The sequence below is a fragment of the Cupressus sempervirens genome, chromosome 10 (assembly GCF_028749045.1).
Source record: "Cupressus sempervirens isolate cs-2001-9-10 chromosome 10, ASM2874904v1, whole genome shotgun sequence".
NCBI lineage: Eukaryota > Viridiplantae > Streptophyta > Pinopsida > Cupressales > Cupressaceae > Cupressus > Cupressus sempervirens.
In genome coordinates this window covers 287967479-288039567 of record NC_143127.1, presented here as the reverse complement: position 1 = coordinate 288039567, position 72089 = coordinate 287967479, and the positions used below count along the sequence as shown (strand labels likewise).

The 72089-nt window shown below is 36.2% G+C and overlaps 1 protein-coding gene and 3 long non-coding RNA genes across 6 annotated transcripts; 3 read left to right on the top strand and 1 right to left on the bottom strand.

Moving 5' to 3' along the window:
• Window positions 1–6774: 6774 nt before the first annotated feature.
• On the top strand, window positions 6775–8164 carry LOC149533781 (uncharacterized). Its single transcript, XR_016356744.1, has 2 exons — window positions 6775–6903; window positions 7008–8164. It is a non-coding gene; the product is annotated as an uncharacterized LOC149533781 (long non-coding RNA).
• LOC149533779 (uncharacterized) lies at window positions 7100–12288 on the top strand. Of its 3 annotated transcripts, XM_089803422.1 has the most exons (4): window positions 7378–7671; window positions 7721–8687; window positions 11523–11630; window positions 11706–12288. In XM_089803422.1, exons 2-4 carry the CDS (start codon window positions 8070–8072, stop codon window positions 11943–11945), a joined length of 966 nt encoding a protein of 321 aa, XP_089659548.1. In that variant the 5' UTR covers window positions 7378–7671; window positions 7721–8069; the 3' UTR covers window positions 11946–12288. The 3 variants fall into 3 exon arrangements, with proteins under 3 accessions (XP_089659550.1, XP_089659548.1, XP_089659549.1); XM_089803424.1 differs by having other exon boundaries at window positions 7100–8687; window positions 11737–12288; XM_089803423.1 differs by having other exon boundaries at window positions 7384–8687; window positions 11523–11956.
• On the top strand, window positions 8694–10057 carry LOC149533780 (uncharacterized). Its single transcript, XR_016356745.1, has 2 exons — window positions 8694–8863; window positions 9062–10057. It is a non-coding gene; the product is annotated as an uncharacterized LOC149533780 (long non-coding RNA).
• A 32871-nt stretch (window positions 12289–45159) lies between the features above and the next one.
• On the bottom strand, window positions 45160–66077 carry LOC149533778 (uncharacterized). Its single transcript, XR_016356866.1, has 2 exons — window positions 65874–66077; window positions 45160–45700 (listed from the first exon to the last, which is right to left on the bottom strand). It is a non-coding gene; the product is annotated as an uncharacterized LOC149533778 (long non-coding RNA).
• Window positions 66078–72089: the final 6012 nt, after the last annotated feature.

Sequence of the window (72089 nt, the reverse complement as noted above, 5' to 3'; positions counted from 1 at the left end):
AATGCAAAAATGTATTAGGTTTCCCACAAAAAGGACCCCAAGGATCAGGAAATCCCAATTTCTTGAGTGAAGGATCTAGGGGAATCCTTGGACAAGACACGCCAAGAAAAGTGTACAATCTTTGACTCAGTGATGGTGGCCAAATAGTGTTAAATTTGTGTGTCTAGTTTTGCTAAGAAGACTGCAAGTACTACTAATGGTTGAGAACATCAACCATAGGAAAACATGGCACCAACCAGAGGTATCCCATCTTAGGCTTGTAATAAGCAAGAGGAGTGTATAGATACCTTTTCAAGTCCTTCCACCATGGCTTGGTAGATTGAATACTCATCTTGTGAAGTATGGGAGGAGGCAAAGCAGAGACCAGTAGGTCAAACACCTTCCAATCTAGATATGATGTAGTGCAAGGCCGGGTGTGTCTCCAAGGAGATGATCTAGCCCCCAACAAATAACCTTACAATGGAAGTATAATAATAAGTTAGAGATTTAGATCAATTGCAACACATATTCTCATAATAAAATCAATAGATTGACATCTAATATATACAATTGTAAGGCCTTCCAGGTTATGACCTAATACATTAGTAAATTCCTATAACAATTATGCAAGACCTTGCAAGGTCCAAATTCTAGCTATTTGAGACCCACAATCTAGTAGAAAACCCCTAAGGAGAATCTAAACTTATTCTCGCAAGCCACCAAGTAATCTCTGTAATGACCCCAACAGGTTATAACTTCTTCAAACACCAAAAATCTTTATATTTCAGTTGTTTGACATGTCGTCAAACACTTTGCAAGCAAGCTCTGATATCGCTGTAATAACCCTCCTCCAATCTGCCCTCAAAAATGCTGATGAAAGCTCAAGGAATTTCATCAAACAATTCACATGCAAGGGACGTATGACTGATATAGTATTTTAGCTTGCTTTAAATGACTTTTTTCCAATTTGCATCAATGAGAATCTAGTGATAGAAGATTACAATGAACTACACAATGACCTAACATGAGTGTGCTCCTAATTTTGACAATATTCAGTGCATATATTATGATCTAAGCATGAGAAAAGAACACCTACAACCAACTGGCATTTTTGCAAACAATTGGTATGCAAACTATCTAGCTGATAAATAATGAGATTGAATTGCTTAAATGACACCAGCAACTATTATCTTTTTGATTGCAATCAAATTTCTAATACAATGCTCATGAAATATGGCCAAGACTTTGGCATTTACATGGATTACCAAAATGACAATGCTGGTATAATGCACACTTACAACTGAAACTTATAATACCCTAAAAAAAACAATACTAACAAGGGAACCTAGTTGTAGATGGCTATAATAATTTTCCTTCAATGCTGCCCCTTCTGCTTTACTTTTTCGAACTGCTTTTTCGGCCTGCTTTTTCGGTTCCGCTTTTTTCGCTTGCTTTTTCGATTCCGCTTTTTTCGCCTGCTTTTTCAGTTCCGCTTTTTCCGCTTGCTTTTTCGATTCCACTATTTTTGCCTGCTTTTTCGTTTTTGCTTTTTCGGATTGCTACCCTATTGAATCTCAAGACCATATCTTTCAATGGCGTCAAGATTTTCAGCTTGAAGGGATTTCGTCCTTCAAAGTATTGAGACATAACCTCCAAAACATTCTCCAATTTTTTTGATATTTCCAACCATGCTTAAAAGAAGCTCTTCCATTTCTTTTATAGTGTTCTCACAAGAGCTCCATCCTTCATTTTCTCAATGTGGGATAAAACATAACTCCCTTTATGTAACTTATGTCTCCAATGTGTTATAAAATAAAAGGGACTCTTTTAATTTAAATATTTCTCACAAACTATAGTCTATGCATTAATAAAGTTAAATATTTAATTTTAACTTTATAAAATAGCTTTATCAATGTAAAACAAATCTTATCAATGATAAACAAGTCTTCTTGCCGATTTTAAACAATTACCATCGACATACCGCTACCACTGGATGTCCACCCATGCCCGAGATGACTTACTATAAATAGTAAGTATGCCCAAAGTTGCCTCAAAACCCCTCAGAAAGACCTGCAACTGAAACTATCTAGGCCAAATGGCCTCTAAGCCCCTTTAATGTCTTGGTTAGCCTACGGGACCGTGGGGAAATAGGCTAACGACAACATCATGCTATGAATGCTAACAAGGGGACATTACAATCTCCTTATTTCCTAAGCCCACACTTTGCTACTAGCTCTACTAAACTTCATTCCTCTCAGCTACTCTATGTTGAACTAAATGACTTTAGACATCACAAGACCCTCTACTTATGTTAATCAAGCCACAAGTTGGCCTAGAAAGTTACACTAAATAAATACTCTCATTAAATACACATTAAAGCCACAAGTCAGCCTGACAGACTAAATTAAATAAATACTTAGGACAGGCCCCAAGTTTAAAATGCATAACTAACTCATATGACCACATAAAAGTATGCACTCTTAAACATAGGTCCACATGCCATCCAATGATCAAAATCCAAGAGCACATAAGCCAAATCCCACATATCAAAGCTCATAGAAACAATCTCCAAAGCCTGTCTAGGAAATAGGAACATGTTACCAACAACCACTAAAACAACTCTAACTCCAACACAATAGCTCCAATCATTATGCACACATTGGAAAAGGTCCACCAATATGTCTCGAACATAACCCTAACCATGCAAAACATAAGTCCACAAACCTGAGCTTGATGCTCCTACATACAAGATTGCCACTGCCTTAGGATGCTGTTGCATCAGACACCCTAGGTGCAAATAAAAAAATGTTCTCAAAATCTAGAAGAACATCTTCTAGGGTTTTGCACATAAACCCTAAACTAGTTCTTCACATACATGTCTTCCACATTATAAACTTGTACATTCTTTCCTTTGTTCTACTTCTTTAACTCCTTTCCTGCAATTGCCATCTTCACATATGTCCTTGGTGTGCCACGAGTCTGTTTTCCATGCTGATCTCTAACCCTTTGGGAATCCTTCAACTCAATTCAGCTACCAAAACTCGGGTTTCTCCACCAAGTTTTGCATTATGCTTGAAGGAATCAATGAAAGCTTCTTGCCATCCTTCTCAATAATAAACACATTCTTGACACAATCATGCATTGCCTTACAATCTACTAAGTAATAAATGCTTATGTCCACAACATCACACAACACTTGATCAACATAACACCCAATGTAAAAATATAAGACACTACTCCCTCACTTCCAAAGCATGCTCATTTTGCAACCAATTGATCCTATAAGGATAGGGATGTCTCACTCTCCTCAAACCAAGTTTTTGAACCATCTCCTTAACAAATAGTTTATCAATACTATCACCATCCACAATCACATTCTAGCATTTACCTCCAAACATACAACGAGTCCTGAACAAATTCCTCCTTTGACAAGGTTCCAACACCTTCTTACCAACCAACACTTGCCGAACTAGCAAGTTCTCCTCCTCCTACTCAGGCTCATTCACTAAATCGTATGTAGCAAGTGCCCTTAAATACACCTCTACATGTTCTCTTCCTCTATTCAATGGGTTTTGGTTCATCTTCAATAATTTGTTTATCTTTCACCTTCTTCCCCTTCCCTTGGGAATTACCTTAGTGTCCTCTCTTCAACTTTTCTTTTGCCCTCAGGGCATACTGATATGCATCCTCCACATAATCAATCTTCAACATGCCAATCTCATCTTGAATATTGAATCTCAAACCATTAATATATCTAGCCACCTTTTCTTTAGACAATTCTCTATGTCCAGACCAAATAGTTAACTTGTAGAACTCCTCGATATAATCCTTCACAGCCACATCCTCCTACTTCAAATTCTGCAACTTCTTAAACAAATCAAGTTCATAATCAACAGGAATGAACTTAGCTTTCAATTTTGTCACCATCAATCTCCACCTAGTGATCTTCCTTTCAACTTCCTCTTTTCTATCTCTTTGCAATTATTTCCACCATAAAGTAGCATGTCATTTCATCTTAGTTTGTGCTAACCTCACTCTAAGAGAATCTCCAATATCCTCTAACTTAAAGTAGTCTTCCAACTCACCAATCCAATCAATCAGGTCTTCAAGATTCAAAGTACATGAGAAATAGGAAAATCCATCTTGTGCTTCAATGTTTACTAAGCCGTAAATCCATCCAACTGACCAACTCTATATTCCACAGGTCTCTCCATGTGATTGACTCTATTTTCTCCACTAGATCCAACAACCTCAAAAACTTCAACAACTTCCTCATAACCATCTTCAGTACCCACATTCTTTGGTACACTAGTTATAACTCTTATGATCTCAACGACCATATCATTCTTCATCGGCTACATCTCAGATTTGAAATCTGATCTAATCTTCTTTGAAATCTTAGTCTCCACAACATCACATAGATCTACAACTGCCCTATGGTCCAATCTTCTTGGAGGCATCTTCGAAGATCTTTGCAAACCCAAAGAAACAAATCCACAATATCAACTAGCTATGATAACACTTGATGCAAAGCAAGGTTGGGTGAGTCTCCAAGGAGATGACCTAGCCCCTAGCAAATAACCACATAGTGAAAGTATACCAACAACTCATAGATTCAAATCAATTGTAAACAAATATTCTCATAATAGAATCAATAGATTAACATCCAATATGCCTAGTTGTAAGACCTTTTAGATTATGGCCAAATACATCAACAAATTTCTATAACTATTATTCAAGACCTCACAAGATCCAAACTCTAGCTAGTCCAAACCCACAATCTGGTACAAAAAACCCCAAGAAGAATCTAAAATTGTGCTCACAAGCCACCAATCAACCTTCTTGTTTCCTAAGCCCACACTTAGCTACTAGCTCTACTAAACTTTGCTCCTCTCGGCCACTCCTTGTTGAATTGAATGACTCTAGACATCACAAGACCCTCTACTTATTCTAAACCAAGCCATAGGTCGCCCTAGCAAGTTACGTTAAATAAACATTCTCATTAGATACACATTCAAGCGACAAGTCAGTTTGACATACTAAATTAAATTAATACTTAGGACAAGCCCCAAGTTTACAATGCATGACTAACTCATATGACCACATAAAAGTATGCACCCTTAGACAAAGTCCACATATCATCCAACGATCAAAATCTAAGAGTGCATAAACCAAATCTCAAATATTGAAGCTCACGTAAAACAATCTCCAAAAGCCTGGCTAGGAAATAGGAACACATTACCAATAGCCACTAAAACGACTCTAACTCCAACAAGATAACTCCAATTATTATGTGCATATAGGGAAAGGTCCGCCAGTATGTCTCAAACATAACCCTAACTGCATGAAACATAAGTCCACAAATATGAGTTCGATGCTTTTGCATACAAGACTGTCACTACCCTAGGATGCTCATGTATCAAGAGGAGACATATGAAAATGGATTTGCATGTCATCCCAAGTTCTAAGGCTCATAGTAGCCCTAGAGAAAAAATCTTTAGGTGTTATGATGCCACGTTTGAAATAATGTAGCGCATTGACACAGGTTGCACTTTAGCAAGTGAAACCCCTTGCACAACGAAAATGGGAGATTACCAAATGTTATGATGGTTCATAGAAAGCCCATTCCTAAATCCATCTCCACCCCATCAAAGCCATGACTTGATGGCTTTCCAAATGCATTTGACAACAAAAGTGCGTTGGATTTGCACTAGTTTAGGAGTGATGAGAAGGGTTTGAAAGCCAATCCCCATCCAAACTAGTTTGTTGACTGCAAAACCAAAAGAAATGCAGTGTCTAAGAATAATTTTCCAGGCCTCAATCTTCAGTGAGGGCACAAGTAACCCATTTGGCACATAAGGAAATATCCTACCTCTAAGTGGAGAGAAGGCTAAGGCCTCCAGATTCCTTGGGAAGATGACAATAATCCCAAACGACTATGTGGAATCCATGGTGGCCAGCTCTAGAAGCCCAAAGAAATTCCCTAATGAGTTTCTCTAGCTCAATGTAAGAGGCCTTAGAAGAAGCCCAACAAGAGGAATAGTAAAGATGGGTGGCAACCAAACCTTAAAACAAATCTGGAACTTACCAGCCAAAGAGAGAGGCTTGGTAATCTAGTAGTCAAGCTTCTTCTCAATCTTGGCAAGAAGAACATCCCAAAGCTCCATAGGCAAAGCTTGGAAAACAAAAGGAATGCCCAGAAAGTAGAATACATCTCCGTGTTGGATCCATTTCCATTCATACTGTGAAAGCCATGGCGGGTTGTGCCATTGAATAATTGAACCAAAAGCTAGACAAAAGGTGTCAAGACATTGCAAGTGTTGGAAACATTTTCCTCATCCTCAATGAGTGTAAGAAATGAATCATCAACGAAGTGCTCATTGACAAGTTGGGTAGGTGACTTGGGTAGGGAAATACCTCTGACAAGGCTAGAAGAGATGTCATGACAATCAGGTATTCAAAACATTCAACAAGAAGAACATTTAGAGTCGGAGCTAAAGGAAATCTCTAAACTTGAGAAGTTTATGACAACATTGAATTATCCTTCATTCTGACCTAGAAAACTAATTTAACTCCAATTAGTTATTTAAGATATAAACTTTCTATGCCACAAAGCCATTATTTTTATCAATTTTGGATAGTCTAGGCTACATATGAATTGGTTGGCCGAAGTCAAACATGAACTAACCGATATCCCGAAAACATCACAAATTCGAACGGGTGTTGAACTATATAACGGGGCCACTCAGATACACCAAAAGGAACAAAACTAGTTGCAAACAGCTAGAGACCAGAATGGAACGAATTGCAAAGATGGACCATTCTTAGCTGAAGCTCGATTTATTTCGTACAGAATTATATCAAGTTATAACGGTAAATGGCAAGATCAAAATCACACACAAACTCTGCAGCGCTTGTTGTCTGGTACAGCCCCGCAATCCTTCTTTATTATTTCTTTTAACAGTTAAAAATTATATCTTACGCCCTTGCAATTTTTTTGACGGTGCTGCTACTGTTCCTCGTTTTAGCTGTGCAAAACAGGTGTTTAGTACTCATATGATCGACCGCGAGGCAAAACAAAGCGTTAAAAGGAGAAACACATCGCATTTCGATGCAAGTGAGACAGCGATAGAACAGTGCTCCATCGCTCCTTTTCATATCTCCTGTCTGCTACTGTAGCATAGTTTCCTCTGCAACCAACAATAGCAGGGCAGTAGGCCCCCTCGGTCCTTGAAAATGCACCCATATGACCGACGGCGACGCTGCTTTAACTGTTGCTCGCAGCTTCACGTGCAACCCTCGGCAGCCGTACATTTACACGCGGGCCTAGAACTACGGCATCTGACGGGCCCTTCATTTCAAATTTCTCCGTCGCCCGTTCCTCTGTTTCGTCATGTCCCACTCGCCAAGAAGAAGCTACAGGAGGTATCCCTCTGCCATTCGATTTAAGCTTGGCCCCGACTCCGGAGCTTCAGAGTCGTCCTTCTTTTGCCCTTTTCCTATGGTTGTCTGGTTGAGCTGAATGAGTTGGGCCTGAATGCTCTGATATGGTGGATTGGGTTTGAATGAGTTAGGTTTTATTCTTCTGATATGCTTGATTCGGTTTGAATGATTTCACGAGTTGGGTTTGAAAAATTCTCAAATGGTGGATTGGTTTTGCATGATTTCAACGAGTTGGGTCTGAAATTTCTGGTACGGTGGATTGGGTTTGAATGAGTTCATGTTGGTTCTGATTCTTCAGATATGGTGGATTGGGTTTGAATGAGTTCATGTTGGTTCTGATTCTTCAGATATGGTGGATTGGGCTTGAATGATTTCAATGCGTGAGGATCTGAGTGTTCTGATATAGTTGATTGGGATTGAATGATTTCGGTGAGTAGGGTTTGATGTTCTGATGCTGTGGATTGAGTGATTTGGGTTTCAATGAGTTGGGCTGGAATTTTCTGATATGGTGGATTGATTCCGAATGACTTCAATGAGCTGGGTCCGATTCTTCTGATATGGTGGATTGCTTTTGAATGAGTTCAATGAGTTGGGTCTGAATCCTCTGATATGCCGGATTTCCTTTGAATGAGGTGGATTGGGTTTAAATGAGTTCAATGGAAGAGGGGTCTTGCGTGGCCACACTTGCAGAGCGAGAACTTGCGAGAAGAAGCCACATTCTGAGCCGATTGATTGAGAGAAACAGAGCATTGGCCAGGCGGGACCTGGAAAAAAGGGCAGAGGCATTAGCACTCTCGTCGCCGAGCAGAGTCGAACCACCGAGCCCTCCCCTGTTTTACCGGAACAGCCCGCGAGCTGCTCCGGTGCAAGAGTATGAAGAGGACTTGAAGCACCTGCAGAGCCTCAGGGCTGAAGTGGAGCAGCTTGGGAAGACGCAGGAGCCTCCCACGCCCAAGTTCAAATATGAGAAGAGGAATCCGCCCGTGGCTCACAATCGAAGAAGCGACGCTAAGGGCGTCATGGTGCTCGTCAAGTCCAGCGAAGGGGCTCGAAGGAGACAAATGAATGTGAGTGCTGGTAAACTTGTGCTTTCGCCGCCCGTTTCCGAGGTTAATTTGGCGGCGGTGGCAGCTGAGATGAAGGTGAGAGTGAAGGCCGCCGATATGCCGCCGGCTCTGCAAGAGCGGGCTTTTAGATGTGCTAGACAGTGCTTGGATTCCATGGATAAGCTCAACAGCAAGCGAGTTGCCTTGATTTTGAAGAAGGTACGGTTTGCCTATTTATGTATGAATTTATTCTATATTTAAAACATTTTCATTAACTTCTAGCTGTGGTGTACCGTACAACGTTCCTCGTATTAACTGTCGAGTTCATTTCCAACAACATTCTTGCATCTCAAGAAGAAGATTTTGAGCGGATTTCTCACCAAAATGTTAATTAGGTAAGAGTTTTTGCTGCGTGCAAGCTTTTCATGTCATAAGGGGAAAAGCGGGGTTGAGTCGGAGATTTAGTGGAACACATATACCATAATCTTTATTTTAGTTCAAGGGATGCCGATGATTCGAGCACCCAATGCTAAGCGTCTTTAGAACATTTCTGATTTTTATACCCTTAACCCGTTTTATCTGTTTCTCAACAGTGTCCAACAACATTCTGCATCCGTTGGATGCGATTAAGAATAATTTTCTCACTAGAACAATTAATCACGGACCAACGTTCCCTGAATGCGAACTTTTCATGTCATAAGGAGTAAAGAAAGGTTCAATTCTCAGAGGATGGAATACATATCCCACAACCCATCTTCTAAGGCGAAGGATGCCGATGACTCAAGCAACCCAGGCTTATGATTTGAGAACCCAATGCTTATTGGCACTTTTAAAGTTTCTGATATTTATCCTCTTAACCCATATTTTTGTGGGAATATATCAAGTGTTCTGTCCGTACAGTTTGCTACAGGGCCTTTTAAAAGGAAGTGGTTTTTATCCCCCGACGATTTTTTTGGGGGCATATATCAAATGTTCTGTGTCTAGAGTTTTCTACAGAACTGTAGAAAAAAATCTGATTTTTATCCTTTTACGATCTTTTCAGGGGAACATATAAAATGCTCTGTATATGTAGAGTGCTATTGAATATAGACTCTACTTAACACTTTACTTAAGCTGTGTTTACTCCCAGAGGTTTCTACTTCTGGGAATCTGGCCCCGTTATATGTAAGTGGATTGTCATAGCTCAGAATTTAATGATGTATCTCTTTCCCCAACTTAGGATCCTCCAATTTATTGTGGATTTTGGTGTGCTAGGTTATACTAAGTTTATTGTTATTATGACTTTGAAGATGAGGGGAACGTTTTTTATAGCTTGTGCTTTTGTCTGCTTTTTTCCAAGTGGGTGGATCATCCAGAAAAATAAATTGTTTGTGAAGTTGAACCTCCTGTTTGATTGCATCACAGCTGCATTGGTTGCATATCCTAACATCCATCGAAGTGAAATTGAAGAATCCTAGAAAAAATTAGATTTGATCTAGTAATTGTGCTACGACACAAGAAAGTTGATGTCAAAGTGATCTGACTTGAAAATCATGATGTTGAGAAAAAGAATGTCCACCTCATTGAGAGTGAGATTGATTAACATTTGATATTGATCTGTGATGAGGCAAATAACAAACTCTCAAGGTACAAAGAGAATGATGTTGTGGGTTTTGGGTATACTTAGCTTGCAACAGTACTGCTGAGTGTATGGATAAAATTGTTTAAGCTAAGAGTTGCTGATTTTCTTCAGTTTAACAATTGTTTAAAAACGGTATCTTAGTCTTCTATTTAGCACAGCCTAGTGCATATGGAAATTAAGTACCAGATAATGAACTTTCTAATATCAGAGATCTCCGATATTTCTTATATAAAGGGTGATGACAAACCATACAAGAGTATCTGAAACGAATGTTGACCCCACAGAAATGCATGAATGGCTAGATACAATAAAATCAGTATCAATCATTCAGCTACAATCAGAAGCATTAGTCATTTTTCACCACTTTGATGAATGTCCACGAGATAGAATTGACAATCAAAGAATCATTCAGCTACAATCGGAAGCATTAGCCATTTTTCACCACTTTGATGAATGTCCATGAGATAGAATTGACAATCAAAGATATTATCGGGAGAATGTGTTGGACTAAGGGAATCTAGTACTGTGTGTCATCATGGATGAAAAATAATGATGTCACAAGTCTTCATCACTCATTGGGAACAAGGAACCAACTATCCTTAGATGACATTGAAAATGCAAGAACTTATAACGTCATCTGCAGAATGACTATGGCTGCACAATCCAGGGGGGAAACAAGGCACCCCCCTAGAATCTATCTTAACTTTCAAGGAAAGGGAACACCTAGAAGAAGAGAAGAAACTGATAATGTATACCAATACACTTGCAGCCTTGATCACAGTTCATTGGGGTTCCCAGCTTTAAGATGAAGGAGGCCCTCATAAGCTAGAATGGAGTTCAGAAATCGAAGTTGCTCAGTGGCGGCAAGCAAGAATTAGTGCTGTCTGTTACCCTGTCTCCCTTTGTATCTGAATAGGCCACACACAAAGGGTACTTGGTACTTTTAGCTGCTGAATGATGAGCCAAATGAAGGAAAGATTCAGTGAAGTAACTCTTTGAGAGTATGAAGGAAAAGGAAATATAAATCGAATGTAAATGCCATGAATTGAAAGGGGTTGCTTATACACATTTAGTAGTGAAAATACTTTTAGTTACACATACAACTAGTAAAGGATACTGATATGCCTCCTTCAATCTTCAATGCAATAGAACTCATAAAGTCCCCTTTCTGCATTTTCTGGGCCCCAATAAGTGTTTCCTGGAGATTCATTCATAGCACCAGAAAATCGTCTTTTGGTACCATTCTATTGACTACTATTCTTCTTGATATTGATATGCGTATCCTCAGTTGATTTCTCTTTTCCCTATTAATGAAACATAAATGCTGGATTGAAGAGGATGTAACGTTATGTTATTTATAGTTGGTATAGACAATACAAACATCTTCAATTTTAGGTTTGTGGCTAACACAAAGATCTCTCGACTGACTACAGGAATTCGACACAACTTATGGCCATGCATGGCACTGCATTGTTGGAACAAGCTTTGGATCATTTGTTACACATTCTCTGGGAGGCTTCTTGTACTTCTCTGTGGACAAGGTATCTATTCTCCTCTTCAAAACTACAGTTGAGCCATTGGATCAATAGCATTCTGAAAGTGATCTTTTTGTAAAGAGAAATGAAAACACGCTAGAAGGATTTTCAGGGTTAAGCCCCTTTGATAGCAAGTCAGCAGCACCAGTATGCATGACAAGTCTATTAATCTTGGCTACAAATTGGAGGGCGTTCATTGGCTTTAAGAAACGTCATCAGTGTCATCCACTCAATGGAATTGGAAGCCAGTCTTCTTTTGTTGGCATTAAGAATTGGAAACCAGTCGTTGAATGCTGGACAGAAATCCAATTCAATTACTGATGACATCTAAAGCTGTGTGGTGGAGTGCGGTGATTTTATGGAGATGTAACTAGTTTGAATCTTTGTATTAGATATGCTCATGTTGCGTTCTCATGGAAATCAAGTACTTAAATTAAAACTATTAAGTAGGATAATGATTTCACTGGTGGAAGTCGTGCTATAAGAAGGGAAGAGGAAATTTATAGATCATTTTCAAAACGATTTAGGGGAACCCATTGAATAATCTGGTATCCATCAAGTCTGTAAATCTGCATTAACATGACTACCCATTTATTGAATGGGATGCTTAATCATTAAAATGATGTTCAGAGTAATTTCAAAACTAAAACAAATATTTTGAACAGTGAGAACTTACCAATGGCTTTCAGAGTAATTACAGCATTAAAATGTTTTTTAATTCACCATACCATCAATGAAGAACATCAATTATTTGTATCACACACAATGTTATATATACACACTGTCTATCTACGCGTTCCCTATTTGCTAATAGGGCAAGCCTATGCTGAGGGCTATTGTATTGATTTTTAAGTTGGAAATAGTCTTATGTATATTTTTTCTTCTGGGATCGACAAGTAACAATTTTATTTTCCTTTGTTCACCTGCATTATCATAAAGGATCATGTAGTATGATCTGAAATGTTGATGCGAAAAACTGTTACACTATTGATTTAAGAAGAAAAAATATACATTGATACGGATTTTGGAAATGTAAAAATAGTTTACCCATTATTATAAACAAATACAGGGTTTTTTGGAATCTTGGAAATTTAGACAAAGGAAGAGCTAAATTTATGCAGTCACTTTCATGATGTTTTAGATGATGTCTCAGCCTATCTCAACTGATAGGATTTTTTTACCCAATTTGAGTAAAGGTGGATAAATATATGTGTTAAGGATAGCAGTCAGAAGGGAGTTGTAAATAAGAAGTTAATAATGATCAGTCTGAAGAAGTCAAATATATATCATTAAAAGCACAGCTGAATCAACCTTACAGTCACAAATGCATCTGCAAAATTACATTTAGCTGCTTGACACCTAGAAGAAGTTTTGGAGTTCTTGAAAAATTAGACAAAAGGGAGAGGTGAATTTATAGTCACCTTCATGTTGTTGGAGACTATATCTCATCTCTATCTCAATTGATAGAATAGCAATTCAAAAGGAGCTACAAATCAGAGGTCAATAATGACCAGTTCGAAGTGCTATTATAATAAACGTTAAAAATCAAATACATATGATCAAAAGTGTAAGTGTAATTAAATATTCATTGATTATACTTTATTTAAGCTTGCTTAGGATAATGCATTGCATAGTAGTTTGTCATTGAGACATCTAGGAGTTTGCACTTCAATTAAGCTCTAACTTCATTCCATTTTATGTTTGAGATCCACTCTTAGTGAAATATTGCATTATCATTCTCATCTTACGATACATATTTCATTGCATAATAGAAGACGATACACCTTTGGTGGACATGTGATTACATTTTGTGCAGGTGATAGCTTATCCTCTCTTTATCATTGTTTCTTATAGTCTTGGCCATATATGCATTCCTATTATGTTTACTTTAATGATGTCCATTATGTCTATAATAAATAATACAATTCTTGTATCTTAATGCAATTGTCTTTTCATTCTCTCGTGGATGTTATCTTAGTTTTTGTTTGATCTTTAGGATGTTGGAATCTCATAAAGCTTTAACAAAAAGTATAACCCAAACAAAGTTGAATCAACCTTACAACCACAAATACATTGATTACAAAATTGCATTTCACTGCCATGATAGAAAGAGCTAAACTAATTTGAACTCAAATACACGGAGTCATCTTGCACAACGAATCTTTTTGTAATAGAGTTACAAAATTTGGCAATTGGTTTCCTCATTGCTTGTGATATTGACCATTTTCTTTAGTTGTAAACATAAATAAACAAGTTGTAGTATGTTGTTGGAGGAAGACTTAAGAATTTCAATTTTGTGATTCAACAAATGAGTAGAACTAATGGTTGGGATTTGTGTTTTCAAATATTAAGTAAGCAAGCAAGATATCTAATGAAATTATTATTAATTGTCTTTGCAACTTTGAATGATCTTCTAGGGTTCTTAGTGAGGAGGTCTTCATTGCTAATAGAGGGCCACCCTTCTTTGTCCTTGCCAATGCTACTGCTAGATGCTGTTGATGTAGAGGTTTAACCTAATCTCTTTTCAATGGGCACCAATTTGTTGGACTCCATTCAACCCAACACAAACAACCTTATGTAAAACACTTCATTGAAGCAAGTAGACCAATTGAGGTCCTTTAAACAGGTTATCAACAACGAATTCCCCCTGCTAGTCGGAACTAAATTTGAGTGCAGAATGAGCATCGATGGAGTAGAAGAAGGAAGATGACAAGATAGAGGTAAGGATTCTACTCTCCCATATCTGTATTCTTATGCCTAATTGCTAGATCACTGTGATCATAGGAGAAAGCAATAGGCTCAAATGTTCAACAATTTCTCTAATGGCTCAAGATGCAAATAAGCTTCCATCTAGGGCATATCTAAATGAATGGCTTCACAATACTTGGAGTAAAAAACTAGGGTTCCATTTTTCTTACTCAAGGACGATTCATAAAAGCTTGTTTCTTATCTTCTTGACAAACCCTAATTCCCAAAAAGAGGTTATTGACAAGTAGTTTTGGAATATTGGGTTATTGTGTTTCAAAGCCATGCCTTGGAGTCTGGATGACATTAATGATGAAATTATGGCTCTCTACTCTCTGTGTTGAATTAAAGTGAACAACCTTCCCCCTATTTATGGAACTTCATAACTTGGGCTCTTGAACCCCTTGGCAAATTTTTAAGGGTTGACAAAAAGTTAGTTTGTTACCTCACATCGATGCCAAGTTATTGCACTTGACCTTGGCAGAGATACACCCAATTTTTTTTGTTTGTTGAACTCTATGGAAGGTTTCTTTTTTGCCCTGCTTCCTTCCTTGGCGGGCTCAACTCTTGCTTTCTGTGTAGGAGAGAATGTCATTAGAGGAATAAGTTCCCTCTTGTGAAGAAGAAGGTACCCAACCTTCCTTTAAGCTGACCCAACTACCTCACTCAAGTTGTCTCCCCACTTTAGCAGGGAAACCCTACCAAAGTTCACTTCGAGGTTTTGATCCCCTCGTTTCTCTTCCAATTAGCTTTGAGGCCATCAGTGCCTCTCTTGATTGCCTTTAAAAAGCCTTTAACAAACCCTCAACCCCTCCCTCGAACGATGATCTTTCTCATTTGGAGTCTCTCCTCAACATAAATGAATCTAATCTTGGCCTCCATCCTTAGAACCCCAAACCCAAACAACAAACGCTTATCAAATTGTCTTAGAAAAAAGAGATCTTTGGACACAAATCAAAAAGTGAATCCCCGATCCCCTTGGTGCACCCCCACCAAAAGAGGTGGCCTCATTGATTCAAGACTTCCCTTTAGCTAATCCCTAGATAGTGGTATTGTACGCTCCCCCAGTTTGAAGAACCACTCCTCTTGCGAGAAACTGACTACCTCTTCCAATGGCAGATTAGAGGCCATGAGGAATTCCTATGAGATGGATGACATATTGTGCAACTTCGAGCTCATCGTGATTCATATTCCCCCCCTCCCCCCTCCCAAACCTTGCCTCTCTCTGCATAAAGTTTCTACCCCAAAGAGACAACTTGATGGAGAGACCAAGGCCCTTGATTCCTCTAGAGCTATTATGCCATTGAAGGTGGAAAATACATATTCGTCCAACTTTGTCAGTAAGGGGGAAGGAGGTGAAATGATTACTTTCAGTGCTAAGAAGAAGGTCAAGAAGCCTAGGACCCAACAAGATGAGGTAGGGACAGGGAAACCTTAATATGAAGTTTTTTGTGAAGATTTATAACCCTCTCCCAAGAGGAAGAGAGGTAGGCCCCTAAATCTGTTAGTAGTATCAAACCAACCAAAATCCCAAGGAAGAAGCTCCCTAAGTGTTTTAAGAGCTTTAAAGCTCCTATGGACATCAAAACATAAAATTCTCCCTTATGAATGCCAAGATTATTTCTTGGAATGTTAGAGAACTTGAATCCCTCGATAGGAAATATATCATTAAGAGATTTCTGAGAAGTCATGAGGATGTAGACTTTGCCATGGTCCTAAAGATTAAAGTAACTAGGTTCCATCTTGAGATCTCCCTCAAATGCATTTGGAAGGATACTATGTCTATTTTTACTAATCACCATAAGGGAAAGGGAGGGGTTGTCATCCTGATAGGTCCTAAATGGAAGAAATTAGTCACAAAGTGAGATTCCTCTCCCTACAAAAGCATGGTTTGGATTATCTCGAACATAAATGATCAAGACATTGGTCTGGGTTCTATATACACCTCAAATGATCACAATGACAAATTTTCCCTTTGGAACTAGATGTGTTAGTTGAAAAATATTCCTTGGGTATTTAATGGAGATTTCAACGTGCTAGAAAGATGACAAGACAAATTGAGATGCACCAAATTTGAATGGGAAGGTGAAGAGAGGCTCTTTTGATCTAAGTTTATTGGGATGATGCAATAACCTAGAAGACCTTACAGCCAGGCATATTTGATGTAAATTTTATGATTCTATTATGAAAGCCAGTGTTATTTGGATCTAAATCTGTGTGTTATTTTTATACTTCCGCTATGTGGTCATTTGTTGGGGGTTAGGACATCTCATTTGGAGATTCTCCTACCTTATACTACATCAAGTGGTATTAAAGCTAGTTTTTCTAAGCATTTAGAAAGATCGCCGAAGTTGAGGTAGTTTACACTAGGACTTGGGGTGAAATTTAGCATAACAAAAGTTGATCTTATGGACATTTCTTTCTGGAGTCATAGATATCTTTTTTGTGAGGTAGTAGATCGTGGTTCTGACTTACAATTGCAGAGGACTTGCAAATGGATCTTGATATGGAGAGGTGGTTGTGAAGATGACATGTTGATCTTGTTTAGTGAAGGTTGGATCTGGTTGGAGATTTGTTGCAGGGGGTCTGCGAAGACCTTGGAAGATTTCTCTGAGAAGATTGGACCCTAGGATGATTGCAAATCTTTGTGATGTAGTAGAGAAGAATATTTTAGAGACATCTGCTCGATTGGAAGCTAGTTTGACTAATCAAGTCAAGGAAGGGATAATTGAGTTTCACAAATATTTCTAGAGTTGGAGTCTACTGATTCATAAGCGAGTTGTTTGGTTGGTTAGAAGACTTGTTCAAGAGAGAAGAGGACACGCCAAGGTTGACGTGGAAGTTGGGTTTGTTGACTAGTTTGAGGAGTCTAATGTGATTCTTGTAGAGCAACTTGTGGTTGTTGCTAAAGAGGTCCCTAACCTTGCTGATGTTGGACATGATATTTGTTTTCATGATTAGTTAGATGGATCTGGCATGAAAATTGCAAAGCATCTTATTGTGGATGATGAGGTTACTGATTGTGAGAATTTACATATGGCTATTTCTACTCACATGGAGTTGGATGCTAGTGTGGATTCACTAGTTGCTAAGGTGGTTGAGGATCTACATGATATTGTGGATGTATATGTTCCTGATTTTCCTGTGGTTGACATGGCTGAGGATTTACATGTTGCTCTTATTGTGGATTTGGGTTTACATGTTGCTGACTTGGCTTTGAAGTTACATGGTGTTGCTATCATGGATTTCATGTTTGAGGATATTACTATTGTTGGTTGTGATCAGTTGCAAAGACTATTAATGAAGCATTATGTTCAGTTTGTTCCTAGAAGTGAGAATGTTGATTGGGTTATTGAGATTCATTCAATTTTGATGTTTGAGTGGATGAAGCATAGATGGTTGATTTTCAGATTTCTTCTTCTGTCTGGGAAGGATTGGAAACCTTTGGTGAAGATGAAGTTGGTTGGAGAAATTTCATTTGGCATCAAAGTATGGGACATACTTTTCTATCTACTTGGGGAGTCTAATGCAGGAGCATATTGCATCACGGGAAGTAAAACCTCTTTGACTCGTTGGTAGGAGGTAAAAATGAGAGTAGGGGCATATGACATACTTGGTCTAACTTTTAGAAATGTGCAAGGATGATTCACAAAAAACTTGATAAATCATTTCCTAGCAAAGAAACTACCACCCCACCCACAAAATCTGAAGGCTCCACTCTTAACAATTCACTACTTATAGATGATGACACTAAAACCGCCACTATGGTGATCATATAGTATGATCACAACACTGTAAAACACCCAAATTAAATCAAGAGATGGGAAACAATGGTGGATAGTTGGAAGAAACTATTGTAGGTAGTGGGGAAGACGAAAGCTAAAGATTCTACACAAAGGGATTGCGCCCTCCACAACTCATTGATTGAGGTTGAAAAGTGTATCCAAGTTGATCCTGCTAACCTAGCAACATTGGGCATTCTAGTTTTAGCCAAAGACTCTCTAAGGGAGCTTCAAAATTCTAGGATTCAGAGTGCTAAAATGAGATCAAGAGTTAACTGGTTGGAGCATGGTGATAGGGGTTCTAAATACTTCTTTCAACTTCTGAAACAAAAGGAAGCAAGAGACATAATTGATCATATTTGCGATGAAGGAAAAGATATCAATGATCAAGAGCGCACCCTTCATGCCTTTTCCAAATCTTACTCTAATCTTTTCACCTCAGAAGATGTTGGAGATTTTATGAAGGAGATGAGAGACAAAATTAAAAATCTCATCCTCAAGAGAGTACATGATGTTGACAACCGATTGCTTGATCAACCTCTTTCAAGCGAAGAAATCACTAATGTCATGTCATGGCTCTCCATGAATGTATATACAAACATATTAAATCTAATAATACATATAATAATTTTTTTCTACTTACTTTAATAAGAATAAGTTTACTTGTTAGTTAATCTATTTAATTTGTTAATGTAATTATCAATTAATAAAGAAGGTATTTGTTAAACACTAATAGTCAATCATTATTCTTAATTGATCGTATAAATAAATATATGAATACTTTTTATTATACTATCTTTATTCAAAAATTAAATTACCTATACTAAAACCCTAAGAGTCAAGCCACACTTTCCCATGAAAAGGCACGCCCCTCGAATTATAACATTCCCATGAAATGGTATTGTTTTCATGTCTTTTCCCTAGCCTTTTGCAAAGATGCAACAATTGTTGGATTTGGCGGATCTTGGAGATTTCCCATGACATCTCAGCCATCTGTATCGAAGGAAGGATCTTGATTGACGAGTGCGACTTAATCCTTTGTTTGGAGGAGTTTCCTCGCTACATGTGGGCCGTTCATCTCGAGGGGAAGATTTGCATCGACGGTTGTGAATTAATCTCTTGTTGGGGAGATTTCCTCACCATCTAGGTCGTCCATTTTAAAGGGAAGATCTAGATTGATGACCAACATTCATTTTCGGGGAAATCAAATTCCCCCTCCCCCGCCCTCCATAGTTAACCTTGCATTTTGTTGGCGGATCACACATCGTGTTATCCCTCACATTTTTCTCCAGCAACACAAATTAGCTTCTTGTGGGCATGACACGCTACCAAGGCCAGTTCTTCAATGTTGAGTGACTTCTTGGACCTTACTTGCATGACACCAATGCCCTCCATGCCTCTTTAATGCATGAAATGATCAAATCTTTGGGGGTTTGATCTCTTTATTTTCTCTTCTTCCTTTTTCATATGATCACAATCTCTCTCCTACCTGTCACTTCCATCATCAAATTGCACTTCATGATCAAATTTCTTTTTGATTCTTCAGTTATTGCTTCCTCTACAACTCGACCCCACCTTGGTTAGGGTTTTGAAACCAAGTTAGATTCAAATTATGCCTGAACTTTTTAAAATGCAGTTGTACATATTTCTTAAGGGTTCTTCTTTGCTTGTATTTTGCAGTGGCATTATGCCTTGCAAATTTTGCCTTCCATCAATAAAAACCCTATGTTCCTTATCTTCTCTTGCCATTTTTTTGTCTAGTGCATGTATGTGCCTTGTAGCAAATTTTTCTTTCTATTTTCTTAGATCTACATGTTGTGTTTAATCTGTTGGCAATTGTTGCATTGTGAAAATTATCTTTCCTTTCAACATTTTATCAGTTTCGAACCTACATGTCATTTTGGGAGAAAGATTGAAGTCAAGTTTAGTGTATTTTGGGTTTTCATTGATGTTTTGTGCAATCATAGGAAGAGTTGTAACCATGTTGTATCTTGGTGCATCACCCCTCTTTTCCCTTTCTGCATTTTAAATTTTTGTTCTTCTACCTTTTCCTTTCAAAAAGTAGTTTAGGTGCACTCTTGTTGTAATAAAGCCAATCTTCTCTGAAGATTCAGCCTCAGAGCATAAGTCCCACACTTGGAGGTTGTTTTCATGTTATACAAGGTTGCTTGAGCATCATACCTCAAGTAGGGGTGCAAATTTTTGTGTCAATAGGTATTTATAACCATTGATGAGCTAGGTCATACCATGGATTGAGATTTTAGGAAAAATCGTAGAGGGGATGTGATATATAAATGCAAAGGCTGAAAATGGGTAATCTACCAATCATCATACTTGGCTTTTGAGAGGTTATAAATGAGACAATCCTCATGCTCGAAAAACACATGAATAACATAGGATGAATTATTGAATACCCTAAGGTGGGTAATAGTAATAATTTAAGAAAAAAAACATAGAAATAAAAATGCAATTGATAAGAAAAATCAATCCAAGTCAGTCAGTGAGCAAGATTGGAGGAAGGCCAATTTGACTTGGCTCGTGACAAGGGGTATCTTATCTATACATGGGGTATTGTATCAATTTGACTTGGCATTTCACATTGGTAAGTATAGTTTATAATCATTTACGTGTTGTATATTAAACTAAAGTTATAATTTATAGCTTAGTTTATAATGAGGATTCAATTACTAGTTGTGTTCATTAGAAGGTGATCTTTATTAAATTTGAATTATAGATTCTCTAGTAACTTTGAAAATCTAATATAAGTGCAACTTACAAACTAAAGATTAATATTGTTCTAGATTTAATAATATGATTAGTAACTAGGATAAGATCATAGAACTCCTTAATTTTGATTACGTAATGGGTAGGGAGTTTTCATAGGGGAAAGAGTAATCCGATCACATTGAGGCATTGGATTTTCAATATGGGCAAGAGCCATGGAGGAGCCTTGGGTAGATTGTTTCTTTCTTCGAGTGACAATAATTATACCATCCATTATGCAATTGAACTATAAGGGAGGAGATGACCTTTTTTAATGTTTTAGATTAAGGTAAAAACAAGTTTTGAAGGGGCCCTAAAACCCTTTACAGAAAAGAAAAAGATAAACCATGAAGCACTACCATGTTTTACAAGGACCTAAAACCTACTGAAAAAACACATCAAAACCAGCTTTTACAGGGACCTGAAACCAAAAGATTAGACCAAAAAAAGCAACCAGGTTTTACAAGGACCTAGAACCTAGAGATTAAACAAACTGGAAAGAAAAAGATAATAACCAAAAAAGCCGCCCAGACTAGCAACCAGCACACCTGCTCAGCAACCAACACCTCTCCAAAAAAGCTAGTCACAACAAGGGAACTTACGATTTTCCTTTTAATTTAGTGCTTCCCTTGCATGATCGTAGGTTCATATCTAAGGGGGGAGCAAAAGGCTTAGTTTTCTTTCTTTTTACCGCAATCCATCCACCTCCACCTTTCCTACCTTAGCAACCCAAACCCTAGAAGAAATAAAACAGTGGAACCTAGGGGAAGTAGAAGCCACAAAAATCTCCCTAGGAGAGCCAAAAAATGACTGGCCCCTAGGAAGAGCATTTGATACGAGGGTAGGGGCAGGAGAGGGAATAGGGTCCAAACCTAAAGTCCAGACATCCTCCTCTACCATAGGCATTGAATGATTGCCAGAAGCATCTGCAAGGGGAGAGTCACCCACACATTTCAGGGGCTCATCCAAGGACTTTAGCACCGTATAGTGCTCAGAAGAGGCCCCTGGCCACCAAGAAGGTGGTTGCCTTGATTTGGTCTTCACAGCAACACAACGAGCAACAATGTGACCTATCATGTGACATTTTCTACAGCAAAAAGGGATACCTTCAAAATCCAACATTTGAGTCTAGGAACCCCTCAAGGATTCCAAGAAAATCTTCTCTGGAAGGCCCTTTGAAAAATCCAACTCTACAAGAATTCGTACACATGTCGAATGGAAAATATCCAAAGTGTCAGAATCCACATATAAAAAATCACCAATAGCATTCCCAATAGTTTCAAAAATAGAATCTTGCCAAAGATGCATCGAGAGATTTGGAAGCCAGACCTAGATAGGGAACCTGTTAAAGGATTCAGTAAGTGGATCAAAATCCATATGCCACGGTTTAGCCATAAGTGGATATTTGCCCTGCCATGAAAAACTGTTATCACACATAATAGTCTTCTTGTCTTTAGCACTTTCAAACTTAGCTATAAAGAATCCTTTTGCATTCAGAAAGATGTGGACATTATTGTCTAAAATTGGTTCTCGATGCTTGAAGATCCAAGCATGAAGATCAACAAGAGAGGGCCAAAAACCCCGAAAGCAAAGAATGGCGGCAAAAGAGGAGAGCTCTTCTGTCGTATGAAAAATATCTTCAATTGTTTCTGGGTCTAAAGAAACCCTAATAGGGTTTAAGACACTTACAAGGGAAACTTCATAGGGACAAGAAGGTCTAGAAAAATCGGCATGAGGGACAACACCATGCAATCCGGCTTCAAAGGCAACCACATCTGCAAAAGTCCTACCCCCAAAACTAGGAGACCCTGCAGAACCAGGACGAGCACCTAGTGGAAAAGGGGCGGAAGGAGAAGAATGGGTGCCAAAAGTGGGAGAGCAAACCCTACCCCCCCAGAAACAGGCGCTGCAAATGAGGAAATAGTAGCAAGGTTGATAGCAGCATTGGTAGGAGCTCACCCACCACCACCAACAATCTTACGTGCATCACCCCCATTAGCAGTAGGATGATAGGCGGGAGACACATTTTCAAACGCGGGAGCAGAAGGAGCGGGAGACATCGGGGATGACTTATTACGTATCCACCGATGACCTTATTTAATGTTACTAATGGTGGGAAACATATTTTATCTCATACATTAAAGACTAAATAATAAAATTTCTCTTATTTCATATTCCTATGAGCAAGGTTCATTACAAGTGGTATCAAAACATGATCTTTCCATCCTATAGGGTAAGAGGTTAGAAAATGAAACATTCTAATTAAATAAAAAGGAATCTAACAATGTCTATACTTTGTGTCTTAATACATTTATATGTATACTTGTATTTCCTCATGATAAAACATCAGACATATAAGTTGACATGTACTAATTTATCTCTTCATGTCTTATACAACTAGAAAATGTTATTGCATTGCTTCATGATTCACATGGCTTGGTTTGTATTCAAGTATACTTCTCTCGCTTCAAGTGTCTAATGCGCATTCAAGAAAATTACTTCATGAATTACATGTATTGCATGTATTCAAGAATATTGTTCTATGCTTCACATGTTTGACATGTACTTAAGTGTATTACTTCATGCTTTACATTTTGATATGTTCATAATAGCTTTCTGGAATTTGATTGTGTATGAATTTTTAACATCAAATTCTAGAAAAATCTGTTATGCATTTCTAGTGGATTGTGAAAATCTAATGACATTAATCTTGATATGTTCCAGACTTATATGTATGACATGTATTTATGATTGACTTATTTGATGTGTATTCATACTTGCTTCATGTGTATCTAGATATTATTTCAAGCATTAAATGTTTTGCATGCATTCATTGGCTAATGCTTGGCATATTAAAAAACATGAATCATATATATATGATTCATGTTTAGTCATGCCTTAAGTGTATTCTCGTTCTATAATTGAGGCGTGTTTACGATTTATGTTTGGCGTGTATTCATCTTTTTGCATAATTCATGTGTAATCATGTATATACCTCACTTTTTGTTATGTGTATATATATACATGCTTCATACCTTGAGAAAACTTGTGTGTATGCTTTATGTGTATTAATTGAATCTATGTTTTATGTTCTATATGTATGCTTCATTGTATTCATGTATATCCTTCATGACTCAAGTGAATCCATATGTTTACTTATGTGTTCGATGTGTGCTAGTAAACTACTTCATGTCTTATATATTTGGAGTGTAATTAGGTATGTCACCTCATGCTTAAGTATTTGACATATATGTATTTCTTTATGTGAATTTATATGGCTTCAAGACTAGTTTCTTTATAATCCATACCTTACATGTACTATTCCATGTCTTATGTTTAATACGTTGATGCTCCACACTTAGGTATATGGTTAACTCTTGTCTAAAATGTTATGCTTTAAATGAGTTCTTAACATGTATTCCTTATGTTTTGAGTGGATTCATGTGTATACTCCATTCTTTATGTTCTATGTATGTATTCATGAATATGATGCATGCTCTTTTTGTCTATCTCATACATGTATGTTTTATGTTTGTAATGCATTCGTGTGTATCCTTAAAATGTGATGCATATGCTTTCATGAATACTTTATAAACTTCAAAATACTCATGTGCTATGTGCATTCCCAATGACTTAAGAAAAAGTAATATGTACTCTTGATGTTGTGCGTGTATTTTTTTATACGATGTTATCTACTTGAGTGAATTTATATTTTGAATTAATACTCCATAATGTATACTTTGTATGTCATGTGCTCGATGTGCTTGGTGCATTCATATGAATTTTAGATATGTGCTTCATACATGCATCCAAGTGCATATTTCATGTTTGTTTTCATGCATGAATGTGTTTTCTCGTGTCTTCATGCCCTAGTAGGTATGCTTTGCATATACTTTATCTCTTTACATATTCATGCATATGTTGTCAAGTGAATGTTTTATTTGGGTTCTCTAGAGCAATAAAATAACTAGATATAAAATAATTGGAGTCTTGTTGTCATGTAAATATAGTCTTGGGAAAATCCAAATAGGCACTACTATAAGGTCTCTTCTCTAAGAAAAGGGGATATAAGTTCATTTACCAAACTCTCTTATTAAATAGGAAATATAAAGTTTCTTGAGGATAAGCAAATTTGGAGGGGTGGACTATAATGGATCTCCATGAATGTATATACAAACATATTAAATCTATTAATACATATAATTATCTTTTTCGACTTCTCTAATAATAATAAATTTATCTGCTTAGTTAATCTATTTAATATGTTAATATTATTATCAATTAATAAAGAGGGTATTTGTTGAACACTAATAGTCAATCATTATTCTTAATTGATCATATAAATAAATATATGAATAATTTTTATTAAACTATATTCAAAGATTAAACTAGCTTTACTAAAACCCTAAGCATCAAGCCACACTTTCCCATGAAAGGGCAAGTCCCCTGACTTATAAAATTCCCATGAAATTGTATTTATAACCATAAATGGGACATGCCATAACATGGATCGGGCTTATAGGAAAAACGTGGAGGAGATGTGATGTTCTAATGCAAAGGCTAAAAAGGGCTAATCGACCAATAATCATACTTGGCATTTGAGAGGTTATAAACTAGCACTTGCACCTAGACAAGGTGCAAGAGTACAACCGATAGGGTTAGGGGTTGAAATGTCTCAGTAGTTGTATTTTTTTTGATGCCGATGAATCAATGGTTGCTATTGTTACCCCTATCATTGTCTCCCCTATGCGGCTATACTGAAGGTCAAACTAGACTCATTAAGAATCATAAATATCCCTTAATCGATATCGACATCATGATGGACTCAATGTTCATATGTGGTAACATTTCTCGAATCATGGTTATTACATGTTATCCCACCTACTAGGTGTATCATTGTTCTATTAGATTATGGTGACTGATCAGGAAAGTACTGTACATACTCCATAATTAATGGGATTCGAGATTTTTTTTTCTTTTTTTGGGTACTATTCATAGATTCACTACTAAAGTTATGGCTAATTTATGGCCAACATGTTATAACCCTAAAACGGTTTAATACTTGTATAAAAGGGCTTAGGGTTAGGGATTGTTTTATAATGTTGTGATGCGAAATTGGTTCTTGCAACGATATTGAGCTGTAAGGGACTATGGATTGTAATCAGGTTGTAATCACTAGATTGTAATAAGATTGGACTTGCTGTTTGGTGGATGTAGCCTAGGGATTGAGTGAACCACGTTAAATCTTGGTGCCTTGTGTTCATTTCTGTGCAATCTATTATTTTCTGTTATTGGTTATATTTGCATGTAGTTTTTATTTCTGTCCGTGGTTTATCCTAACAAGTGGTATCAGAGCAAAGTTGTCTTTCAGTTATCCTCTGTAGGAAAGTCTCACGGTTGAGTGGGAGCGATGGCAGATGAGGGTAAGCTGAGGGTTGATAGGTTTAATGGGTAGAACTTCCAGTTATGGAAGATGCAAATGGAAGACTATCTTTATCAAAAGGATTTATGCAAGCCGTTGGAAGGCAAAGACAAGAATCAAGGATCTATGTCAGATGCTAAATGGGATCTTTTGGATAGAAAGGTACTCGAAAGCATTCGGTTATACTTCGCACCATCAGTGGCATTTAATATTACAAAAGCAAAGACGACAGAAGAGTTGATGAAAACCCTAACAACACTGTATGAAAAGTTCTCCGCTTCAAACAAGGTATTTCTCATGAAGCGTTTATTTAATATGAAAATGGCAGAATGTGGATCTATTGCAGATCATTTAAATGAGTTTAATACTATTACTAGTCAATTATCTTCTGTGGGTATCAATTTTGATGAAGAAATTAGGGCTCTCTTTATTTTGTGTTCTTTTCCTAAAAGCTGGAATGGCTTGGTAATGGCTGTGAGTAATTCTGTTCCTGGATCTAGTACCCTAAAATGTGAAGATGTGATCGGTGTTGTTTTGAGTGAGGAAACTCATAGGAAATCTTAAGGTGGATCTACATTAGGAAGTGCTTTAAATGCACAAAGCAAGGGCAAAACAACTGAGAGAGGAAGTAACTCTAGAAATCATGGGAAATAAGAGGAAAGTCAAAGGGAAAAAGGTCTCAATCGAGAGGACCAAATGATTGCTAGTACTGTGGGAAACTAGGGCACAAAAAGAAAGATTGCTGGAATCGAAAGAAAAATGAAGGAGATAAATCAGATGGAGACAAGGTGGCAAATGTGGTAAGTAACAAATTCGAAGATGATGCTTTGCATCTGTCTTTAGAAAGTGTTGATGATTCATCAGTTTTAGATTCTGGTGCTTCATTTCATGCTACACCTCATAGAGGTTATTTCATTGATTATGTCCAAGGGGATTTTGGGCTTGTTTATTTGGGGGATAATGAACCCTGTCAGATTGTTGGAAAGGGAAAAATTAAGATTAAGTTGTAGAATGGGAATCATTGGCTACTACATGAGGTAAGACATGTTCCAAGGCTGAGTAGGAATTTAATTTCAGCGGGGCAACTCGATGATGAGGGTTGTGTAGTTACTTTTAATGATAAAAATTGGAAGGTTTCAAAAGGTTCCTTGTAGTAGCAAAAGGTGTGAAAGTAGGCACATTATATCTTTGTATAGGTCATATTGTTCCTTTTACTTTGATTGTTTCAGAGAAAAATGAATGTTCAGGAACAATTGCTGCAATTGAGTAGGGAGAACAAATAGCTGTTGTAGATTCTAATACAGCGCTGTGGCACAACAGACTTGGGCACATGAGTGAGAAAGGTATGAAAGTAATTCATTCAAAGAAAGTTTTACCAGGTCTGAAATGTGGTAATATGGATTTCTGTGAAAATTGTGTGTATGGAATACAAAACAGAGTGAGTTTTGTAAAGACTAGGAAGGAAAACAAAAAGGAGAAATTAGAGCTTGTGCATATAGATGTATGGGGACTAGCTCAAATATCTTCCCTTGGTGGCTCTCATTATTATGTTACATTTATTGATGACGCAACTAGAAAAGTATGGGTTTATTTCCTTAGACATAAATTTGATGTATTTCAAACTTTTAAGAAATGGAAATGCTTGGTTGAAAATGAGACTGGTAAGAAATTAAAATGTCTCAGATTTGATAATGGTGGTGAGTATTGCAGTCATGAATTTGAAGATTATTGCTCCACTAATGGTATTCGTAGACATAAAACTGTTCCAAGGACTCCACAAGAAAATGGAGTGGCTGAACAGATGAACAAGACTATAATGGAGCGCGCAAGGAGCATGAGGTTCAATGCTAGGTTGCCCTTACACATGTGGGCAGAGATTGTCAACACTACAGTATATTTGATTAATAGAGGTCCCTCTACTCCTTTGGGCTGTGGTATTCCAAAGGAGGCATGGACTGGTAAGAAGGTGAGTTATTCTTTTCTCAAGACCTTCGGTTGTGAAGCTTTTGCTCATATAGACTCTGAAAATAGAACCAAGCTAGAAGCTAAATCAAAGAAATGTGTCTTTGTTGGATATGGCATTAATGAATTTGGTTATAGGCTTTGGGATTTTGAAAATCATAAAATTGTTAGAAGTTAGGATGTCATATTCAATGAGAAAGTGTTGTACAAAGATTTGTTGCAGCAACATGAGAAAAAAGAAGATGATTATGTAGTGCTGGATGATACTCCAAAAGCTAATGTTCCAGCCATTGCTCATGATGTGCAACAATCGCAACAACAAATACCACACACACTAGTGAATGTTAGACGGTCGACGAGGCAAATTAGACCTCCACAAAGATTTTCTCCCTCTTTGTATTCTATTTTACTTATTGATGCTGGTGAACCTGAAAGTTATGATGAAGTTGTGTAGGTGGATACTAAGATTCAGTGGGAGTTTGCAATGAAAGATGAAATTGACTCTTTGCTAAAGAATAAGACATGGGATTTGTGCAAGTTGCCTGCAGGTAAAAAGGCTTTACAGAATAAGTGGATTTACAGGTTGAAAGAAGAGGAAGGAGGTAAGAAAATATTTAAGGCCAAGTTAGTTCTAAAAGGATTTGCACAGAAAAAGGGAATTGATTTTGATGAGATATTTTCTCCTATTGTTAAAATGACTTCTATCCGTATTGTTTTAAGTCTTGTGTCTACTGAAGATTTGCATTTAGAGCAGTTGGATGTTAAAACAACCTTCCTTCATGGTGATTTGGATAAAGAAATATATATGGCTCAGCCACGGGGATTTGAGGTCAAAGGTAAGGAGAACTTAGTGTGCAAATTGAAGAAAAGTTTATATGGCTTGAAGCAAGCACCTCGGCAATGGTATCTGAAATTTGATAGGTTTATGCATGAGCATGGATATAACAGGTGTCATTTAGATTATTGTGTTTATTTTAAGAGGTTGGATGATGATAGCTACATTATTTTATGTTTATATGTTGATGATATGCTTGTAACTGGGTCTAACATGGATCATATTAAGGGGCTGAAATGACAGTTAGCACATGCATTTGCTATGAAGGGTTTGGGGGCAACAAAACAAATCCTTGGTATGAAGATTTGCAGAGATAGGAAGAATAGAACATTAACACTATCTCAGGTTGATTATGTTGAGAAGGTGTTGCAACGTTTCTCTATGGAGAATGCTAAAGCTGTCAGCACACCTTTACCTAGTCATTTGAAATTGACTAGGGAGATGTGTCCTAAGACACAGGAAGAGGAGGATAAGATGTCCAAGGTACCCTATGCTTCAGCTGTAGGAAGCTTGATGTATGCTATGGTATGCACTAGGCCAGATATTGTCCATGCTGTGGGAGTCGTTAGCAAGTATATGAGTCATCCAGAATTTGAGCATTGGAATGCTGTCAAGTGGATTATCAGATATTTGAGAGGAAAATCCAATAAGTGTTTACACTTTGGGGGCTCTACTACTAATTTACAGGGCTATGTTGACTCAGATTTGGCAGGGGATATTGATACCAGGCAGAGTACTACAGGTTACGTCTTTACTATTGGTGGGGTAGCCATAAGTTGGGTTTCTAGGTTACAGAAGATTAATGCTCTATCCACTATAGAGGTAGAGTATGTTGCTGCTATAGAGGCAACCAAGGAGATGATATGGCTTCAATTCTTCTTGGAAGAATTGGGACATCCTCTGAAGGATAATTATTTGTTCACATATAGTCAGAGTGCCATTCATCTTGCAAAGAATTCAGCTTTGCATTCTAAGACCAAACACATACAGTTGTGGTACCATTTCATTCGGTCAGTTTTGGAGGATGGACAATTAAAGTTGGAGAAGATACATACAAATGACAATCCAGCAGATATGTTGACAAAGGTTGCAACAAGGGAGAAGCTGAACTCCTCTTCAGTTTCAGTTGGTCTTCTAAACTGAACATAAATAAAAGAACAGTAGAGTCCAAGGTGGTTTGATCCAGTGGGAGCCCCATGTGGTAGTGGTATTTCTACAGGATCAGTCTTCAAGTGGGAGATTGTTAGATTATTGTGACTAATCAGAAAAGTACTATACATACTCCATAATTAGTGGGGTTCGGTGCATCGCCCCAATTTTTTATTTCTTTTGGTACTATTCGTAGATTTTCCACTAAAGTTATGGCTAATTTATGGCCGACATGTTATAACCCTAAAGTGGTTTAATACTTGTATAAAAGAGCTTAGGGTTAGGGATTGTTTTATAATGTTGTGATGCGAAATTGGTTCTTGCGGCGGTATTGAGCTATAAGGGATTACAAATTGTAATCAAGTTGTAATCACTGGATTGTAATAAGATTGGACTTTCTTTTTGGTGGACGTAGCCAAAGGATTGGGTGAACCATGTTAAATCTTGGTGCCTTGTGTTCATTTCTGTGTCATCTATTATTTTATGTTATTGGTTATATTTGCATGTAGTTTTTATTTCTATCCATGGTTTATTATAACATGTTCATAGGTGGTAACATTTCTAGAATCATGGCCATTACATGTTATCCCACCTATCAGGTTTATCAAAAATATTTATATGATTTGAGTGGACAACTTATCAGTTGGTAGTTTGGTGTTATGAGCATTTGCAAACCCAAGGCATATGGTCATATATCATTGTCATAAAAAAATAATGACCAGATTCATGTAAGTCAGATATGTGGTAACATTTCTCAAACCATGAACATTACATGTTATCCCACCTATCAGGTTTATTAAAACTATTTACATGATTTGAGTGGACAACTTATCAGTTGGTAGTTTGTTATTCTGAAGATTTGCAAACCCAAGATTTGTAGACCCATGGCATATGATCATATATCATTCTCATAAAAAATAATATAACCAAATTCATGTAAGTTAGATATGTGGTAACATTTCTTGAAGCATGATCATTACATGTTATCCCACCTACTAGGTTTATCATATTTGTTTATATGATTTGAGTGGACAACTTATTAGTTGGTAGTTTGTTGTTGTGAAGATTTGCAAACCCAAGATTATAGACCCATGGCATAGGATTATATATCATTGTCATAAAAAACAATATGACCAGATTCATGTAAGTCAGATTGATGTACCCACTCCTCAAGAGAGGGATGACTATATAGAAACAAGACATTAAGAAATAAGAAATAAGAAATATAAAATTCACTCATCAATAGGAAAAGTGAGTTTCTTCTAACTTTGAGAAAAAAACATTGTGTGAAAGTACCATGCCTCTTTTCACACAGACAATAGACAAAAGACATAATAAAAAATTAGTGAATAATAAATTATAAGCATTGAAAAGGCAACCAAAATAAAACCAAGAAAACAATATTTAACATCTCCATCATTAGATATTCAATGCTAAAAATTCCTCAAAGCATAGACATAAGATAATTCTATCATCAAAGAAGTCAAATACCATACCGGAGAACTAGCCACAAATAGAGAACATTCAATGCATTTTTTCATGCCCGGTAATAATCCATTGAAATGACAATGTTGCTAGTACTAAATGGTCATTCCGATGTATTTATACTTAGTCATATTCTATAAATTCATACCCAACAAATCATTATTTTTTCCTAGCTTGGCAGCATGTGCTTCTTCATGAACTACCTATTGGAAACAATTGGTTAATTGTATGTTGTCTTTGACGTTACACAAAATGTCATATCTTTACTAGTCAATGTATGTCAAGCTCACTCGGGTGATGAAGACGGTTTCTTGTGTCTACCGAGCATTCCAGTGTTTGCCAAGTTTAGAAGACAGTGTCTACCGAGTTCACTCGAGCGATGAAGAGAAGTTCGCAAAAGTTGAGAGTTAACCGAGCTCACTTGGTTAATGAAGGAAATGTTGGATGGAACCAGTGTTAGCCAAGTTTACTCGGTTACCAAAGGAAGTTAACGAAGATGCAATGTTAATTGAGTTCACTTGGTTAACATAGGAAAATCATTTCTGATTTAGTGTCTATTGAGAAGGGTCAGCTAACGAAGGATTTTCTTATTTTGGCATATTGAGTTTAATAGATTTGTTTGTTGGTTCTAGTCGACTTAGGAGATGAATATTAACTATTATAAGTTGTATTAAAGCTGACTTGACAATGCATAAGGTATAAGTATAAGGTCAAGTTGAAGATTAAATGTGAGAGTGGATGAAAGAGTAGAATATGCTAAGAGGAAGCAAATTAGAAGGATAAGCAGAATATCCTTGAGGAGCTACAAAGATACAATTGATTAGGAAGGATCAAGTATTCAAGCTAGAATTGAGATTTGTAATCAGCAATACAGTTGCATCAGAAATTAGGTCATGTCATTGTTACTCTCTAACCATTGTAGTAGTGATGTAAATCTCTTAATAGAGTTGTCTTAACAACTATATATAAATCCTCTAACAAGGTGACATTCCTAAATTAAAGTGTCTAAAGACCTCTAACAAGGCCACTCCTAACAGGGTGATAAAATCTTATAATAGGGTCACACCTAATAGTGTTTTTTGTAACCTTTGACAAGGTTGGCTCCTAACAAGGCTCACTTCAGAAGAGTGAAAATCAGTAACTAGTTGCAATAGGTGTTTTTTCGCAAATTGGGTTTCCATGTTAAATCTTGGTGTCACTTATGTTCATGCTATTTCTTTCATGCGTATGAAACTAAGTTAATTAAGGTTAATCATAGATAATATCCTAATATTTGCATGTTAAGCATTTTTTGAGTTACAATTTTTATTTCAGTGGTTACCGAGTTATAACATATTATCAATATTAACCAAGTGCCTATGAATTTGTTGAGCTACAATAATTTTAGTACAATTTATGTTCTATGCTAACATCTAAGGGATTTGGGATTTATTTTAGTGGTAACTGATTCACCCTTCCCCTCTTAGTTACTCCTCTCATATTTCCAACAATTGGTATCTGAGCTTTTGGTGCTTGCAGAGAAGGTTTCAAGGACCTAAGCTAAAGATTAGGAAGTCTTAAAAAAGAGAGATTACCAATCTATACAAAGATAACTTTGAGGCATGACAATAAATTATGAAGTTGCACTTGGAAACCATCAGTGATTTTGGTTTGAAATATTTGAACAATGCTTACAAGGCTCCTATTGGAACATTGACTGTGGAGGAGATTTCTAAAAAGAAAAATCATAACATCATGATTATTGACATTGCATCAATTCTTAACTATGTTGAATTTGATGAGGTCAAAGGATGTGCTACTGCTCATAACATATGGACCAAATTGAAGGATATCTATGGAGGTGATGATAAGTGAAAAGAGCCAAGGTTACAAAGCTTGAGAGGTTAGTTTGATCAAATGAAGATGGGAGATGATGAAAACATTGCAAAATATGTTGAGAGAGTCAAAGCTAGTGGCAGTGCTATCAAAGCCTGTAGAGGGACAAATGAAGATGTGGTAGTGGTAAGAAAGGTACTTAGAACCCTTCTTCCTATCTATGCAATCAAAGTGTCTACTATTCAAGACATGAGATGTGATCCAAATAATAAGATAACTTTGGATGTTGTAGTTGGAAGATTGACAATATTTGAGCTAGACGACTATGATAATTATACTCCTAGTTCTAGCAATCTTGAGTTTGCATTTGAAGCCAAGTTATCATTCAAGAAGAAAGCTACAAAGTCTAAAGGAAAACAATTTGAAAGTGAGGAGTAAGACAGTTCTGATGGTGATCTTGAAGCCATTGAAGCATTTCTTGCAAGAAGGCATCCCAAAGGCAAAGGAAAGTATAAAGGTAAAATTCCTTTAATCTACTTTTCTTGTGAAGAAGTTGGTCACATTGCTGCAAGGTGTCCAAACAAAGAAGACAAAGATGAAAAGAAGCACAACAAATATGAAGGCAAGAAGGATTACAAGAACTTCAAGGATTACAAAGACAAACAAATGGCACTTATCTCTCATGTTAGAAAAAATGATATATGGATTATTGATAGTGACTATTCACATCATATGACTGGTGATTGTTGGTTAATAGTTTGTTCTCCTATTAGATTTTATAATCTTGACTCTTTAGTACCCAATGCTTTGAAGATAAAAGAGGATGTTACCAACAAATGGGTCAACGTATATATTCTATTACTGCCATCTGAATTATAAGGTATAGCTCCCTTAATACTTGCAATGATGTGTAGTGAATATGTATTTCTTAGATCAGAAGTTTTGATAGAATAAGTAGTTAACTTGAGAGAAGTAAAGGATAACCAAATTGTTTGTAGACACAAATAATTTAGGCAAAATGGATTTGGATAACCTATCACACCCAATAGAATAACTGCAATACATTATCTTAAGATTTCTAACTCTTACTCCTATTCTAAAAGCAAATTAATTGTCTAAATGCAAAAGAGGAAAAGAAGAAGAAATGTAGATGAGGGAAAATGGAATTGCTTTAATTATCAATCCCGAATGAAATGGAATCCAACAAGTTACTAATAGATTCATTCACACTTATCCTTCAATGCACAAAGAAACTATCTAATATGCCATGAAACTAGCAAGAGAAGCAGAATCACATACGAAAAAGAAAATGGAATTACCTATACTATAAATACCATATTGAAATGTAATCCACATGGTTATCACAAAATTACATATAATTGTCCTTCAATTCTTAATGCAAAACTAATCTATGAATGGGCAACAAAAGATGACAAGTAAATAGGATAAATGGAATTACAGAGCCAATTCACCGTCAAGTTTGTTGACCTTTGTATTATCAAAAGAAATTACATTTATAGTTTTCTATCATTTCTCAGTTTTGGCAGAGCAACAGTCATTCATTTGGAAGAAAATAAGAATAAAACATGAAAATATCTAATTTGCATCATGGAAGGAACGCGTGGCATGTTCTCCATTGATGATTCTAGCTCCATGAAGTTTTTGAAAACACATGATGACTGTCCATCTTCAAGAAACCTTAGAAATCCTATAGAAATGTTGATTTCTTCATAATTAGTTGTTTGGCACTAAGTCCATGTAACTCATATCCCAACAGTCACTGCCGTTTTCAATGCTCATTGTCTATTTGATACTCAATGATCATGATTAAAACATAACAAACTATCTCATCTTTACCTTGGCACTCCTTTGTGATGATGTGATCTTTAGTTTACCCCAACTTTGCCATTTTAACTCAGGATTACCTCAAACCACCCATGACCTTGCAAACAAAGGCTTTTGCAACTTTGCTGAGTTAACTCTAGGTTATCTCTAATAATTTGTGAACCTACAACCAACTTTGATTTCTTAAGATCTGATGACTGAGACTTGAAAATATTAACTCTTTGTTTCACTCTACAATGACGGTCCTTCTATGTATACGTGTTAGGTTCTCATATTCTTGCATCAGTTATCCTTTACGCATCTTTAAAAAGTGGGAATACGAGTGTCATTGATCTTTTGAAATCTGATGATTGAATGATATATTATCTTTCATGTTACATCTTCACTACAATTTTCAAGCTTTAACATTTTTTAAACTGCAAAATGGTGAGATTCAAACGATTAACCACATCATAACATTGCAACTATCCTTCATACAATTTCTTCACTTCATGCAATGATGTGATTGATTAACTTCCATTTTTTTGTTTCATTAACTCAAGGTTTCATCTAACTCATTGCAAACATACAAGCAGCCATATCCTTTAACTTATGTGGTTGATTCCTTATTGTCTTGTCGAAAGAAAAAATACCACTTCTTTTGATATCTTTACTCGATACAATGATGTGACAACTACTTCCAGGGTGACCTTGATTTCATTTACAAGCTTGCAACTTAGAAGTCCTAACTCATCTTTAACCCTATGATAGTGCATTTCACATGCTTCATGCATCTTCATGACCTTGACCTGTAATTAACTTAACTTGCCTGCAACTGTGTGACTTTAAGCCTTTCGCTGCATCGCAACCTTAACCATAGGTTATTCTTAAACTTTTACAACGATGCAACTCTTGTTTTTTTCACTTTATCATTGACTTAACTCTGGATTATCTCTAACCACCAATGACCATACGATCATTGGGTTTTGATCCATCGCGATATTAACCTCAAGTTACCTTCAACTACCAGCGATCATGGGACGATCATTGATCTTTAAGATTTGATGGATGAGACTTGAAAATCTTAATTCTCTAGTTTTCTCTGTAGTGTGAGTCCATTTATTCCACGTGTCATGTGCTCGTATTCCCGTAATGGTTAGTGTTGATCTTTTGAAATCTGATGGATAAATGTATCTCTTCTCTTCATGTTGCATCTTTGCAATAGTCATTCATACGGTGCCTTCATTCGATGCGATGATGCGATGACTAGCTCTCACAACTTCTCAACTTGGAAAACACTTTGCACTTTATGTCTTACGGTCAGACGATCATACGATCTTACGATCAATAATTATTTCCCCTTTTTCGTAACTTTGGAGACCCCATACTTTGCCTTCATGATCTCACAATCCACTACCTTTTGTAACATCACAAAACTTCTCTGCTTATGATTTGACAATCTTATGAACTTACGATACCCTTTTTTTCGTATAGTCAAGAGTCTTCTTTCTTACCCTTACGATCATACACTGGACATCATCTCATAACATTGAAAAAACTTAAGATATGAGACACTTATGATCTGAAGATAATACGATCTCACAATACTTACAACACCCTCGTAGCATCTTAACTTCAATCTTCTTCACTTGTGATCAGATGATCTTTCATAGCATCATATCTCTTCAACCTTAGCTTTCCAATCTCACAATACCTATGATCTTACAATGATTTAGAGCATAGCTTAAAACCAAAAGAAAGGCCCATGTGACAAGTAAGTGGTTGAATTTTTGACCGACCAATTGCATGCATTCTTTCTATCCATTAACTTTTCACTAGCCCACATAACTTGTTATGATCACATTTGAATCATCCACACACTAAATTAATGACACACATTCTCTTAACTTCATATTTTGATTTCAAAGGGTTTTGACTATTTTTTTTCAGCATAAATTGCTTTCACTACATCTTGTACTGGATCATCTGCACTGACTTCTATGAAAACTATAACATATTATGAATCCTTGTCTTCAACATGATTAAGAATAGAGAAAGATGAATCATTAAGATATCCAGACCTTCTTCTCATCAGAGAAATGCATAACAAACCCTCCAAAACCTAATCACCTAGCCTTGGACTAGTGCATTGCTTGCATGATTTTTCGCATTAGGTTAGCTCAAAGGAATGATGGGAAGAGAGGCCATCCTATGGGCATTCTAGACTTAGACTCAAGACATTGACACTTTCAATTGACTCAAACCTAAAGAAAAAAAGGGATGAACTGAAAATAGGGCAACAACTGGCTCTGTCTAGGGACTTAAGCATTACAATGCTCAGAAGAATCCTAGTAATCTCTTGTTCCGTACAACAAGGTGACAACTTGAAAACAAAAAGAACAAACTAATCTAAGAAAGCATCAACAACTACCTAGGAAAACAAGCAACTAAGCTAAAGAAAAATACATGAAAGGAAAACCTACCTAATCTAGCTACTATGCACGAGTTACTTGCTTTTAGTTTTGCATTTGATACAACTTCAAATCATGCTCATTATAAGAACATGGAAAGGTTTCTCCAATTGGATATGCCAATTTGAAAGAATTATTCTGATTCACTTGCATAATTTGAAATGGCCCTTTCCATAAATATTGAAACTTGGAGTGCATTCCTCTTGGTTCATGTCTCTTATCCCACAGAAACACCAAATCACCTTCCATAAATTTCCTAGGCGTTGCCCTTTTATCAATTTTTTTTTTGACTCTTCCCTGATGTTTAGTGATTCTATCAATGATTTCTTCCCTTTCTTCTTGCAGCTTGGTGAGATACAAGATCCTCTTTTCTAATCCATATTTGAAAACATCTTCTTCAATCGTAGTCTTTAATTTACATGCAACAAGTTCTAGAGGCAATGACAAATTAGCTTCCACTCCATAAAGTAACTCAAAAGGTGAGATTCCAATAGCTCTTTTAGGTTTTATTCTATCATCCCATAAAGAATCATGTGTCTTCTTGTGCCAACTTTTCTGATTATTTGAGACCAATTTCTTCAAAATATTAATTAGATTCTTATTATTAGATTCAACTTGTCCATTTCCTTGAGGAAAATAATAACTTGAATACCATTATCATAACAAAACTCAACAATTTCTAAGGAAGAAAAATAAGATGCATTCTCCATTATCAATTTTATAGGAACTCCAAACTTGATCAATATATGTTCTTCGAGAAAATCACATACCACCTCAGATTAAGTCTTCTTCACAGGTGTGGCTTCTACCCATTTACTGAAATAATCTGTGGCAATCAGTATATAAGAATGTCCTTGATTGGAAGGAGGATTGATTGAACCTATAAAATCTAAACCCCATTGATGAAAAGGATCTTCAATTACCACTGGCCTAAGAGGTAAGGCATCTAGCTAAGGTTTACCAGTAAACATCCTGCATTTCTCACAATTAGCAACCCACTTATATGCATCCTTAAACATACTAGACCAATAATAACATTGTCTCAAAATTTTGAATGTAGTGACAATGCTAGAAAACTATCCTTCATATGCTTCATCATGAAAAGATTTTAATAGCTTCACCTATTACTCTTTATCAAAACATCTTTAAAATGTTCTCTTGTACAAGACATCATCATGAATTACATACTTAATGCTTTTGTTTCTAAATCTCTCCTTTTTCTTAGCAATAAATCCATTAGGGCGCTCACCATATGTCATAAAGTAGGCAATGTTTGAAAACTAAGGATCTTGAATGTTAGTTTGTGGTGGTTGATCAGGGAAGTACTGTACATAATTCAAAAATCTTTGGGGTTCAGGGCCGTGGCCAACATATGGCTGACATGTTGTAACCCTAAAGCAACATAAAATTACTTGTATAAAAGGGCTTAGGGTTAGGGATTGCTTCATTATGGTGATGCAAAATTGGTTCTTGTAGTGGTATTGAGTTGTAAGGGATTATGGATAGTAATCAAGTTGTAATCACTTTATCGTAATAATATTGAACTTGTTGTTTGGTGGACGTAGCCTAGGGATTGGGTGGACCGCGTTAAATCTTGGTGTCTTGAGTTCTTTTCTGTGTGATCTATTATTTTCTTATATTATTTATATTTGCATGTAATTGTTATTTTAGTCCGTGGTTTAATCCTAACATTGAAGACTTACCATAAGAACCTTTGGAGTATCTTCTTCTTCAACTTGTTGATCTTTTGCCAAGGCTTTACAAAGTGCATTACCTCTTACGAGTTTGGTTGGCCTGATCTCAATATCATACTCTTGGACCTTTTCTATCCAAACTTTTCTATTATTACAACCAACATCTTGTTGTGTCAAAATACTTTTCACTGTAGGATCTGAGACATGTATCATTGAATGAGAATGTAAAATATAAAATCTAAAATTCTTAAGGGCTCTCACCACTGCATATGCATGTTTCTCCATTTGTGAGTATCTCAATTCTTGATTCTTCAAGGGTATACTCATGAAAGCAATTGGGGCTTGTATTCTTTCTTTGTTTTCTTGCATCAATATAGCTGACATAATATGTTCTAATACATAACAATATATGATGAATTCTTTAGTATAGTCTAGATGGGCAAGAACATGAGATTTAGCAATAAAACCTTTGATATCTTCAAAAGCTTTTTTCTCAATATCGCTCCATTTAAAAGTTCTATTACTTTTCATCATATCAACTATGCACTTAACTATTTTAGCGAAGTTAGGCACACATCTCCTCAAGAAATTTACTTGGCCAAAGAAAGAGTTTACTCCAGTTTTTCTCAATGGTAGACTTAATTGATGAATAGCTTTAACTCTGTTTGGATCAATCTTCACTCCTTCTTGAGATACAATATGACCAAGCAGTTTTCCTTCTGTTACACAAAATACTGACTTCTTTGGATTTAGTGAGACACCGTGATCTCTACACCTTTGTAGCATACTTTCTAGATCTTTGATATGATCTTTCCTCTTCTTGGAAAAGATATCATCAAGGTATACAACAATGATTATATCTTTCAAATCGCCAAGAGCCAAATTCATACCACGCTGAAAGGTTGCACCTGTATTAATTAAGCCAAAAGACATCCTATTATAGGTAAAAGTAACCCATGGTGTGGCAAATGAAGTTTTCAATTGATCTTCTTCATCTACTTGGATCTGATCAGATCTTGAAAAGCCATCTAACATAGGCATCATCTCTAACCCTACAAGAATTTGTAAGAGATGATCCATATTGGGAAGTGCAAAGTTATCTTTGAGAGAAGCCTGACTTATATTTTTGAAATCCACACAAATTCTTATCTCTCCATTCTTCTTCATTACTGGCACAATGTTAGCGACCCAAGTAGAGTGATGAATAGGATATATAATCTTATCTTGCAACATTTTATCAATCTCCTTGGAGATTGCTCCTTCAATTATAGGATTATAATTCCTTCGTTTCTATCTGAATGGTGTTGCTTTTGGTTTAAGATGAATTTCATGTTTGAATTTCCCCTCCATGAATTTGCTTATGTCTTCATAGCTCCAAGCAACACATCTTGAAATTCAATGAGTAATTTCCTAATCTCTATCCTCTCTTTCTGTGTACAACATTATCCTATGTTTATCATTTTTGGGCCGATTTCTATCCCTATATTGATTCCATCATATTCACCACATGTTTTTCCTTTCTTATTTATTTCTCTCTTAATGTATGCATCATGCCTATCAAAAAGATTTTCCAAAGAAATTAGATGAGGTGGAATCTTATTACCTTTCAATTGAATCATATCAGGTTATGTTTTCCATTTGTCATTTGTCACTAGATTATCATTTACATTAATGCTTCCTTCAAAATACAAGCCTACAAAAAGTTCTTCCCTTCAATGAATTGTTGTATGTGTTTTTCATCTTCAAACACTTGCCAAGAATCTTCATTATCAGGAACATTGGGTTTGAATATAACTTCTACTTATAGGTTTGATCTTTAAAATCAGGATGTGGTAGGAAAAAAGACGCATACAGTGCTAGAGAATCAACTCTTGAATTGAATTCCCTTGGTACTACTATAATTGAGAAAGCATCCAAAATCTCAATTTCATCCCGCACTTTTATTACAATAGTTTTTCAATCTCAAGTTCTTTACTACATATTGGTTTTTTACTTGTCTCATCACCAATTCTGCATCTCCTTGAGCTTTGAGTAGCTTGACCCTTTTTTGTTGTTACAATTATACCAAGGAGAAGATATTCATATTTTTTCAGTATTATTAGTATTCTTGAAATCTAACTTGTATACCAAATAAGTCATTTCTCCACTAGGTGATGTCAAGACTACTCTTGCACCTGAACTAGCATTAGCACAACTGCCATCAAATTCCAAAGTCCATAACTGTGCATTATCAACTTGCTCTAGTTCTTCTTGAATTTCAAGAATATCAAAAAATAGGATATAGTTACCAAACTGCAATTCTTGATATAATATTTGAGACCTAGGATCATCTAATTTTAGGACACTTAATTTTTTTTTCTTCTGGTTCTAATTTCACCTTTTTGTTGCCCACTTGGATAGTAGCATAGGACCAGTCTAGTTTTATCTCTCCCCCGATGTCTTTACAAAAACTTCTACTTAGGAGCATTCCATAGCTTGCAGGAATGTTTGCCACTAGGATGGTGAGTTTTAGCCTTTTGGAAGGATAAACAACTAGGGAAACTTGAGCATCTTTTATCTGTCCAAGTAAGGGTACTTTTTTTGCATCCATTGAATAAAATCAACCAAAAGTTTTAGCCAATGGAAGGCCTAGAGCTTTAGTTACAAAGGCAAGCATTACATTATCAGAAGCTCATGAATCTATAATGCAATTACTCAACCTATTTCCATTGATAAACAAGGAAATGCAGAAAGGATCTAGTTTTTGATTTGGATAGGTGGCTAAGACAATGGATTCTTCTTCTTGAAACAACTTACGAAGTACCCGATCTTTATCAGTCAAAGAAGCTCCATTAGTGCTAGCTTTACTGTGATGATCAAAATTAGCATTAATACTAACATGTCCTTCATTTTTATTATTACAATACTCAACTAACCTTTGCAACTAATCAGGATTATATTTCAAGTAATCTAGTGGAGATATTCAAGTTCTTACCTCTTCATAGTATTGTATTATGTCAAAGGAATTAGGTGACTTACCTTTGTGCTTCTTTTGTGAAGTTGAAGGTACCATGCCATTGTCTTTATTATCTTTGTTTGATGATGCATGCTTTATGATAGGAATTGAGTTGATGGTTTGATTTCTATTCTTTTGACCTTTGGTCATGACTATCAACTGAGGTTGATCTAGAGTTGCAAAGCAGTCACCCCCATCTTTGGATCTTACTCATGCTCCAAGAAAAATCTTTCAGAGTTGCCACAAGGAGTATGATCATTCTCACTTTTAGAATATTCAATTATTTATTCTTTATTTTCCACCATCTGCTTATATCTGATCATATTAGCACATGTATCTCCATCATGATTTTCCCTGAAGTGGAAAGCACACATATTTTGTCTCTTTGGAGCAACCTTAATTGCTAATCTCTATTGAATAGGTGGTATTTGCAATATTTTACCTCTATTTGGATGTCTAGAACTTTCTTCATGAGGTTGATGAAAAGAATGAGCAGACCTATTAATCTATTTCTTTAATGAAATAACCTCATTAGAAAACTTTTGGAGCATGGCTTCTATGTTATTTGAAATGCTAGCTGTCTTACCTATGGTCCCAAATTGAAGTTCTCTTTTCCACTTACCAGAGGCTATCATGTCATCTTCCATCTCTACAACTAGCGTCTGAGCAACTTGTAAATTTCCTACATTTTCTCTTCTAATTTGATATGCTAGATTAGGAGGCATAGAGCAGACATAGAAGGTCTTCTTATTATCATCTGTTGGTGCACTTTTAGTAGGTATTCTTTTGATGAGTTTATTAAAATTTGCATTAAAATATCTCATAGAAACTAATGATTCTTTCTTTATCTGTGCCAATTGTAGCAACAATACTCATGTATCTTCTATACTTTTGTAATTTTCTTCAATTTTTTATTTCATATGATTCTAGTCTATGATACATCCTCCAGGAAAATCTTGGAACCAATCAACAACATTATCTACAAGGGTATCTATAAATATCTCGACAACCACGTCTTCATGTTGAAGATTTACCACACCACATGCTTTATGAAAAGCACTTAGGTGTTGTTCTACATAGATCGTACCATCACCATTATTAGGACGTTCTTCCTTGACGCTCTCGACAAATCATTATTAGTTGCAAGCGCAAGAGGACCAATTGCATTTCCACAAGGAAGTGCCATAGCTGCTAGTATAATGTTTTGATTTGTTTGGAAAGTAACAAGAACAGGGAGTGTAGTACTAATTAACAATAAAACATAAAACATAGGAGGAATAGAAGTCCTAGTGATAGGAGGAGAAGAAGATTGACTTATCTTTGTTCTAGTAGGAACAACTACAGACTAGTGAGTTTCTTGGAGTTGTTTGACTATAGATTCCCTTGCACATGTTCTTCCTCTTCTGCCAATATCTTCTAGAATAGGGAAGTTGGACTTCTTAAGTTCCTTGTATATTGGGTCAAACCTTCCTCTTTCTTTAGCACTATTGGAATACTTGGAATCCAGGATGTATCAAATGTTTTAGAAAATGGTGTTTTGAGTTTACCTTAACCTTGGTGGTCAGGAAACTTTACCAATCTTCAACTTTGAATTAGCTTCTTTTCTTTAGCAAGTTGAGGCTATAAAACTAGTATTAAATTCTTATGGAAAACACCTAACTTCTACAAGTCCTCTCTTGCAACTCTCTCTCTCTCTCTCTCTCTCTCTCTCTCTCTCTCTCTATATATATATATATATATATATATATATATATATATATATATATATATATATATATATATATATATATATATATATATATATATATATATAAAATTAGAGTGCAAACTAATATGAAGAAAATTCTTTAGAGCTTTGATTTGAATCCTCCCTAGCAGAGTTGCCAAAAACTGGTGGTTAATAGTTTGTTCTCCTATTAGATTTTAATCCTGACTCTTTAGTACCCAATTCTTTGGAGATACAAAAGGATGTTACCAAAAAATGGGTCAGTGTATATATTCTATCACTACCCTCTAAATTACAAGGTACATCTCCCTTAAGACTTGCAATGATGTGCAATGAATATGTCTTTCTTAGATCAAAAGTTTTGACAAAATAAACTCTTAACCTGAGAGCAGTAAAGGATAACCAAATTCTTTGTAGACACAAACAATTCACACAAAATGGATTTGGACAACCTATCACACCTAATAGAATAACTGCAATAGATTATCTTGAGATTTCTAACTCTTACTCCTATTCTAAATGGAAAAGAGCAAAATAAGAAATGTAGATGAGGGAAAATGGAATTGCTTTAACAATCAATCTTGAATGAAATGGAATCCAACATTTTACTAATAGACTCATTCACACTTATCCTTCAATTCACAAAGAAACTATCTAATATGCCATGCAACCAGCAAGAGGAGAAGCAGAATCACATTTGAAAAAGAAAAAGAAATTACCTCTGCTATAAATACCATAGTGAAATGGAATCCACATGGTTATCACATAATCACATATAATTGTCCTTCAACTCTTAATGAAAAACTAAACTCTGAATGGGAAACAAACCATGACAAGCAAATAGGGTAAATGGAATTACAAAGCAAATTCACCATCGAGTTTTCTGACCTTTGTATTATCAAAAGAAATTACATTTATAGTTTTTTGTCATTTCTTAGTTCTGGTAGAGCAACAGTCATTCATTAGGAAGAAAATAAGAATAAAACATGAAAATATCTAATTTGCAGCATGACAAGAACATGTGGCATGTTCTCCATCGATAATTCTAGTGCCATGAAACTTCTAAAAACACATGATGACTATCCATCTTCAACAAACCTTAAGAATCTTGTAGAAATCTTTATTTCTTCATAATTTGTTGTTTGGCACCAAGTCCATATAAATCATATCCCAATGACCATTGCCATTTTGAATGCTCATCGTCAATCTGATATTCAACAATCATGATTAAAACATAACAAACTGTCTCATCTTTACCTTGTCACTCCTTTGCAACAATGTGATCTTTAGTCTTTTGTAGCTTCACCATGTTAACTCAGGATTACCTCAAACCACCTGTGACCTTATGAAAAAAGGCTTTCGTAGCTTCACCAAGTTAACTCTAGGTTATCTTTAATCATTTGCGAACCTGTGACCAACGTTGATTTATTAAGATCTGATATTTGAGACTTGAAAATATTAACTCTTTGTTTCACTCTGCAATGTGGGAACTTCTATGTATATGTGTTTTAGTACCCAAGGTGGTCACAGTTTTAAAACTTCAAGTGTAGAGTTTGAAGTTCAAAGTGGTTCAATGGTTCAAATGAGTCATCCTGTAGGTTCAACATAAACAACATCTGGAATGGTCCTATGGGTTCAGAAGGCTCGATGGTTAAATCATCGTGGAAATGGTTATCAAAGCCAATGCTTTTGAGAGCGGCACCTAGGTTCCATATAGTGTTCTCCCTGCAATTAAAAGAGCTTGGGTTGCTGTGAATGTATTCAATAATACCATTCAAAAGGTGTACACGGCCGTGAGTCCTCCGTGAGCATGGAAATTGTTAAAGAAAACATTGGCAACTATGTGGGTTATACATACCTCTGGTTGAGTGCTCCAGTCATTGAAATAACCATCAAAATCATGAATGCGAAACATTTTTATCGCAGGATATGAAGTGATCAAATTTCTAATGTAAAGAAGTAGCATAAAAACCGCATGGATCCAAAGGCAATACTACTTGGATGTTCAAGTAGAGGATTTAAGCCACCTGATACTATGGTTACAAAAAAAAAAAGAAGAGGAGAGGCCCGCGAGCTATTGGAGGACAATCGCACATAGTGCGTCAGCTTATATATAAGCAGCCACTTGAGTTAATATTAATCGAAGGCACAAGTTAAATAATCAAAATATCGGGTAGAATATTAAAAGGGACCCGATGCATTAGATATCAAGTTCCACTAACCCGAATACCTACAAGAAGCCGTAGTGGAGTCAATGCATTGGCTTGCAGCCCGAATTGAAAGTTGAGTGTTAGGCCCGTACTCTGATCGGCTTGGGCGTGAAACACATGAAATAATTCTCGATGATATTGAATCAGGTTTTTATAAACCCATTTTTGCTGTAAAATCAATGAGATTAAAAGCATGAATAACCCACTCAATCGTAGTCTAGAATACCAAAGCAGAGATTCAAGAAAGTGGAATACCATTCAATCCAAGAATGGCAGGTCAAGTCCCAAACTAGTATGTAGTTACAGTACATGACAGATACAGAGGAATCACTCACAAGTTTTAGCTTCCTGAGGACCAGTACATACTGCAAACTGCAAAGGATCAAGATATATCATTACCATTTGCTTGCAGACATGGGTGTTGTACAACATGTGCGGTACGTGTGAAATCTGGAGTGCTACATCAGCCCGAAGCTCTTGGAACTTTTTATGAACTGAAGTCTATGGGATACACTCTTCTCTGTGTCAATTTTCCAGCCTTAGATTTTGAAGTCGAAACTCAAGATAAAGATAAGTCTTATTGGCTTCAATTTCAAGGACCTATTGAAAGAGATGATTATGCACTTGAGCTGGCTATGGGTGATGACTAAAAAATTTCTTCTCTCTATTAAGCTTAAGTTCTTTGAGAGAAAGGGGAGGCTTGATTCTTATTCTATCTCCACACATCAGATGACATGTGTCAAACGACTCTACACACTCGTCCAAAACATAAACAGTAAGGTGTAGGCAGGGAAACATTTAATAAAAATTCATAATTTTATTAGAATGTCCCCATGTCACATTCCGAGGATATAAAATTTGGGGAATGCCTTATAATGACAAAGTCATATTCTTGGGAATATTTCTTTTTGAATAGAAGTTAATAAAGATGCAATAATTCTTCATAGTGAAAACAAGAAAGAAGAGAAACGAGTTTTCAAGAATCAGTTATCACAATTGAACAGTGACCGACAACAAGAAAAGATAAATATGTCTTAGCAAATGGGAAAAGGGTTCCAATTTTTTGAGTTTTGGCTGAGAGACTTTGGGCTACAACAGAACAAAGGCTGTGAATATAGGGGGTTCTATTCTGGCTTCTTCTAGACTGCAGACTTTGAGCTTCAGGTGAGGAGGAGAGCTTGCAAATTATTCCATTTTTCTTCAGAGGCTGTGAGAGGCAGAGCATGGGTTATTTCTCTTTTCTAGAATTGTGTGTCTGATTTAGAGATAGAATTTTAATGGTTGATGTAACATTGTGAAAGAAGTTTCCGTCTTTCTTGAAATAGTGATTTGGTTGTAATGTGTACAAGATACTTTGTGATCTTTTGCAGTCAGGGAAGGGAGGTTGGAGGTTAATTACATCAAAACTTTGATTATGGTGTATTTTCCTTCCACTGATCATGAACTTTGCGTCATTTTCAATTTTCTTTGAATTACATTTCAATATCGTTGTTTTCTTGTTGCATCATCTTTTCAAAATGTCTTTTAAAGCTTTAATTTTTTAAATTCTCTCAAGAGGATGGAAGATACATTTTCGTTTACATTATGCAATGCAGTGTACGATAGATTAACTTTGTGTAATCTATTTTATTCTGTTTCCTTTCTTTTTAGTTCCTAGGTTTCGCGTCTATGCTGTGTTTACGAATAGATGCTTGTTATCCTTTCGTGCTTTCTGGTCAAAAGTACATATAATTAATTCATTGTAAACCTTGTACGGGGAGCTGTACTCGATAAAATTCAGAGGAAGGTTATTAATCTAATAATAACCTATCAACCTGTTGGTGCCGATTTGTTCTTTCATTTGGGCATTCAGGGTCAGATTTGCACGTACTTTCTCGAAGGACAATCTATTCACTAACAGATTATTGGCGACTCTTTTGGGGAAAGAATCGTAGGTGCAGTGTTTTCTTTTCTCAGAAATCTAAAGGTACCTCCCCGAAGATGGAGGTTGGCGGCTCTATTGTGGAAGAATACCAAAAAGTCTTCCTTACATATCAAGAAATTTTAAAGGATTGGGTTCCAACAAAAGAAGAAGATACATCGGATATCTTTATCTTCATCCCACCCTTCCAAAGCAATCCTATCAGAGAGGTTATCGAAGAACTTGCAAAACAAGTGGATTGGTTAAAATCTTTCTATGGTGCTATTCTCATCAAGAAGAAACCCCATGTCCAAGAATCAGCGAGTGAAAATGAGCAAAGCAGTACCGAAGAGCTTGTAGACTCAAATGAGGACTTATCTTTCTTTAGGCCAGAGGTAGAATCTCACAAATCCATAGTATCACAACAACAAGAAAGATTAGTTAACAAGGAAGATGACCTCGCTGTAAAAAATTCAGATTGTGGTAATGAGGTTGAGCATCATGACGATTTGATAAGTGAAGAAGCGGAGGAGATGCTTGGTATGCACAACAATGATGCTTTACTTCCACCAAGTGAACCCATTGAAGAATCTTGTCACTCTAAAAATGGAAGTGATGTTTGTGATGAGATAAAAATGTCTTGGGTTGAAGCTTCTCATGATGAAATCCTTTTAGAAAAACTTGATGACTCAACTGAAATGCTGAAAGACACCTTTCTCAATGAGGAAGAAGATATTATGCAGAAATTTCAATCATCACTCAAGCCAAATCTTTCCTCTCAGGCTGATTCAGGTATTCATCCAAATCAAATTGAAAATGAAACATTGTAAATGAATATATTTTTTAGTCTTCTATGCATGGTTTCTCTGATATGGATTGTAGAGGTAATTCTGAAAGATGTAATGACACCTTTGAAAAGAAAGAAGATAACATACCTTGCATACTTGATGACAGTTTGTTTCTTAGAAGAAATGGAGATGTTGTACATTCGGGACTTGATCTCATGTTAGAGGAGGCATCTTTCTACCTGGAAATTGATCATGATATTAAGAGCCACATGCAAAAGGTGAGTACTAATGACAACATTTCTGAATATCAGGCATCTTTTCTTGAAGAAACTTTAGTAGTCTTTCTTTTCAATTTGAAATGAAATCCTATCTTGTGGAAGATCAACTCTCAAGTCAAAAGGAATGCTATGATGAATTGTGGTTGTTTGGGAAGGAATGTTTGGCCAGCATATTTATATGTGCTTGCAGCATGCTGTTTGGCATTAAAGATGTTGCCCGTAGGTACTGGTATAGAGCTGCTCAAATGAGACATGACTTGCTGCTCCGAAAAGGATGCTACTTCTCCCAGCCGGTAAATGGTTTCACGTGATTCCTTTCTTTTCTTCTAGTTCTCATGGTAGGTTCTCTTCCTACCTTTGTATATATTTTGTAAATAAGTTTTTGTTGTGCATAGTGTAGTCTGAATAATGCGCAAGCCTCGTGCTTGCTGGTAGTGTAGGTGTTTGTTTTGTTGGTTGGTTTTGCCTTGCTCCCCTTTTCCCTCTCTGCAAGCAGCTCCCGATCTTCTCTTGCTGACTCTATTTACCCAATGGATAAGGCACTGTTCTTTTCCCAGAGATTACTGGAGTCCTCTGATTTTGTATCAAAATCAGTCCTGCAGTTAGAGCCCCTGTTAGTACCCAAGGTGGTCACAGTTTTAAAACTTTAAGTGTAGAGTTTGAACCACTTCGAACTGAAGTTCGAAGTAGTTCAAAGTGGTTCAATGGTTCAAATGATTCATCTTGCAGGTTCAACATAAACAACATCTGGAATGGTCCTATGGTTTTAAAAGGCTCGATGGTTAAATCCTCGTGGAAATGGTTATCAAAGCCAATGCTTTTGACAACGGCACCTAGGTTCCATATAGTGTTCTCTCTGCAATTAAAAGAGCTTGGGTTGCTGTGAACGTATTCAACAATACCATTCAAAAGGTGTACATGGCTGTGAGTCCTCCATGAGCATGGAAATTGTTAAATAAAACATTGGCAACTACGTGGGTTATACATACCTCTAGTTGAGCGCTCCAGTCATTGAAATAGCCATCAAAATCATGAATGTGAAACATTTTTATCGTAGGATATGAAGTGATCAGATTTCTAATGTAAAGAAGTAGCATAAAAACTACATGGATCCAAAGGCAATACTACTTGGATGTTCAAGTAGAGGATTTGAGCCACCTGATACTATGGTTACAAAAAAAAGAAAAGAGGAGAGGCCCACGAGCCATTGGAGGACAATCGCACATGGTGAGTCAGCTTATATATAAGTAGCCACTTGAGTTAATATTAATCGAAGGCACAAGTTAAATAATCAAAATATCGGGTAGAATATTAAAAGGGACCCGATGCATTAGATATCGAGTTCCACTAACCCGAATACCTACAAGAAGCCGTAGTGGAGTCAATGCATTGGCTTGGAGCCCGAACTGAAAGTTGAGTGTTAGGCCCGTACTCTGATCGGCTTGGGCATGAAACACATGAAATAATTCTCGATGATATTGAATCAGGTTTTTATAAACCCATTTTTGCTGTAAAATCAATGAGATTAAAAGCATGAATAATCCCCTCAATCGTGGTCTAGAATACCAAAGCAGAGATTCAAGAAAGTGGAATACCATTCAATCCAAGAATGGTAGGTCAAGTCCCAAACTAGTATGTAGTTACAGTACATGACAGATACAGAGGAATCACTCACAAGTTTTAGGTTCCTAAGGACCAGTACATACTGTAAACTACAGAGGATCAAGATATATCATTACCATTTGCTTGCAGACATGGGTGTTGTACAACATGTGCAGTATGTGTGAAATTTGGAGTGCTACATCAGCCCAAAGCTCTTGGAGCTTTTTCTGAACTGAAGTCTAAAGGATACACTCTTCTCTGTGTCAATTTTCCAGCCTCAGATTTTGAAGTCGAAACTCAAGATAAAGATAAGTCTTATTGGCTTCAATTTCAAGGACCTATTGAAAGAGATGATCATGCACTTGAGCTGGCTATGGGTGATGACTAAAAAATTTCTTCTCTCTATTAAGCATAAGTGCTTTGAGAGAAAGGGGAGGCTTGATTCTTATTCTATCTCCAAACATCAGATGACATGTGTCAAATGACTTTACACACGTGTCCAAAACAGAAACAGTAAGGTGTAGGCAGGGAAACATTTAATAAAAAGTCATAATTTTATTAGAATGTCCCCATGTCACATTCTGAGGATATAAAATTTGGGGAATGCCTTATAATTACAAAGTCATATTCTTGGGAATATTTCTTTTTGAATAGAAGTTAATAAAGATGCAATAATTCTTCATAGTGAAAAAAAGAAAGAAGAGAAACGGGTTTTCAAGAATCAGTTATCAAAAAAACTAAACAGTCACCGAAAACAAGAAAAGATAAATATGTCTCAGCAAATGGGAAAAGGGTTCCAGTTTTCTGAGTTTTGGCTGAGAGACTTTGGGCTACAGCAGAACAGAGGCTGTGAATATAGGGGGTTCTATTCTGGCTTCTTCCAGACTGCAGACTTTGAGCTTCAGGTGGGGAGGAGAGCTTGCAAATTTTTCCATTTTTCTTGAGAGGCTGTGAGAGGTAGAGCATGGGTTATTTCTCTTTTTCAGAACTGTGTGTCTGATTTAGAGATAGAATTTTAATGGTTGATGTAACATTGTGAAAGAAGTTTTCGTCTTTCTTGAAATAGTGATTTCGTTGTAATGTGTACAAGATACTTTGCGATCTTTTATAGTCAGGGAAGGGAGGTTGGAGGTTAATTACATCAAAACTTTGATTATGGTGTATTTTCCTTCCACTGATCATGAACTTTGCGTCATTTTCAGTATTTCAATATCGTTGTTTTCTTGTTGCATCATCTTTTCAAAATGTCTTTTAAAGCTCTGATTTTTTAAATTCTCTCAAGAGGATGGAAGATACATTTTCATTTACATTATGTAATGCAATGTACGACAGATTAACTTTGTGTAATCTGTTTTATTCTATTTCCTTTCTTTTTAGTTCCTAGGTTTCGTGTCTATTCTGTGTTTACGGATAGATTCTTGTTATCCTTTCATGCTTTCTGGTCAAAAGTACCTATAATTAATTCATTGTAAACATTGTACGGGGAGTTGTACCCGATAAAATTCAGAGGAAGGTTATTAATCTAATAATAACCTATCCAATTGTTGGTGTCAATTTGTTCTTTCATTTGGGCATTCAGGGTTAGATTTGCACGTACTTTCTCGAAGGACAATCTGTTCACTAACAATGTGTCAGGTTCTTGTATTCTTGCATCAGTTATCCTTTACGCATCTTTGAAAAGCAAGAATATGAGTGTTTTTGATCTTTTGAAATCTGATGGCTGAATGATATATTTTCTTTCATGTTACATCTTCACTACAATTTTCAAGCTTTAACATTTGTTTTAACCATGAAATGGTGAGATTCAAATAACTAACCACATCATAACATTACAACTATTCTTCATATGATGTCTTCACTTGATGCGATGATGCGACTGATTAACTTTCATTATTTCATTGTGTTAACTCAAGGTTTCATCTAACCCATATCGATCCTTGAACTGTTGTGCTTAACTCCTTATCATCCATTCGAAAGAACAAATACCACTTCTTTCAATATTTTTACTTGATACAATGATGTGACAACTACTTCCAAGTTGACCTTGACTTCATTCGCAAGCTCACAACTTAGAAGTCCTAACTCATCTTCAACCCTGTGATAGTGCAATTCACATGATTCATGCATCTTCATGACCTCGACTCATAATTAACTTAACTTGCCTGTTACCATGCAACTTTAAGCCTTTCTTTGCATCGTAGCCTCAACTATAGTTTATTCTAAACCTTTTACAATGATGCAATTATTTTGTTTTCTCTCTATTGCTGACTTAAATCTGGATTACCTCTAACCACCAATGACCATATGATCATTGGCTTTTGCTCCATCACAATATTAACCTCAAGTTACCTTGAACTGCTAGTGATGATGTGATGATCATTGATCTTTAAGATCTGATTGTTGAGACTTGAAAATATTAATACTCTAGTTTTCTCTGTAGTGTGGGTCCATATGTTCCACATGTCATGTGCTCGTATTCATGCAGTGGTTATTTATCGTGCATCTTCAAAAAGAGAGGAAACACTAAGCATTGATCTTTCAAAATCTAATGGTTGAATGTATCTATTCTCTTCATGTCTCATCTTCACAACTATGATTCATACAATGCCTTCATTCAACATGATGATGCGATGACAAGCTCTTGCACAACCCTTTGCACTTTATGTCTTATGATCTAACGATCATACGATCTTATGATCAGAAATTATTTTCCCTTTGTCGCAACTTTGGAGATGCCATAGATTTCCTTCACGATCTCATGATTCACTTCCTTTCATAACATCAGAAAACTTATCTTCTTATGATCTGATGGTCTTACAAACTTATGATACCCTTGCTGTCATATAGTTGAGTCTTCTTTCTTAACCTTACGATCATACGTTGGCCATCATCTCATAACATCATAAAACCTTACGATATGAGACACTTATGATCTGAAGATAATATGATCTCACGATACTTATGATCTTACGATCCCCTCTTAGCATCGTAACTTCAATCTTCTTCTCTTGCGATCTGACGATCTTTCATAACATCATATCTCTTCAACCTTAGATTTCCAATCTCATGATACCTATAATCTTTCAAAGCTTTAGAGCATAACTTAAAACCAAAAGAAAGGCCCACATGACAGGTAAGTGTTTGAATTTTCAACCAAACAATTGCATGCATTCTTTCTATCCATTGAATTTTCACCAGCCCACATAACTTGTTATGATCGCATCTAAACCATCCACGCACTGAATCAACGACACACACTCTCTTAACTTCATTTTTTGATTTCAAAGGGTTTTGACTATTTTCTTTGACATAAATTGCTTTCTCTGCATCTTGAACTAGATCATTTGCACTAGCTTCCATGAAAACTGTAACCTAATATGAATCCTTATCTTTAACATGATTAAGAGTAGAGAAAGATGAATCATTAAGATATCTAGATCTTCTTCTCATCAGAGGAAACATAACAAACCGTCCAAAACCTAATCACCTAGCCTTGGACTAGTGCATTGCTCACATGATTTTATGCATTAAATTAGCTCGAATGAATGATGAGAAGAGAGGCAATCCTATTGGCATTCTAGACTTAGACTCAAGACATTGACACTTTGATTTGACTCAAACCTAAAGAAAAAAAGGAATGAACTAAAAATAGGGCAATAGTGATAACACAAAGTTTGAACATACGGAACAATATGATGGTGGAAGTGTAATATTTGGAAACAATGAACAATGTTGCATAAAGGGAAAAGGTTGTATCTCACTAACCAATGAACTTAGATGTGATAATGCTTATTGGGTTGAAGGACTAAAGAATAATCTACTGAGTGTGGCACAGTTGAATAACATTGGATTCAAGGTAGAATTCATGAATGGGAAGGCCAAGCTGCTAGATGGAAAAGGAAATCTAGTTGGGTCTGGTAACCAAACAAAAGGTAACTTATTCTACCTAGATCTCAGTGAAAGTTCATGTTTCATTGCTCAAATAGAAGATAGTTATGGCATAAAAGGTTATGTCAAGTGAAATTTGATAATCTGATCAAGATAAGAAAAAAAAAAAGAGTGAGAGGTATTCCTAGTTTGAGGAAACTTGATATGGGCCTATGCAAAAATTGTCGAATTGGTAAGATGGGCAAGAGAAGTTTCAAAAGAAAGAACTATAATTTTGAAGCAGTCTTGGAGTTTATTCATATTGACTTATGTGGACCTATTTGAGTTGAAATCTATAATGGAGATAAGTACTTTATTATTTTTGTCGATGATTATTCTAGAATGATGACTGTAATGTATCTAAAAGATAAGTCTGAAGCTTTTCAATAGTTTAAGTGGTATCTGGATAGAGTAGAAAAGGAAACAAGAAAGAAGCTGAAGTGTTTAACATCAAATAGAGGTGGTGAATTCATTTCCAATGAATTTTGCACTGCAAACTGAATCAAAAGACAAGTATTAACCCCTAGTACACCAGAATAGAATGGTATAGCTAAAAGAAGGAACAGATCCATCATGGATTGTGAAAGAACTTTGATGATAGAAAAGAATGTTGTAATCAAATACTAGTAGGAAGTAATCGGTACTGTAGTGCATACCTTGTGTTGGCTCCTGATTTAACAGTGTTTTAATAACCAGGTATACAGGGTAAGATTGCATCTATGGGTAGCTATCTCCAATAATGGACACAATTCACCAAGAACTCGGCCCAACTATAAGGCTACACCCCTTCACTTCAGGCTCTGAAAAACCTAGGCAGGTGAACCTCTTAAGATTTGATTATGTGACCAGTTCAATGGCCATAATCAAGATCTAGAGTAATAGATGAAACAACTAAATCTTCTATACTTAACCAAGAAATCACAAGCATGGAATAGCTAATAGCATGACTCATAAAATTGGTAAGCTAAGTGCGGGTTAGACTTTGAATAACTTTCAACATAAAAGGGAAAAATATTTAATATGTTGATATCAGAAAGACCCAAGTATGAGCAATAGAATTGAATGATCCTATCTCTGATCAGTGCCTTATCTATTAGGAAATTACATGAATTACAAGCATACATTTCATTGAAATCTTTGACATAACTCCTACATCAAGATCCTTGATCTATCTTTCACCTTGTGAATAAACATTTGCATCAATATGAATCTCATACTCAGGCTATCCCATCATGAAATCTGCAAACCCTGTGATAAACACCAAGCAATTACATGGCTCTTTGTTCCATAAGCAAGACATTTCAATCACATACATCCTTAAACATAATGTAACCTAATTCATGGTCTTTTTTCACAAACTAGAAAAGATTACAAATCCATGACCAGGAGACAAGATTCAGATTGAATTTAAAACCCTTTTGCTGTGCTTTATTTATTCTCCTTGAAAACAAATATATGAAAGATGTATAGGAATGACTCACAAATCACCTAACAAACAAGAACTATTTTTATAAAAACTTAAATGCTACTCAATACAAGAGAGAAATGTTGGGTGTCTGGCTTTCATAGCCTGAGCAGAGCTCCTAGAACTAGAAATTGAAAACCAACCAACAACATTTTTACAGAGGAAAAGAAATAATATATATGAAGAGGGAAATTCTCAGATTGAATTTGCAATTGACATGTGTCCCTTCAGAATTCTCCCTTAAGAAGCTGAAAATAATCTCTCTACCTTCTCTCCTCAACTTTAGAAAGTAAGAAAACCCCTTAGAATCAATTTTCTTCACATTCACACCTTAACAAGCCTTTACATCTGCCATCTAACCAATTCATATGCTTAATGGTGAAAACTACTCATTCTACTAATAATGCCCTGGGAATCATAAATTGGCTTATAGCACAAACCAGTGAACACCTGTGCACAATCTAACCTTAGAAATGGAAAATTCAGATCGTCCCAGTTCTGATGGTATATTGGAGTGCCCATTTTGGATAAAAATAGCCCCAGTTATGCCCATTTGAAATTCTGGCCTCTGTCTCATGGCTTCCATAGCATTATGCAAATATTTATTCTTTTATATAGTCTGAACTATATAAAGTTTTAGACTTTATTTAAAACTCTGATGATTGCACGTTGAGTGAAAAAAAAAACCATAAAATAATAATAAACTTTTTTGCTTTTGAAAATTCCCTTTACTTTTCAATCTGGGTCAAAGCTAGTTTGAGAATCCCTATGACACATGTCAAGTTCTGATTTGCTCCTTTCCTGCACAGTTGTCAGATCCCTCCAACTAGGTGCCATGTGTCATCATTAGATTCATCCATCTCACCACCATGTCACTACACCACCTGGATGCCTTAGTGACATAGCGACATTTGTCCGATCTGCCACGTGGTATGATCTAGTGTGTCTGCTAGATCTACTCGCCACATCATTGCCATCCTTGGAAATCGTGCCAAGTGGCACCTTGTGATTGGTTTGGAATTCCACTTCATCATCTCATCACTACCATTTCATCATCTTGTCAGTGCCTTCACTGCTCGACTGCCACTTGTCATTGCCTAATTTGTGCTAAGTATCTAGGCGGGCCCCCCAACCTTCTTGCTAGATTTCCATGGTTTTTTGGCAATTTGCTATGTTGCTACCGGAATACCTTGCCATTTCTTGGTGGTGATATAGCGAATTGCTAGATTTTGGACTTTTTTCGTCGCTTGGTGATGTCATCTTTGTTAGCGTGTTCGTTCAAAATTATACTTCATTCGCCTCCAACTGGCCGACTAGGCCCCATGCACGAGCAACTTTTCCTTTTAAAAGGCACATCTCTTTAAGACACTTACTATAAGACTGCAGAAGTATTTGAAGATTGAAAATTACCCCCACACAGGTAATGTGGGATAAACATCCATAGTAGTGTCTTTCCTCTGCTCACACGATTTCCCTTGTTGCTTCTATGTTGCCATTCCTCCTTAATCAACAACTCTTTTATACGTGATCTACACCTTTATATACTGACCTTTGTCTCTTTGCATAGGCGTCTTGCCTCTTCAATGCATCGCTACCTCTATTTATTTGCATGTGCTGGAAGCTCATTCATTTGTATAGGCCTTTTTTAAGAGGCATGGGTTCTCCCTTTAAATGGCTTCATGGACCTCCTTTTAACTGCCTACGTGTGGCTTTCTCTTTCCTTGATGTGTTCTTCTACAAATGGCATGGCGTCTCCTTATGGAGTCTATAGATTCTCCTTCTATGTTCATTGGTCTACAACATCCTGCCTATGTCGTGGATGTCTTTTTCCTTAAGATATAATAATAAGTGGACATTGTTTGACCGTAGCAAATTGGAATGAGCCCCCCTTTGTTTGACTGTGCCATCTCCCCACATGCTTTAGCGACTTCAATTCCCTTGCCACTGGCCCTCTTATCGTAGCGTAGACTACTTCATGGCTTGCAAGCCCCTGTTCTAGGCCTCCTGCGGCTTGCTTTTCTTAACGCCATAGTCCCCTTTTTTCACTTTCTGTCTTTGATTGCCTGCGTGGACCCTCCTTCTACATACTTTGTTGCAAGGTCTCCTTTTGATTGCCTCCATGGGTTGTTTGTTCATTAGTTGTTGGCTTACATCATTAATGTCCCCTTTGTGTTGAAGGTTACCTTCCTACCCTGCTCATGTGTGGAGCTCTCTCTTCATCATGCCGTGGGTTTTTTGCAGGCTAACAAGAGAATAAGCATTTCAAAGGACCAATACTCTAGGTAGATCATCAGTGAAGATGAAATAGAAAGCTTGAGAAAATCTTTAACATCATGCAAAGCCTCCCATGTAAAGGATGTCCATGTCTTCTTGCATGCAGGTGAAGATTTAATATACAAAAAAAGAAGTGCCATATTGAGCCAGTTAGAAATGCTACTTGCCAAGGTAGCCCCTTTGCTTGCCTACCGCCTCACATCTTGTCTTAACTTTTTCTTTCATTTGGCATGGAGCTTTTCTCTCTCTTGGCGTCCCCTGCCAAATGTGCCACTCAAATTTTGCCAACCATTAACCATGCCATGTTCAACTTTGGTCCATTGGTTTTGTTGATGGCACATACATCTCACACATGGTCTGCCCTTTCATAACTTAGGCCTTTTAGAAACCATTTACCTTCATAAACAACTGCCATTGAAGCGGTCATTTTCGAGATAAAGGTCCATCTATTTCTGTTTGGGTGATACATCCCTGTAGATCTCAGGGAATAGGGATGGCCCTCACATTCTCCCCCAGCTACATACAAGCAATTATTGACTACACAGGCACCAAAGAAATACCTATGTCTAAGCATGTCTGGTGCTCGATGCCATTTATTTGTCTGTGCACTATAATAGACCACCCTTCGCATAGATCCCTTTAATGGGTTTTTTCCCTCTAAACAAATAAAGATGGCCTCCACTAAGGACAACACATTCAGTTGATGCATAATTAAAACCACCGTCTCTTTTCACAACTATTAATATAACTTTTTGAGCTTCAATAAATATAGCTTTTGCACTCTCACTTTCCTTGATAAGCCCCTTCTCATCCAACTCATTCATTGAATTCTTGGCTCCATTCTTTAAAGTGATTTCACACATGCTGTATAGTTTCACAAATTCTATTTGGCCTTACCACTGATAAGCATTATATGTCTCAGGACTACCACAAAACTTCTAAAGTTCATATAAAGATTCTTTGAGGATATTTCATTTTGACCATGTGTGAATTATGTAAGTTTAGGTACATATTTCTTTACACAAATTTCTCTTGGTTAACCCATGCTCCAATGAAGTTTAGATGGGCCCCAAAGTGGGTCCGGTTAAAAAAATAATCGTTTTCGAATGCCTGACTTCTCAAACTGGCCTATTGAACCCATCATACTGATTGGAACTAAGTTCGACCACTTATCAATCAATTGAAACTCTTTTTACAATTGATCTGCAAAGTGTCACTTTTGCATCAGGAGGTCCTTTGACTGGTCTTGAAAACTTGCGCAAACACCTGACCCGGCTTTAAAAACTGGTGATTCTTTGCTCCGCACTCTTACACCCTGTCAAATCTTGTCTCATGAGAAATTCCTAGTCAAAAGACATTGACCATCAAAGTTGATCTCTTAGAACTGCCTGCAAGAAAACATAAATCGCGATCATATTTGGCTTCAAAAACTAGGCAAATTGACACTTGGGAAGACAAAAATTGGGGCATCGGTTCACTGTCACAAAGAGAGTATAAATTTGTGATTTGGGCTCATGACGAATAATTGGGCGCAAATGGCAAGCGGTCAACGTAGGCTACTAGGATTTGAAGACTGAGAAAAATGGCAGAAAAGTGATTTTTGCAAACAAAATTGACCTGGGAAAGTGTGCAAATGGATTCGTTGAAACTTGAAAATTGGCACACTTGAAGTATTTTTGGAGTACAACACAGTGGTACAATCCATTCGATCTCACCTATCATGGATTAGGAGCTATAATGTCCCAAACAGGGGTACTGATCAATCTGCTCCTTTTGACACCAATAAAAAGTTAGAAATTGCATTTGGAATCATGTTTGAAAATTGATCAAATGGATTCGTCATAAGCTCAAAATTAAAACATAACATGTCTCTGACCTCTAAAATGCAACAAAAAAGGAATTTTATCATTTTAGTCAACTGGGTCAAAACTATAACTCGTCAAATAGGGCTTCTCAAAGTTTAGAACTAATTGCAAATGCATGAAAATAGTAAACTACCAACTTTGAGGTATTCAAAACCTAGTCAAACAGACTCAAAATGACTCAAAATCTAAAACATAGGCTCTCAGGTATGGACACTAAATACTCCCAAAGTAGCAAGTCATGAAATGTTACTGGGTGCAAGATATTCAATGACAAACACAACCTCCTATCATTGTTTGACACGAGCAAAAATGCAGATTTGACAAATGCTCAAAACGGGACTTCATGAAATGACTTGGAACGACAATTTAGCTTCATGAAACAAGTAGACGCACTAAATGAAAGGTGTTAGAAGCATTAAACACCTTTTGAGGCTCAAAAGTATAGCTGGGTAGATAGGCATCAAAAGCGTTTATAGGTCCCAATTTCTCCAATGGTGCTCAAACGCGAGGCTACAATTTTGAGCACCAACACCTTAAACAAAGTAAAACTGAAGAAAGACTCAAATCAAACTCCTTATGAACTATGGCATGGCTACAAACCTAATGTAAGTTACTTGAAAGTATTTGGTAGAAAATGTTATATTTTGAAAGAGACTAGGAAAGGTAAATTTGATGTCAAAGGTGATGAAGGCATATTCCTAGGACACTCTAGTAGAAGTAAAGCATATAAATGTTTGAATTTGTCTACTCATAAGATCATAGAAAGTTCACATGTAAGGATTGACGAGGTTTCAAAAAAGAGAGAAGAAGAAAGCAAAAGAACTTGAGAATTACAGAAAGTTTATTTATTTTGAACCTGACACATTACCAAATCTAATTGGAAGTTAGCAGACTTCACCTCTCAAGTCCCCAAAATCTCCAAAAGCACTTGAGTTGCATCTAATGTAACCCGAGTCACAGTATGAAGGACCCAAGTCGTAGTTAGAAGCTACAGAGTTGCAACTAGAGAAAATTGAGTCTGAAGGACCCGAGCCACAAATAGTGGGACTTGAGCTTGATACATAAGATCATGGTGAGGCTAGTAGAACAATTTCTAAATCCAAAGTACCTGTGTTGGCAAGATATGTTAGAAGGCACCATGCACCTGATTAGATCACTATAGACAAGTCAAATGGTATAATGATAAGAAAAAAATTGAAAGGTACATGTTTTGCTTACTAAATTTAAACCTAGATTAATTAAAGATGCTTTGGATAATGGAAGCTAAATTGAAGCAATGAATGAAGAGATAGAATAGATAGAAATGAATAAGACCTAGACTCTTGTTCCTAGACCCAAGGATAAAAATGTAATTGGTAGAAAGTGGGTTTTCAGAAAATAAGATGTATGAAGATGGAGAAGTTTCGAAAAACAAAGCAAGGTTAGTATGCAAAGGTTTTTCTCAAGAAGAAGGTATTGATTATGGTGAAATTTTTTCTTCTATTGCAAGATTAGAAGGTGTTAGGACTTTACTTGCTTATGTTGCATATAAAGGTTTTAAAGTTTATCAAATGGATGTGAAATCTGCATTCTTGAATGGAATTCTTGAAGAGGAAGTTTACATAGAACAACTTGAAGGATTTGTAGATCCTAGCAAAAAGGATATGGTTTATAAACTACACAAACCATTATAATATCTCAAGAAAGCTCCTAGAGCTTGGTATGAAAGACTTCATAACTACTTGATAAAGATTGGTTTTCAAAGGACAGATGATAACAACAACTTATATATCAAAGAAGGACTCGACAAGAAGATTATGTTGGCATAAATCTTTGTGGATGACACATTGTTTACTGGAAATGATGACTTGTGCAAAGATTTCTCAGAAGAAATGAGTAAAGAATTTGAGACGTCTATGTTTGGAGAGATTAAATTCTTTGTTGGATTGCAGATTCAACAGAAGAAGATGGTATCTACATTACTCAATCTAAATATATCAAGGAGATACTAAAGAAATTTGGAAAGGAGGATTCAAAAATAGTTGAAACACCTATGTCTACTAGACATTCACTTTCCAAGAATGATGATTCTAAAGAGGTAGATCAAACCACATACCGATCAATGATTGGAAAATATCAATATGTAGTGCATACAAGGACTAATATTGCACTAGTAGTTGGTATGGTGGCAAGATTCTAAGAAAATCCTAAAGAAAATCATATAATGGAAATCAAGAGAACCATGAGGTATCTGAAGGATACTGAAGACTATAGATTATGGTACACGAAAGGAGGCAATTTAGATTTAAAAGCCTTCACAAATGCTGATTGGGAAGGAAGTGTTGATGATAGGAAGAGCACCAGCGGTGGAGCATTCTTTCTTGGTAAAAGACTAATGTCTTGGAAAAATAAGAAGCATAATTGCATTTCTTAGTCTAAAACAGAGGCAAAGTATGTTGTAACAATAGTTAATTTCTCAAATATTATTTGGTTCAAGCAACTATTAGCAGGTATGAAGGTAGAGATCAATGATCCAGTGGTTATCTTTTGTGATAACACAAGTGCAATTAATATATCAAAGAATCTTATGATGCATACCAAGACCAAGCACATTGTAATAAAATATAATTTTTTGAGAGAATTGATGCAGAATAAAGAGGTAAGATTGGAATATGTGAATACGAAAGAACAAATTGTAGACATATTCACTAAGCCATTACCTAAGGATGCATGTTTGTATCTAAGAGGCAAGTTAGGGGTTATTCCCTTATCTAATGATCACTAAATGAAGTTTAGTGATGCATCAACTAGTATGTGTTGAAGATCAATCAAGTTGATGCAGTATTGAAAGGGCGGATTGCATATGAATCTGTACATTAGGTATATTGATACTCACTAAATTTTGTCTTTGGCATAAGATGTCAAAGAGGGAGAGTTTGTATGTCATTATAAGTTTGGTTGTCATTATATCATAAAAATTTTCTAAAGAGGGAAAGTTTTCATTCCACAGAATTTTTTTTCAAAGATGTCAAAGTAGAAAAACTTGGTTTGATATCAAAGAGGGAAAGTTTGATATCAGAAGAAGATGTTGAAGACATAGTTTGCTGACAGAGAGAGAAACTAAAGGTAGAGGGAGTTCACACTGATAAAGGGGGTTCTCATGGATAAGAATCATAATGAAACTAAGAATATTATCCTTACTATTATTTTTTTCTAAAAATTTCATTGTATTATGACATGTGTTTCCATCAATGCCAAAGAGAGAGATTGTTGAAAACAATTGGTATTTTTTTCCAAATTGGGTTTCCACATTAAAACTTGGTGTCATTTGTGTTCATGTTATTTCTTTCATGTGTATGCAACTAGGTTAATTAAGGTTAATCACAGATAATATCCTAAGATTTTCATGTTAGGCATTTGCCGAGTTACAGGTGTTATTTTAGTGGTTACCGAGCTATAACATATTATCAGTATTAACCGAGTGCCTATGAATTTTCCAAGCTATAGTAATTTTAGTAGAGTTTATGTTTTGTACTGATATCTAAGGGATTTGGGATTTATTGTAGTGGTAACTGATTCACCCCTCCCCTCTCAGTTACTCCTATTATATTTCCAACACTACTAGCAACATATCGCCCCTGATTTGTCTTCATTTGAAGAGTTAGTGAATCTGCAATTTAGACTGGTATCTAGTTGAGGGGTAGAGAAAATGCAAAGGATTATAGAGATGCACAAAAAAAAAATGCCTAGTTGTTATAGTTTTTCCTTCTAAGTACATGGTAAGGATTCTCCAAAGCATTGGAAATGAAATATAGAAAGAGCTCATGGAACTATAAAGTTGAGTACTTTGGAGGTATCTTGCGAAATCTGTTGCAACAAAGAAGATGAAAATAAATCAATGGCAATATTATTTATAGAAGATATATAAGAATACACATAAAACAATTACTTATGATCCCTATCACATAGTTTGCCCATTTTCAAGCAGTTTTGCCAGTTTTCAAAATGATGTGAGAAGAGGATGTCATTGCGTCCCTACAACCCATGGAGGGAAAAGCAAGCATGATCTATTCTATCAGTATCCCTGGGATGTGGTTGAGCTGGCCAAGCGATTCTAATAGTATTGTTTGTATAAAACTTGAGGGTTAATGATAATTGAACAATTACGTTGTTCGTTAGGTTTATGCTTTATCTCCACCCGAAATTGTTTGCCACTATCACAGTTGGAATCCATGGCATTTCAATCATCAAAACATGATCTAAAATTCTCAAAATCTCTAAAGAGCATCTCTTGAGGGATAATTGAGATGGGGATTCATGTTAATACATTACTCTCTAGTAGAATTCAATGAGGAAAAATCCTTAACGCAAGTTAAATACACTCACGATTACGCCCAATATCACAGGGTTTTTATCAGATATGATATTAAAAAATACTCTTCTCAACATGTATGTTGTAGACTGGATGATACTCACAAAGTGAACGAGATGTTTTCGCATGGACTATAGTGATCGCAGGGCATGCAAAGCACGGGCGTGCCGAGGAGGCAGTGATGTTGTTCCAGAAAATGCAAGGAGCAAATATTGAAGATCTCTGGATTGTGGGATGGAAATTCAGGAACACATACTTAGACAAGGTTTTCTTTCTGATATTGTTTTGGTCACTGTGCCTATTGACATGTATACAAAATGCACGCAAACTATTCGACAAAATGGATCAGCACGGCATGAACTCCTGTAATGCCATGATTGTAGGATATTCTCAGAATGGACTAGTTGGCGAGGCATTCAAACTCTTTCAGAAAATGCCACACAGGGATGTCGTTTCTTGTACTTATATGGTTGTAGGATTTGCAGTGAATGGGTTTGTGGATTATTCACTCAAACTGTTTGACAAAATGACTTAATGAACAATTGTTTCATGGAATGCTATGATCGTAGGATTTACACAGAATGGTTAAGTTGAGAGGGTCCTAAATTTGTTTCAAAAAATGCCAATGCCTACCCAGCTCAGATAACTAAAATCCCAGACGAGATAGCTAACATAAAAATTTAAAACCAGTAAGAAAAGCGCTCAATCGCTAATACCCAAAAAAACTTAAAATATTTAGAGCGAGTATCAGTTATAAACCTTCGAAAGCATTATAGCGTCATTTAACCTCTACAGTTCATCTGAACATGGTATTTTGCATTTCTGGACCACCTTCGAGGAAGGGGTGAACATAACGAAGTAATTGCAAAGTTTTCAGAGTTGGACAGTGCTCCAATGGAAGACAAATCGTTAGGGGTTTACCCGAATGACAGACTCGTGGCCTTCCGCCTAGCTGAGAAGCAGCTTAATCTTCACTTGGGTTCTCCCTCACTCGAAAGGCAGGATAGTGGCATGTTGTTGCCGATGGCGAAGCTGAAGGAATCCTGTTAGCCCTCTGGAAGCAGCTACATGAGGAATTGTCCGTGGGCTTTCGCCCATGTGAAAGCCTATTGGCAACAAGCCAACTCTCATGCTCGAAAGAAAATGAACTAGCTTATATATACCTCTATATATATTACGCCGAAAGTAATCGTTCTCGAGGCGCCTATTTTTATTTAATCTCAAAGTTATTTTAAACATTGTTGGGATTAATGAAAATGAAAATAGGCACTTCGAGAACGATTACTCTCGGCGTAATATATATAGGTATATATAAGCTAGTGGCAATCGCAGTGCAACAGGGAAAGAATTTTTTAAATTTTTGTTTTTTTTTTTTAAGTGTAGTGCTGAATTATTTATTTCTTTTTAAATACAATTGTATAAATTTACTATAAAAATGTAATAGTGTAAACTTACTATAAAATTATTCTTGAATATTTTATTTTTTAATTCTATATATGGTGTTTATTTGCATCACTTTAATTCAGTTTTATTTTAAGCATATTGTTACGTAAAATGTTATATTGAAGAGTAGAGTTATAGTTAGGGTTAGGGTTAGTGTTAGGGTTGGGGCTATTGTTAGGGTTTATGGTCAGGAATAGAGTTACAATTAGAGTCAGGATTAGCATTAGGGTTAGGGCTAGGGTTATTTTTAGGATTACGAATCTTGTTAGGGTTAGGTTAAAAAAGGGTAATTTTCTTTTTGGCATATTATAATGTAAAATGTTATAGTCAAACATAGATACATGGTTAGGGACAAAGTTACCATTACAGTTAATGTTAACCTTAGGGATAGAATAGGGGTTAGGGTTAGCATTAGGGTTAGGGCTGGAGTTAGGGTTAGGGCTTGAGTTATGGTTAAAGTTAGGGTTAGAGTTACGGTTATGGTTATTGTTAGAGTTATGGTTAAGGTTTGGTTAGAGTTATGTTTATGGTTAAGGTTAGGGTTAGAGTTATGGTTATGGTTAAGGTTCAAATTAGAGTTATGTTTATGGTTAAGGTTAGGGTTAAAGTTATGGTCATAGTTAAGGTTAGGGTTAGAGTTATGGTTATAGCTAGGGTTAGTGTTATAGTAAGGCAGGGTTAGGGTTTGAGTCAAGGTTAAGGTTAGACTCAAGGTTAGGGTTTGAGTCAGGATTAAAGTAAGGGTTAGGGTTAGGGTTAGAGTCCAATTATGGTAGAGTTAGATTTAGGGTTAGATTTAAGGGTTAGAGTTATGCTCATGGTTAAGGTTAGGGTTAGAGTTATGGTTATGGTTAGGGTTAGGTTTAATGTTATTATAAGGCTCGAGTTAGGGTTATTGTAGGGATAGGGTTAGGGTTTAAGTTAGGGTTAAGGTTAGATTTAGGATTAGGGTTAGGGTTTTAGTTAGGATTAAAGTTAGGGTTAGGGTTAGGGTTAGAGTCTAGTTATGGTAGAGTTAGATTTAGGGTTAGAGTTAGGGATAGAGTTATGTTTATGGTTAAGTTTAGGGTTAGAGTTATGCTCATGGTTAAGGTTAGGGTTAGACTTATGGTTATGGTTAGGGTTATAGTAGGGCCAGGGTTAGGGTTAGGGTTAGGGCTTGAGTAAGGGTTAAGGTTCTAGAGTTATGGTTAGGGAAAAGTTTTGAGCCAAGATTAAAGTTAGGTTTAAGGTTATGGTTAGAGTCCAATTATAGTAGAGTTAGATTTAGGGTTAGAGTTAGGGGTAGAGTTATGTTTATGGTTAAGGTTAGTGTTAGGGTTAGGGTTAGGGTTAGAGTTAGATTTAGGATTAAAATTAGGGTGAGGGATAGGGTTTGAATTAGAGTTAGGATTAGATTTAGGGTTATTGTTAGGGTTAAGGTTACAATTAGAGCTAGAGTCAGGGTGAGGGCTAGACTAAGGGTTAGGGTTAGAGTTAGGGTAAGGATTAGAATTAGAGTTAGAATTAGGATTAGGGTTAGGGTTAGAATTAGGGTTACAGATATAGTTAGGATTAGAGTTAGAGTTAGGGTTAGGGTAAGGGTAAGAAGTAGGGTGAGGGTTAGAATTAGGGTTATAAATATAGTTAGGGTTAGGGTTATAAAAACACTTAGGGTTAGAGTTAGAGTTAGAGTTAGGGTTAGGGTTAGTGTTAGGGTTATGGTTAGCATTAGGGTTAGGGTTACAATTAGAGTTAGAGTTAAAATTAGAGGTAGTGATAGTGTTAGTGTTAGTTTAAGAGTTAGAGTTAGAGTTAGATTTAGGGTTAGAATTGGGGACAAGATTAGGGTTAGGGTTAGAATTAGAGTTATAGTTCCAATTCAAGTTAGAGTTAAAGTTAGAGATAGAGTTGGAGCTAGGGTTAGGGTTAGAGTTACCTAGTTAGATTTAGGGTTAGGGTTATAGTAAGGGTTGGGATTAGGATTTAATTAGGGTTAGGGTTGGAGTTAGAGTTATATATATTGTTAAGGTTAGGATTAGGGGTAGGTTTAGAGTTAGAGTTAGGGTTATGATTAATGCTAGGGTTAGGGATACAATTAGAGTTAGAGTTAGAGGCATAGTTAGGGTTAGAATTAGGGATAGGGTTAGAATTAGAGATAAAGTTAGAGTTAGAGTTAGGGTAAGAGATAGAGATAGATTTAGGGTTAGAATTAGGGTTAGGATTAGAATGAGCATTAGAGTTAGAGTTAGAGTTAGGGTTAGAATTAGTGTTAGGGTTAGGGTGAGAATTAGAGTTATTGTTAGAGTTAGAGTTAGGGTAAAATTAGGTTAGGGTTAGGGCTAGAATTGGGATTAGGGTTAGAATTAGGATTAGAGTTAGGCATATATAGGTTAGGCTTAGGGGTAGAATTAGAGCTACAATTAGAGTTAGAGTTAGGATTAGGGTTAGGGTTAGAATTACGGTTAGAGATTGAGTTAGAGTTAGGGTTAGGATAAGGGTAACAATTAGTGTTAGGGCTAGAATTAAAGTTACAAATAAAGTTAGGGTTAGAATTAGGGTTAGGGTTAGGGTTAGATTTAGAGTTAGGGTTTGAGCTAGAGTTAGAGTTAGAATTAGAGTTAGAAGAAGGGTTAGAGATAGAGTTAGGATCATAATTAGGGTTAGGGTTAGCACAAGGGTTATAGTTAGAGTTAGGGTTGGCATTAGGGTTAGGGTTATAATTAATGTTAGTGTTATCATTAGTGTTAGTGTTAGAATTAGGGCTAGAATTGAGGCTAGAGTTAGGGTTAAGGTTGGGGTTAGAATTAGAGTTAGAGTTAGGGATCAAGTTAGAGTTACAATTAAAATTGGAGATAGAGTTGGAGTTAGGGTTAGAGTTAGGGTTAGAATTAGGGTTGGGGTTAGGATTAGAATTAGTGTTAAGGTTAGAGTTAGAGTTACATATAGTGTTAGGGTTAGGATTAGCATTATATATAGTGTTAGGGTTAGGATGAGGGGTAGGGTTAGGGTTACGGTTAGGATTAGGGTTGGGGTTATGGTTAGTGTTAGGGTTAGGGTTACAATTAAAGTTAGAGTTAGAGATATAGTTAGGGTTAGAATTAGAGATAAAGTTAGAGTTAGGGTAAGAGATAGAGATAGATTTAGGGTTAGAATTAGGGTTAGGATTAGAATGAGCATTAGAGTCAAAGTTAGAGTTAGGGTTAGAATTAGTGTTAGGGTTAGGGTTAGGGTGAGAATTAGAGTTATTGTTAGAGTTAGAGTTAGGATTAGAGTTATAGTTAGGGTTAAAATTAGGTTAGGGTTAGGGCTAGAATTGGGATTAGGGTTAGAATTAGGATTAGAGTTAGGGATATATAGGTTAGGGTTAGGGGTGGAATTAGAGCTATAGTTAGAGTTAGAGTTAGGATTAGGGTTAGGGTTAAAATTAGGGTTACAAATATAATTAGGGTTAGAGATTGAGTTAGAGTTAGGGTTAGTGTAAGGGTAAGAATTAGTGTTAGGGCTAGAATTAAAGTTACAAATAAAGCTAGGGTTAGAATTAGGGTTAGGGTTAGGGTTAGATTTGGAGTTAGGGTTTGAGCTAGAGTTAGAGTTAGAATTAGAGTTAGAAGAAGGGTTAGAGATAGAGTTAGGGTCATAATTAGGGTTAGGGTTAGCACAAGGGTTACAGTTAGAGTTAGGGTTGACATTAGGGTTAGGGTTATAATTAATGTTAGTGTTATAATTAGGGCTAGAATTGAGGCTAGAGTTAGGGTTAGGGTTAGGGTTAGAATTAGAGTTAGAGTTACGGATCAAGTTAGAGTTACAATTAAAATTGGAGATAGAGTTGGAGTTAGAGTTAGAGTTAGGGTTGGGGTTAGGATTAGAATTAGTGTTAAGGTTAGAGTTAGAGTTACATATAGTGTTAGGGTTAGGATTAGCATTATATTTAGTGTTAGGGTTAGGATGAGGGGTAGGGTTAGGGTTAGGATTAGGGTTGGGATTATGTTTAGTGTTAGGGTTAGGGTTACAATTAGAGTTAGAGTTATAGTTATAGTTATAGTTAGGGTTAGAGTTAGAGTTAGTGTTAGGGTTAGAATTAGGGGTAGGGTTAGGGTTAGAGATAGAGTTGGAGTTAGAGTTAGGGTTAGAGTTTGAAAATGGGTTAAAATTAGGGTTAGGTTTAGGGTTAGAATTAGTGTTAGAGTTAGAATAACAATTAGGATTAGGGTTATAGTAAGGCTTAGGGTTAGTGTTAGAATTAGGTATAGAGTTAGGGTTATAAAGAGTTAAGGTTAGGGACAAAGGTGAAATTAGAGTTAGAGTTAGAGTCAGGGTTAGGGTAAGGGTTAGGGTTAGAGTTAGAGTCAGAGTTAGAGTTAGAGTTAGAATTAGAGTTAGAGTTAGGATTTGTGTTATTATTGCGGTTAAGGTTATTTCTAGGTTATTAATCATATTATAGTTGATGTTAGTGCTATTATTATAGTTTATCTTATTGTTAGGGTAATTGTCAGGTTAAATTTTTATGTGGGTTAGTTCTATTATAGTGTCCATGATTAGTGCTATTGTGATACAAGTTATTAATCTTTTTAATAATGTAATCCCTCCCTCTCCCATCCTCTCCCTCCCTCCCTCCCCCTCTCTCTCCCTCCCTCCCCCCCCCCCCCCCCCCCCCCCCCCCCCTCTCTCTCTCTCTCTCTCTCTCTCTCTCTCTCTCTCTCTCTCTCTCTCCCCCTGCTCTCTAACTACACCTAGTAATATCTCTCCCTATCTAAATACACCCTCTAATCTCTCTTTGTCTCTAGTCTCTAGATACACCCCCTCATTCCTCTCTGTAATCTCTAGATACACCCCCTTATCTCTCTCATCTTGCTCTCTAGATATACCTCCTAATCTCTCTCTCCCTCTATGCTCTCCAGATACACCTTCTAATCTCTCTCTCTCTCTCTCTCTCTCTCTCTCTCTCTCTCTCTCTCTCGCTATATATATATATATATATTTAAAAAATTAAAAATAAAAATAAATTCCACTAATAAAAAAATATAATATTATTTCTAGTTTCTAGTACATATAGGGTTAGGTTAAGGTATATAATTTACTAAATGCTTAGTATAGTGATATATAGAGTAAGAGTTAGAGTTAGGATCCAAGGTTTACAATTTCATTTATATGACACTCAATGTTATGGTTAAGGTTAGTAAGTGGTTAAATGTTACTCTAAAATAAGGGACATGGTTAAGGGAAGTATGAGACTTAGGTATAGTGTTGGAGTATTTGGGGTACAACTATGGTCAAATTTGGGATATATGTTATACAAATGACTCAAATAGTGCAAACCTTTAAATTCATGAAAGGAAAATTATAAGTCCCAACACAACTATTTAGATGATGTAAAAAGTGTGAAATAATATATAAGAATAAAATTTATGGAAATTATTTTTCCATTATAATGTGAACATTATATATTGTTGAATTTTTAATAATGCTAATGCAATTTTTATTGCAACGATTAAGAATTGTAATCAATAAATATACTTATCATTAAGGACATCTATTTAGACTTATGATTTTCTTTCTTAATTAACATATTTAGTAGCCACATCCATTAAAAAAAAATTCTGCACAATAATAAATTTATTTTTTCTTGTTCTCTTCTTCATGAAAGTTACATAGAACAATGGGGAAACAAAAGTGCCAATACAACTAATTAGAAGTAAAATTTTAGAATTGGAG

Bases quoted from the DNA above. Each gene is read 5' to 3' on its own strand.
- LOC149533779 (XM_089803422.1), top strand. From the start codon at position 8,070: ATGAGTTCAATGGAAGAGGGGTCTTGCGTGGCCACACTTGCAGAGCGA. The intron at 8,688-11,522 runs GTACGGTTTGCC...GACTGACTACAG, and splicing joins TTGCCTTGATTTTGAAGAAG to GAATTCGACACAACTTATGG. The intron at 11,631-11,705 runs GTATCTATTCTC...CTTTTTGTAAAG, and splicing joins TGTACTTCTCTGTGGACAAG to AGAAATGAAAACACGCTAGA.